The sequence below is a fragment of the Camarhynchus parvulus genome, chromosome 2, assembly GCF_901933205.1.
Source record: "Camarhynchus parvulus chromosome 2, STF_HiC, whole genome shotgun sequence".
In the NCBI taxonomy this organism is placed as follows: domain Eukaryota; kingdom Metazoa; phylum Chordata; class Aves; order Passeriformes; family Thraupidae; genus Camarhynchus; species Camarhynchus parvulus.
The window spans coordinates 81,688,202-81,756,326 of record NC_044572.1 but is presented as its reverse complement, the minus strand read 5'-3'; the positions used below and the strand labels follow the sequence as shown (position 1 = coordinate 81,756,326).

The 68,125-nt window shown below is 42.3% G+C and overlaps 2 protein-coding genes across 2 annotated transcripts; one reads left to right on the top strand and one right to left on the bottom strand.

Annotated features, from left to right (window-relative positions):
- Positions 1–22,361: 22,361 nt before the first annotated feature.
- On the bottom strand, positions 22,362–26,242 carry MED10 (mediator complex subunit 10). Its single transcript, XM_030971465.1, has 4 exons — positions 26,092–26,242; positions 25,824–25,907; positions 24,380–24,482; positions 22,362–23,295 (listed from the first exon to the last, which is right to left on the bottom strand). Exons 1-4 carry the CDS (start codon positions 26,211–26,213, stop codon positions 23,200–23,202), a joined length of 405 nt encoding a protein of 134 aa, XP_030827325.1. The 5' UTR covers positions 26,214–26,242; the 3' UTR covers positions 22,362–23,199.
- A 17,498-nt stretch (positions 26,243–43,740) lies between these two features.
- Positions 43,741–61,681, top strand: UBE2QL1 (ubiquitin conjugating enzyme E2 Q family like 1). Its single transcript, XM_030971739.1, has 2 exons — positions 43,741–45,074; positions 60,349–61,681. The coding sequence occupies exons 1-2, from the start codon at positions 44,286–44,288 to the stop codon at positions 60,478–60,480; spliced, it is 921 nt and encodes a 306-aa protein (XP_030827599.1). The 5' UTR covers positions 43,741–44,285; the 3' UTR covers positions 60,481–61,681.
- The last annotated feature ends 6,444 nt before the right edge of the window (positions 61,682–68,125 follow it).

Sequence of the window (68,125 nt, the reverse complement as noted above, 5' to 3'; positions counted from 1 at the left end):
AGCTCCATACCAACCACTGTGAAGAAAATCAACTCAACCCCAGCCCAAACCAGCACAGATTGTTTTCTTTCTTATCCAACCTGCCCCACATGACCTAGTTGTAAGCAGTCTGAAAGCAGGTGGGAAGACTGAAGCCATATCAGCAACATACAAGTTAAAAGGCTTCCTTAAAACTGCAGTAAAGGATTCATAGAGATTGCTTGCAACAGCATCCAGAGAGAGAGTGGAAAACAAATCAAAACTCTGAGAAAAGGCAATCTGAGACCAACAGAACTCAAGCTAAAAAGAAGTGTTGAGAGGTAAGAGTATTCTAAGCCCATTTTTTTCAGGTTAAAAAGGTGAGGTAGTATACTGCAGCATTGAAATAAAACGTTACATTTCTAATACTATTTGCACAGAGGCGTCACTCCTTCATGAAAACAAACATTGGCACACAAAGAAAAAACAAAGATCCAGCAGAAAAGAAGTAGCTTTCTTCCCCTTCTGCACAGACCTATGAAGCCCCAAATCTTTCCCTGCCTGGGAAAGTCTGGAGAAGAAAGATGAGATGAAAGACTTGATTTATTGGAGAGACCCACTTCAACAGACAGAAGCTTAGAGGGGCAGAGCACCCTGATACCCTTACAGGCTGCGGTGAAGCACTTTCTACTTGCTGAAGTAATGAATTAAAAGTAGAGGAATGACATAGAATTTAGCAATTTTCTAAAGATGAGTCTAAAGGTGTTTAAAAAGTCAATGTAGCCATTGATTCAAAAGCAGTTCTATTTGAAAGCTGTTTCAGTAGATTATACCTAGGTCATGAGTGCAGAAACTAACATTTCTTGAAGGTTAGTGCTAAAAGTGCAGGGCCATGATGATAAGGACATGAAGAAGATCAGAGGGCTGGAACACTCTCCTACAGGCTGAGAGAGCAGGGGCTGTTCAGCCTGGAGAAGAGAAGGCTCCAGAGAGACCTTACAGCAGTTTTTCAGTACTTAAAAGGGGGGCCTATAAGATGGGAACAGACTTTTACAAGCACATGTAGCAGTAGGATGAGAGTCAGCGGCCTTAAACTAGAAGAGGGGAGATTTAGACTAGCTGTAAGGGTGACATTTTGACAATGAGGATAGTGAGGCAATGGAAAAGATTGCCCAGAGAGATGGTAGATACCCCATCCTTGGAAACAGCCAAGGCCAGGCTTGATGGAGCTTTGAGAAGCCTGTTATAGTGGAAGGTATCCCTGCTCATTGCAGGAATGTCAAACTAGATGGGCTCAAAAAGTCCCTTCCAACCTAAATCATTCCATGATGCTGCTCTATGATTAAAATAGCTTTATTTCTGAGGTGAGCCACACACTTTTCACAGTAGCACTGCTATTTACTGACATAAGTCAACCAAGACCTTGTGTCTTGGTGCTGAAACAAATCTATCTACAATTACCCAAGGCAAGTCTGCACACTGCAGTCTCTGTGGTTCAGAGGTTGAGTTTACCGCATTTGTACCATTTTCTGTCAACTGAAACTGTTGATTTATGGATCAAATTTAAATTTTTACCTGAATTTAGTTATTGTGCTTATTAATGCATTGCCAATTTAGTAAAATCATAGTAACTTAGCTTAGTGTGTTCTCAGTTAAGTAAATATTGATGTGTCCAATACAAGCGAGTTGTACGGAATGAACATTGAGACCTTAAGTAACCTTAGGCAAGAAATTTACGACTCAGCTGTCTCTCTGCAGGTTCATTTCCTCTCAGCAGCAATTCAAAAAAGAATTAATCCACTGCAGAATTAGCTTTCTCCAGAAATGCAAATCTTCTTCAGCAGAGCAGCATTATTTAAGCACTTTTATTGCTCAAGCAATTGGGGGTGACGTCTTCTTGGAAGAGCTTATAGAATTTGTAGAGTGTGAAAGTTATAGCAATGTGCAACCACAGCACAGAGGTGGAGATAGATGCAAGAAGACAGGAACGTGAGCTGTATGGAAAAAAGCCAATTTTATACTTCATTATGATTTTAGATATAACCTTCTCAGCCAATGCCTCTGTTCCACATCTGTTATTAAAAATTTGAAGTTGTTAATAATCTTTGTATTTACATTTTTTCCATACTTCTGAATCATTACATTCTCTTGAAACACAAGGTTAAATATACAGGGTCTCATAGTCCGATTACTCACCCTGTTGCAAACAATCTTATGGCATAATATTTTGAAACCTGAGTTAAAAACAAAAAAATTGTTTTCTTGCCTTACAATGTAGGAGCAGATAAATCGTAAAGACAAGGACATTTCTGAAGAAGCAGCAGAACAGCTTCTTCCACAGCTACATATACACCAGAAAACAACCTAGACATATATAAATTTGATCTATTCACCTCCTTCAATACTGAAAAGCATTTGCAGTTAGAAATTGAATTATTTTGGGGGTGGACAGGGGGAGGAGGCAATAGGGAAAGAGGAGATGGAAGAAAAATTGCTACAGCAGCAAGATGTTACATTTTTCTAGTTGTTAGACAAGAATTACTTTAATTTCACAGGCCAAAGAGTGATTCTCTAGTCTGCTATTTAAAACACAACTGTAATATTTGAGTTCCTCACAGCCTTGAATATTTTCACACATTCCATCTTCCCAAGGAGAGCACAAGTGACACCAGCCTGATTCCAGAACAGGAAACATGGGTAAATTCCCCAAAGTAGTTGAGTAAGTCAAGTAAAACTATCTCATTTCCAGAGCAGAGCTGAGGAGCATGTTTTGAGCTGTATGAGTTCCCTGTAGAGAACACAAAGAGAGTTAAGGTGCATCCAAATGCTGACTCTAAAGAGCCAACTCAGACAGACAACCTGTTGTGAATATTTGCTTCAAGCTAACATGAACCCATCTCTCTTTTGGTTACACATGGAGGCAGATGGGATTTGCTTGGATGTAAATATGCAAATCCTAAACCTTTTCTTTTAGTCAAATGAATGTTAACTGGAACAGCTACAGTCTGCCTAAAGTAAGCTGATGGAGAATATTCAGTACATGTATGACTCCTAAGTCTGAGTTTTCTGGAAGCTTCCAGGGCAGACCTTCAGCTGCTGAAAAGTGTTCCATCATCCTTCTTTAACACTGGGTAGAAAATTTCCCTCAAAATTCAGCACTCAGGCTCATTCTTTCTGCTGCCTTAGAGTGCAAGAATGGGGACTGTATCTTCTTGGCTCCTCAAAAAGTTTCCTAGTCATTAGGCCACGGGCTGTTTGGGACATAGCAGCTGGGAGACAGGAACAAAGAGAAAAGGTTTGGATTAGAAGTGCCACATCCTCTCTTTACCTTTTGGCACCATGGGCTGTTTGCAATGGAGCTGCAGACTGCCTGCAAGGCAGCTGGAAGGGAGAACACCAACACATGCTCTCACTTGCTCTGGCTGCTGCCTCAAGCACGCAGGGGCCCCTATGACCCACGGCTGCTCCCCAGCTGCTGCACACAGAACCCCACAAACACACACAGAACAGGGAGCCCCACAACCAGGAAAAGAGAAACAGAATTTCAGGGGAAGACAGGATGGACTGCACTGGTGAGGCACTGGTCATGGCTTTTTCACAAAACCTTTGTTTGCTAGCTCAGGTCTCTTGAAATAAAAAAAAAAAAAGTAATTAAAATGCTAGCTGGTCCATCTGTAGGTTGCCAGGAGCAGAGCTGGATGTGGCTGCTGTGCATCAGGCATGATTGCACCAGCCCCATTCCCTTTACAAAAAAGCCTGCCTGCTCCAGTGGGGAGAGAGTGTTTGGATTTTCGTATGCTTTGTTTTCACAATCAGGCATTAGTTATGTTTAAGGTCCATGAATCTGGTCTTGTGGTTTAAAAAATATTTCAACACTCTGTATAAGCTATGCAGCATGGGATTGGGGGTTTTTGTTCAAGTGGCATTAAAAAATGGGAAGATAAGACTCGTGTAACAAGCCAGGGAATTTCAAGAACAAATCTATTTGCTGTAAGTTTCTCTCCTATTTTCACAGTTTCAAAAGATTCTTGCAAGACTTTTTCATGGCCAGTCCCATATCCTGGGACCCAAATTAAATTCTTCCCATCTTATTTATTTAGTGAGGAACATAGATGTGTGAAAAGCCCCTAAAAGCAGGTATAACATAGAAAATGAATGCAATAATCCGCAAATATTTCAATATGGAGAATATTATGCAGTTAGCATATAGCAGCTAAATTAGAAGCAGGTAAGCAACAAAAATAATCCCCAAACTTCACAAACTCATTTGAATGGAAAAGTACAGTTGCAAGAATATCCAAATTTGAAACATGCTCTGCAGTATCCTTAGCATATGGTGTTTACTAACCCTGCAAGTATTCAGAGCCTTGTTACTGAAGGAAATGGTCTGATTGTGTTATCTGGAATAACCGTCCTCATCCTCCTCCATTTTAATGTTGGAGACAGTAAACCATTCAGGTATTCAAGGATTTGCATATGTTTTTGGAAACTGTAGACTGACTTCCCTGATATTATTTAACCAAAGAATCAAGACTGGCCACAAGTAGCGGTGAGGCATTAATGCATGAGCTTAGTCTCTGTGATATGAAACATCAAAGGGAAAGATAATTAAGAAACAATTTTGACTGAATTAAATACAATTGATTTGCCTAACCTGACTTATGGCATGTGGAAGATGGCTCCTTCTCCGCTTTCAGGACAGTTGCAGAACAGATTTGGTGACCTGGTAGCAGGACAGAAGCAGAATGTTGCGCCTGTGGAAGCATCCAAGCTGTCCATGCATAAACCATGTATTACTGACAGGAGGCAATGGCAGGGGACAGTAGTGGTAGGTTCCCATTTGTGGTGGACAGAAGCCCCCATCTGCCTCCTTGGCTTGCTATCTAGATCGATTCATGGCTTGCCAGGGGCACAGATCCAAGGTGCAGCAGAGGAACTACCACAGATCTTGGGCTATCACTCCCTGCTGCTTATCCACATGGGTGCCAGTAACATTGCCAGAGGACATCAGTGGGGTCAAAAGTGCCTACAAGGATCTGAGAGAAAGGATCAGGAATTATAGGCTGGCCAGCCTGCAAAAATCCTGGACCAAGGCTCCTTGGAGCACATTTCTGGGCCCATGTAGAAGAAAGGAAGAATCATCATGGGTTCACTAAGCATCAGTCACACCTGAACAACCTGATTGCTGTCTGTGACAAAATGACTGGACTTGTGGACAAAGAGAGAGCAGTGGATGACTTTGACCTTGTCTTTAGCACTTGTCAGCCCTTTTTAAAACACTCTTCCTTCTCTCAACTTAAAAAATAAGAATTACAACCAATAAAGTTCTGTAGTATTTCTACCAGTTAGCACATGGGTCCTTAGTAGCTTCTGACCACAGTGAGTTGGCATGGAAGAACTCACACAAATAGTTATGTGAGTCAACTTATGGCTTTGCCAGGCTGCAGATATAGGGAAGACATTCTCATATTTATTTCCATGACAAAACAATACAGATTTCCATTGTATTGACAGATTTTTCTCCCACATAGAAGTAATGGTGCATATCCAGACCTTTTGGTGGAGGTCTGCAGTCCAGCTGAGTGGATATGGGCTGGAAGAGCACCTGGGGTAATGCCACAAATGAGGAGAGGAAAAACAAATAAAGTATCAACAACAGGACATGAAACTGAAGAGATCAGAGCAGTAGTTGTAGAAGAAACTTTTTGAGCCTCTGTTCACCCTGACAACAACCAGTCACATCTCTGGGATCACCAGCAACATTGCACCTGCAGGTTTAAAGCATTGTCTGGAGACTGAAGTCTTTCCTGGCTCTTCGGCCAAGAGCAGGTTCACCTTCCCCTTGTCTTTCCTGTACTTTTCCCATCTGGGTAAGAAAAGGCATTACATGGATATCTGCTGACATCTTGAGAACCTTCTCTGTCACATGCCATCAACACTTATTACTCTTCTTGACCTCTACCACTGCTTTTAAGGTCTTCCCTTTCTAGGCAAACCCATCCAAAGCCTTCTGCAGATCTCTGTAGGTGATGCAACATGCTCATCCCTGAAGGGCACTAAAGCCACTCCACTCTGCCCACAGGAACACTCACATGAGTCTGAACAGACCATTCCTGTTTCTGTCAAGTAGTTTGTTCCAGAAACAGCCCCAAACTTCGAGGTGCTTTTTGACAGCAGTGAGATGCTGGATGTAGGAATAGGACACCGGTACTTGCTTTCTGTGTGAGAAGATCTACGCCTTCATCAGCACATGGAAAATATTCCCTCATCTGGGGCAAAAGCTCCACAGCTGTCCAACTCCTGAAGACAACAGCAAGAACACAACCATAGAACAGACTTCTCCCCATGCTGGCAGCCCATCCACACCTTTGCCTTTTAGCTTTACCACCTCTGTATCTTCATGCTGACCTATTTCTCCATCAGCTTTTTTTCTGTAATAATTACATCTACACCAATAACGATTACTGAATTAGGCTTAAGATTTTACTTTTGCTAACAATAACTTCTTGGGCTTTATATACAAGGTGTGCTTCCTCTTTGCACGTAGACTTGAACACAACATCACATGAATGGGTTTGAATCTGTCTGTATTGAAAGCCTCCACTGATAGCTTTTGATCTGGGATCTTCACCAGTTTCCATTGCAATCCTTGATATTTGTTCCTGTGTTGCTTGTTACATGTTTATATTTTTGCTTGTGTATTTGCTTGTCTGTACATAATATTCCTTGCTTGGATTGTTTTACTGTTTCTATACACATTTAATTACAATGCTTACGGTTATAATCTACATTTGGCTTCTATCACAAAGCAGAGACATGCTCCCAGCAAATTATTATATTTACAACAAAACTGGTGAATGTCACAAAGGTGAGCTACGGATTCATAAAGTTACATATAGTTAGTAGTAAAATAAGTTACTGTGTTCCATTCAGTGATTTCTACAGCTACAGCCTATGCTGTCCCCTTTGCATGCTGACTTACATAGTGAAAGTGTAATTAAATTGGTGATCATTGGAGCTACAGCTGCTCTTTAAGCTTCTTTGTGTTCAAGTAAAAGTAAGAATGAATTATTTCATTAGAAGGAGGGAATCAAATAATTTCCACCTGTATTCTGATTTACAGGGCTAGTAGCAGTGCATTTGTGGTAAGCATGAACATATATATCACCTTGGCTTCTCCTTGTTTCAGAAGTGGAACTGGTCTGGGAATACCCAGATGACCTTCTGAGAAGGTCAAAGTGCAGGAAGGAAAAAGTGGTATTAATAATTCTAGCAAGGCAAGGAGTTACGCACTCAAGTGTGGTCCAGTTATCCCTCCTGGTGCCTAGAGTTAAATTTTATATTCTCAAAAACTCTATTTTGCTTGATGCCTAAGCCATAAAAAATCTGGCTAGAAGTGTCAATGTTTACATGCTAACAATTCACATTCTTTAAAGTCCTGTAGGGGATGGTCTTACCCAGTACATAGACAGGAGCTAAGGAGGAAAGAGAACACAGTGAGTAGAGAAAGCAGTTCTGTCATGTCTTTTATAAAAGAACCCTGAGGTTGACATCAGAGACAATGCTGCAGAGACAGTGTTTCTCTGTCTGTGGAAATCAGAATCTGAAGCTCTTTTTGAACGCTCACTCCATGAAACTTCATTGCAGTTTCTCAAGCGGCACTTCACAGGCTAATTTGAACTGCAAGCAACCAACAAGTATCCTGCTGATAGCAGGAGTCTTTCCCTGCACCAAACTTCACAGGATGTGATAAATGTGTGTGAGTGAGGGAAGGGCCAGGGATCACTTTTAGGCTTTTGCAGTAAGACTAGAGTAAGCAGAACTGGCTTGCTACTGCTCAATCCTTGCTGCCTCAATCCAACCCTTTGCATGTGCATATTCACCTTCCTTTAATCTGTCAGACCTTACCCCCACAAATAAAAGGGTGGAACATTCCTGATACCAGGAAGTCTGAGATGAAAAGCCCTCATCATCCCAACCTGTCCTACTTTGTATGAAATAACTATTGGTTTTGAATCAGAGACTTATGGCAACTATAGATGAAGTTTTAGAACACTTGCCTAGAAGCTGCTGAATACCCAATATGACAGTGATATATTCAAAAAACAGGGATTGTAACCCTGTCAAATTAAAATAATGAAAATCAATACAAAACCCTATGAGAAAGCTGATATTAATTAAAAAGTTATTCTCCATTCTTTCCTCAGTTTAACTCATATAAACATATACACTGGTACTATGGGATGGATCACTTCTGTTTACCATGAAGAACAAGATGTGCCAGCTGCTGAATCCTTGCTATGTATTCTGAAATCTTTTTGCTGGTAGCTGTATTGGGCCACTTATTTTGTACCCCTCAGGAGTCCCCAGTTGCTGAAGCATAATCTTTTGCCTCAGGAATCCACTTACAACAGCCTCCAAAAATGTTAGGCAAGGCATCTGCCCATTTTCTGTTATTTCCTCATTTTGAGTGTCTTGTAGCTGCAGTCTGTCTTCCTGCTGGAATTCCAGGATGAGAGGGGCACAACCCACATGATATAGCCATGCAGCCATTCTCTTGTTGCCAGAGTGCCAGTCTTCCACTGCTGAGGCAGCTGTCCTGCTGCCTTGCTGCAAGCAGCACCTTCCTCAGCTGCTACTGATTTTATTTCTAAATATTTTATTTATGCCACAGGCCATTGATGCTGGCCATTCTCCCAACCTGTGCTCTAGTGCTTTTTGGGGTGCTTTCATGTAGATCAGTTTCTGTTCATGCTGTCATCTCAGTCTGTGTATTTCTGGTCTTTTCCTCCAGCCTAGGTAAAGGCATGACAGACTTTTAGAGCAGGGCTTAAAGCACGTGCCTTGCCTTAACTCTCTTATGAGCTGGAGAGAGTCTCAAGGTGCTGGGCTTTCTTGTGTTATCTGTAGGCATCAGAATGCATGTGGAGAACGAGTATATTCCTATTAAGCCTTCCAGAGGCACTAACTTAAACAAGAACAGTGGACTATACATGCAGATATACTACCCCCGCAATAGAACCAGACCAGAGATGTCAAGTGTAGAAATTCTCCTTCTGGTAGAGTTCCTTCCCTATGGAAAGAGGAATCAAATATCAAATTAAATGTCAATAGTTTGCCACCATCTCCCCCTTTTTGCTCAGCTGCTTAAGCCTTACTGAAATACAAGGAAAAAACCCACAGAACAAAGCTCATAGAGTCAAATAAATTATTATAACAATTCACAGACAAAATTCTTGTTCTTCAAAACTCATTTCAAAACCTCATATATGGAGAGACAGACCTTAGTCTCAAGTCTTTTAGAGACCATTGAAAGACAATACAGTGTGTAGATGTGAGGTTTGGAATTCCTAAAGCCAATCTCTCCTGAAGTACTTTATTTTTAAGGTTTGATAGACATACACAGAGCTATAGAATGTGCAAGAATAACAGTAGTTCCTGCTGGAACTATGCACTATACTTATCTCCATGGCAGCCAAGCAATTAAGAAAAGAATAAGCAAACATCTACTGCTGCACTGCTGCATACTTCTTTCCCTCAGCCCTCTTCCTGTTTTTTGTTATTTGCCAGCAATATGTACTATGATGTTTGGATCAGAAACATCAAGGTTAAAAGAACAGTTACTGAACAGGGCAAAACATTTTATATCCAGCCCTTCAAAGTTCTGTTCCTGCTGAAGGTATTCAGCCTGATCCTGTCCCACCTGGAACAAGGAGGGACTAAGGAATGAGTGCTGTAACGACTGGGTATCAGCTATCAGCTCTTCCCAGAAGCAGCTCTACCAAGTCTTTCACTTCACATTGGCAACTCATTGACCCCAGCCATAATCTCCTTTCCCTCATCACACAGGGATGTCTACAGCTTGTGCTGTCCTATGTCCTTGCATTGTGAACCCTTGTGACCCATGGCCTCTTGTCTGGTTGCTGACACAGATTTCTCCACACAAGCACGGGCTAGAGAGTGAGACTGCACAGGAAAAATAGAATAAAGAATATTTTAGGAAGAAGGTAAGAGAAACTGCAGTTGAAGCAGGACTTGATCAGGTAGCCATATCAACCAGCAGCTTCCATATACATGGCTGTCCTCATCTATCCACACTTTCCTCCATTTTCCCATACTTCTAATTCCTGCCCCCACCTTGATCCATCTTTTTTCCCACACTTCCCTCCTCCTAAATAAACAACTGTAGTTACTTTTTCCCCGTTGGTTCCAGTTTTGCTACATCCATAACCACATTTGGCATTTCTGATACCTTTAGCTATTACATCTCAACCTTACATGATACAGAGCTATTAAGGTTGGAAAAGACCTCTAAGATCATCCAGTCCAACTGTTAACCCAGCCCTAACAAATCCACATCTAAATCATGTCCCCAAGTGCCACATTTACACATTTTTAAATACCTTCATGGATAGTGGACTCTACCACTTCCCTGGGCAGCCTGTTCCAATGCTTGACAGCCATTTCTGCGAAGAAGTTTTCCCAAACCTTAACAAGGTTTATTGATATGGTAGCATGGACACTGAGGGTTTTTTCCCAAGATTGCACTCCCCAAAAAGAGTCCAGTATTGCCTTCCAGTTCTCTTACAGTTACCTGGGAAGCTTGTCCTTCTCTCACACAGTTCCCCATAACCAGCTGTGAAATCTAGCCATTTTTCATGGTGTTACACTGTAATGTTTGCCAGCTGCTCACTTTGCTGTTTGTTATGTTTGGCAGTTTCTCTTGTTATGTCCCCTATTTTCTCATGTTCTGTTCCATTACCTAAGCCTCACCATGGGGCCTAGTCGTCCTCATAATGTATTTCAATGCGGAAACTAATCCATAATGTGTCCTGGTGCAGAAATCACAGAAAAATACAAACAACTTGTCCCGTAGATGAAATCGCAGAAAACATGATTGGAAAGGATTTCTGGAAGTCATCCAGGTGAGTCTTGAGAATTGCCAAGGCAGGAAATTCACCACCTCTTTGGTCAACCTGTTACAGTGCTTAACTGCTCTCACCATGGAAGAATTCCTTCCTTACACATCACTGGCAGTGCTATTGCTCTGCCTTGCTGCTGAAAAATTTTCCTCTTGTCATTTCGCTGCGCACATCTGATCCAAGTCTGGCGCAAAGTTCTTTTTTACAGCATGAAAGGAAAGTTTGTTCCCAAATTCTATGAAGTCCACTTTTCTGCTTATCACAACAGCAACATGTGTGGTTCAGGACAAAGAAGGGGTTAAAAAAAACAATTAAAATTAACCAAATTACTTAATGCAAACAAAAGTCAGCCACCTTTCCTCATAAATGGTTCAAAGGCCACATCACAGTTTTCAGTTCTGTGGAATCACTTCCCCTAAATCAAGGCTACCTCTTGTACAGAGAGAAAAGGAAGGGGAGAGCCTGGGGTTTAGAGCAGAACAGGCAGGGAAGCTATTCCAAAGCTTTAATTGAAAGATACTGTCAGAAATTCAGAAAAGGAACTCTAGACCTGGCTAAGGATGTTAGTATTGTCTGAGTTGCTAAGCAACTACATAAGTTATTAATATCAACATTAAGTAAATTCTGTTATTTCAATAATGAATTACAGTCTACTTTGTATTATTTAGAAAAAACCAAAGCATACTTTGTAGTGATAGAGTACTTCTCAATCTTTCACTTTACAGCAGCCTGCCACTAACATATAAAACTCATACACTGGTTAAAAAATAAAAATTCTTAATCCAAATGTCAATACCCAGATAGAAGCAGACTTCTTTCCTAAGTTTTTCCCCTTTCCTTGAGATGTTTTAATGTCACCAAACCTGAAGTTGATCTCTATCACTCAAGTCCTTCTATTTTTTTGTATCTACATCTCTGTCAGCTTATGGCAGAAAGATGTATTATAGTAATCAGTGTTGTGCTGAAGGTACAGCATCTTTTTTGATGCTTATAAGATTTATGAGCTAAAACAAGTGCCAGTCAGCATAGATGTTAACTACTTCAAAAAATGCTGTTGAAATCATCCCTGAGTACATTTTTTTATTTTTTACTCTTTTTTTTTTTTGTGCTGAAAAAGGTGCCAAAGCATATTCAGACATTTTGGTTGTTGTACCATCTCATGGTAAAGAAAAAAATTCAGTGACATGAAAAAAGAAAAAGCTACACAGGATAAGATGTGAAATCATTTAATAGAAGATCAGCAGCTTAATACATTTGCAGATGTAAGTATTTACTTATGATTTTTGTGATTTGTACCATGTAAGAAATTCATACCACATACTTAGAAGTAACACATAGATCATTGCATAACTTCTCATCAGTTAGAATAATTCTGCTTTTGACTGTGCCATGAATATGATGGGCCAAATAATTGTCACCTAGTGAAAGCTGGGGAGGTTTTACAGATCTCAACAGACCAATTTACACTGGTCAAGCACCTGATTCATCCTTCTTCCTCCTCTCTTGGCACTTCCTTATTGCTTCTTTGGGGAAGGAAGGTAATTTCATGTTTGCAGTCTATCTAAGAATTTGTTTATTTTTAAATAAGGAAAAGTTTCTTCTGGGTGTTATTTGAGGGTGAACAATAGCCTCAGAACTTAATTCAAAAAGCAGCTCTTAAGCACACAGTTGCATCATGAATATTTATCTGGCCATATGCAAAAGCTCTGAATATCTTGGCTCCACTGCTCTCCTTCTGCATGAGACCCCCCTTTGTTGGGAAAATGCTGCCATCGCAACCAAGGGCAGCAGAAGGCGAGGGGGTTGGCAGGCAGGGAGAGAAAGCAGGTTGGGTTTTCAGGCTAATTACAAGGTTTTGTGTTCTGGGTCACCTTGTAAATGAAATACGATGCTCAGAAAGCTGCAGCCAAAGCTGCTCGGCAGAAAGTGGAGCACACGCACAAAGGTTCTGCTGGTGTTTAGCCTTCCTCGAACACAACCTGCAATTTTCATGGTGAGCAATTACAATGGCTCTAGAAAATTGGTTCCTAGGGCATCTTGCTAAATAGACAAAAGTTGTTTTTATATGCCAGGCTGTAAAACTGTTCTCTCTGGGTCTGGTGAGTGATCTGTATCAATAGACTTCTTCCCTCAGAATTCTTTTGACACACTTGCTAAAATGCATTAAAATTAATTTTAACACAGCCTCAACGAAACAGATTTGAGCAGCTTTGCAAGCTAATGCTGCTTCAAAACATTTTGTCATATTGATCAGTTTAGCACTCCTTCAGTTTAAGGCTGGCATGGTTTCCAATTATCTGTACTGCACATGTAAAACACTTCTAGGCTATCTGAGGAACAGATCTGAAGGCAGCTGGAGTCTGGTTCCTACATCTCCTCTGCCTGTGGCCTGTGCTTATGTTTTTCATTCACCTTATAATTCTGCAACTTGAACCACATTTGCCAAAGGAATATTGTGAAAATTAGTATTTTCACTGTTCTTTGGTGGTGCCTCACTCTCACTCCTGCTATTTTCTGGATGACAGTGGGCTGGTTGTTTATTTACACAGTAGGGTTCTGTTTTCAAATGCAGCTTCACATAAATGAGCACCAAGGGCACTTTCACTCTTAAAGCACTGTACAGGATGTGTGTGTGTATGTATATATATATATACATATATATATATACCAGGGCTGATACCTGACACAGGGTATGGATGTTGTAGGGACATGAAATTGCAGACAGGACTGTGAGAGCACTTTGGGGGCCCCTCAGGTAACTGCAGCCTAAACACACCTGCACACTGCATCTCAGCTTTACCCGTGCAGCTCGGCAAGGAGAGGACTTTGCTGCTGAACATTTGCAGCCCTGGGGCTTTTTAAAAGCTGTGTAGATGTAGCAATTAGGATATGGTTTAGTGTTGGACTTGGCAGTGCTGGGGTAATGGTTGGACTCAATGGCATTAAAGGCCTTTTCCAATCTGAACAATTCTATGATAGTGTTTATCTGAGGTGTTGATGAGGACATCAGGATGGACTTCTGCCCCTCACTATTCCCAGTCTGCCCCTCACAGACTATTCCCAGCACACCATTAACAAAACTTACTCTCTTACGGTTTTGGCTTTGTTCCTGTCTGCCTTGAGCAACACGGATATGTCACAGAGAAAAAACAGAGAGAAAAACAAGGGATACAATGAGTCATCACTTTGATAGCTCAGATCAGGCACATCACTGCTAGAGCTTGCTCATAAATTTGGGGGTCACAAAGTTTAGTTTACATCAGAGCCATCATGTCTAAAACCTACTTTTGGACTGTGCCTGCTTTTTAGTGAAAGATTTTAGCCTAGCTCAACTTTTATAACTAAGACAAAGAATGCCTAAGTGAAACCTTATGTTCCCCATTTATAAGAATTTCTCAGGAATATAGTACGGCTGGTAAGATGATCTTGTCTCTTCTAGCCTTATACCTAAGCATTTTATTAAGTCCTTTATCTTCTTTTGAATTCACTGGGTTTAATATTTACAGTCACTCTGGTTTTGCACTTTTTTTATCTTAGTTGTAGTAATACTAAAGGTTGCTGTTGTATAAGAGCTTCAGCTGTATAAAAAATCCAGTGAATTTTGCAAATTCTCTCTGCAACAATAGGACAACATCTTCCTTTGAAATACGTCTGTTCTTTGAAATTAGCAAGCAATTTGTTGGTCAGTGCCCCTAAACACTAAAGAAGGAGTAAATCAATCCCTGCCCTTGGGTCCCTTGGTTCCACAGTAATTGCAAAAGATGCAAAATTAAACAAGATTTTCATTCTAGTGAACAGAGTCAATTCAGACCAATGGAAGAATGGGACAATATTGTCTATTCCTCAGGCAAATCTGAATCACTCATCCTGCCCTTACTAGGGCTGCCTCAGGACTGTTGCAAAGACAGCTACTATAAAAATGGACCAGAATAGCCTTTTGCCTCATCATCACATCTCCCCAGATACTGCTGCCTCTGCAATACTTTTTTCTGTTGCTATTCCCAGGAGATAAACCAGCTTCAATAATTTGCAGCAATTTATAATTATTGATGAGTCTTCAGGTTGCCTTCTTTGAAGGGAATACATATCCCATTAACCATGTATTTGATTATTAGGACCCACTTCAACCCCCTGTTGTTCTACTGACAACTGGAAAAATCGTGTGGAAATTGTTCTGCAGTTTTCTAGCTCTGCAGTTTACCAGATCACTTAGAGAAAACAGACCACCAAAATTGCTCTAATTCCTTTCAATTTTTAATAGCTCTCTTGTGCTGGGGCTTTAATCTGTATGAAATTGCTAAAGCATTGAGTAAATAAAGCAGCTGTTACAGCTCATGGAGCTGCAATATGGTCACGGCTTCCTGGAGAATGTTCAATACTACTACACATAGTACATATAGTCACTTATAAAAAATGTAAGTTAGTAGAGAATATAGAATTATAGTTAGAAAAAGGACTCCCAAATTCTTACATGAGAAAATATCAGTACTGCACAATATGCACAGTGTGCTGTGGGACCATTACAACCTGACAGATGCACAATTCCAGGTTGTGTAGGGCTGCATGACTGCATACCTGTATATTTAAATACCATTTTTATATCTGTTTACACATAATCGCTAACATGTGTCTGTGGCTGTTTAAATGATTGTACAACCGCAGGCTATGATAGTTTGAACTTTTACATATTCATTTAAATGTGTCTGTGTTTACTTGACCAGCCCCAGAGTGCAGATAAGAAGATAAGAAAAGGAAATGCCAAAGCTGTGAGACAGAAATTCTTTTTTTCTGTTCTTTTCAAAATGCATCTGATGTAGTTCCCAGATGGCTTACAAGGGTGAATTAACAGGCTACAATATTAAAACTCAGTCTATTAAGCTGTTTTGAAATTAATATTATATCAGTGGCAAGATGTCTTAGGCACAGTAATATGGTTTTATGCTAGAGGATCTTTGTGCAAAGGAGAATGTCTCCATAACTCCCAGTTTAATATTTACTCTCAAAAAGCACATGTACCTGATCCAGCAAATGCACATGGGGCTAAAGTCCTTTTCCTTTGCCATCATTTAGAAAAGAGGATTTCTAAACATTCTATCAATGTTGACAAATCCTCTGAAAAAATACTGGAGGGTTTTATATGTGAATCAAAATTGACATATACTTTATGCAAATGTTTGCTTAAAAGCTGTGTACATTGTCCTTGCCTTAAATGGCATGGTTCTGGATAAATACAGTGTGTGCAGATATCTTTGTAGGTCAGGAATTTGACTCGCCAACTACATTTGTAATCCTGAAATAAGGAAGAACACTTAAATCATAGAGGAACAGCAAAAGGAAGATTATATATTAAGGAAAGTATGTATTAGAAATAAGCTAACACAGCTTTTGGTGCAGGGAAGGCTTTACATAGACACAGGGAGGGCTGTTGGAGCTAACAGTGTGTGTGAATGTTAGACATTGAAGATGCATAGACAGGCTCTGTTTCATTCCTGATGGTCTTCAACAAGATACCTTATAAAGAATCTTAGAGCATCTCAGGTTTTAAAAGACTGAAGTGAATACTGGAAACGGTTCAGAGAAGAGTTGCAAGTACGATCTGAAGCAACACAAAGATTTCAGTATGCACAAAAGCTAAGCAGAGTAGCCTGAAACCTGGAAAAAATATGATTGGGAAGGGAATATTGTGGTATTCTATACAACCACAAGGGAAGAGAAGGAAATGTGTTCTCCATACATCTTCCAATGCAAGCACTCAGAATTAAATTGGTAGATTACTGAATCAAAACAAATGAAAGTAGACTTCTTCAAATAATGAAAATATGAACCATGGAACTCCTTACTCTGAAATTTTGTAGATGTTGCAGTTTAAAGGCATTCAGAGGGCAGCCCAAAAAATTCATGGAGGAAAAAAAATTGAGACTTCTAAAGCTCAAAGGTAATATACATCAAGATGATGATGTCACAGAATCATAGAATTGTTAAGGTTGGAAAAGACCCTCAAGATCATTGATCCCAACCATTAACCCAGCCCTGCTAAGTTCACCACAAAACCACATCCCCGGGTGCTGCATCTATGCATCCTAAATCAGTGGAGACTAGGGAAGCATAGCCAGTCAGTCAGCTATGCCCTGCTACATTGTTCTGAGGCACAATTTTCTCTGCCTGCAAATCCTCTCTTCACATGACTGTGATGTTTCCTTAGGCTGTTTGTGCTCCTCAGATAATGATATAAGGTAACAGCAACACCAATATTTGCATGACAAGCTTTGTAACTGATTCTATGATAAATTTTGAAGCCAAAAAGATGAGACAAAAAAGAGGAAATTATTTCCTTTCTTTTGCTTTCACCATGCTCTCAGTGGGTTACAACATGTACTCCTAAGGGTTCTTTCCCCTCCACTCAAATCTAAGTAGAGCATCTAAGCTGAGCAGCAAGTTAGACTTTTCTTGCAATCATAATGCTCTGCAACCATGAGTATCAACCTCTAGAGATGACGGAGATTATGTGTCATCTCCAGAGCAGAGCAACTTTAGGAAGTCCATTTATATAAAAGCAGAGAGTCTGTCCAAGGAAATAGCGTATCTGTGAAGCTATGTGCCTTCTGCAGTGTGCTGCATAAGAGGAGAAATTCCCAGGCTGGGTAAAAAGCAATGTCACATCATTTATGCCTCAGGTGTCTGAAAGAAGAAATGTTGTTGGGCTCCTTTCACACACTTCTCTTAAACAGGATGTGCTGTATCACTGAATCCATCTTTTGTTTTATTGAGTAGCAGATGCCTATTCAATTATTCATTTAAGTATTGTAACCTAATAAGTGATGACTGCAAATTTTATTAAATAATCTTAGACCGAGTGACATCTGGTGTTTGATCAGAGAGCTATTCAAAGCCATTTTTTTCTGCTGGAACTTCTTGGGTCTTATGCTTTGACCAAATCAGACAATGTCTCAAAAAAGTATAGGTCAAATGTATTAAAATAGCAGGTAATAGTCTATCATTGAAAATAGTAGGTAATAGTCTATTATTTAAAACAAATAAGCTTGAAAATGGAATTTCTCATATATTTAATTGAAAATCTCTTACTTTAGCAGTGTGTTTCTAAGGTGACTCAGGGTAAAGTATTTTCTCTACAAAAAAATGGGACCTACCAGTGATTTCAGACACAATCAAAAGTTTCTATTTGTTTACTGACAATGACTGAAAATTTCCATGATGGTACAGAAGTGGCTTGGTATATGCCATTACATTTATATAGACACAAGAATTTTGAATCCCTAGTAGCACTCCAAATAAATAAAAGTTTATGAATGTCAACAATTAGCATGCTATTTTTTTTTGCTGCAGAAATGATATAAATATCACCCAAGTAACTTAACAAATAATGCAGCATGACACTAAATTGAATTACCTTTTATATACTTTTATTATATATAAAAGTAGCTTTGTCTTCCTTTGAGAATTATTTGGAAAAATTTGTCTAATGTTATGAAATTGCAAACAGCAAGTGAAGTAGATTCAGGTCAGGCCTGTAGGAAAAGAAATTTTAAGTGCCATTCCTTAGCACGTGAAGGGAATTTTTTTCCAGGAGAGGAGAAAGAATTGTTTTGGAAATTTTCATACTGTGCAGAAAGATGTTTCATTTTTACTGTCTGCATTACATCTTGTTGAGACTAAATACAATCTAGTTCTCAGTATGAAATATGTCACAATACAGAAAACATAGATTCCTGACTTAAGATAATTGCAAGAGCTGTTACAGAAGTATTCTTTATTGTGTGCTCACTTCTCCATTAATTAAGAAAATATACAGCAGGATCTTAAGCATATGGAAGTAATTGAAATACATGCAGCAAGCACAGTTTTCTCAGAGCAGGGCAGATATTTGTGTCACCTTGGCTCTCTTCTCTGCAGAGCTGGAAGGACATCTGGCACCTGCCCAGAAATGCTGCAGCTATTAATCATGGTAGAGTAAGAAATGACTTTGTGTTGAAACATGAGTATCCAGAAATATTCTTGGCAGGGATATTTCTCTATTATGAACTTGCTGTTAAGCTGAGTGTTTGGAACACCTCTTACACGTTTTTTAAGTCTTTGTTTATAGAATTCACCTTTTAAATACATTTATTTAGCAAGGTTTCAGTAAAACTACAAGTTCAGTGAGTAGTTTCTAAGTGATCTAGTTAAAATCTCAAAGATTACTTAGGGCAAAAAGAAGTGGATTGCAGGGTTTATCTGCTCTATTTCTGTGATCAGAGATGAGATTATAGAGTACCTGGGGTAACTGTTAGAATCACACAATAAGCACTTTCAATCACTTAGGAACTGCAGTCATCAAGAAAGCAATTTATAAAAACATCACAATATGAAATATCTGGGAAATTGTCAAACCATTCCAACCACTTAGCAGTTCATCCAACCAAATTAGAAAGGTCAGTCACTGAAACCCAAACTGCTCTGCCTAGGACGACTTTTTTGCCATCAAGAGACTCTCTTCTGAGTGGTATGAGAGAAACAGATTGTCTCAGGCACACTGGTGATTCATCTTACGCTGAAAACTGGCTAACAATGACAGTGCCTTGATCTGCATGAAAAAAAAACCAAATTAACAAGAGCTATAGGTCGGATAAACCAACAGCTGAGCAGCATCCAACTCCTGTAGCATCTATGTCTGTCTCTGTCAGTCTGCACAGCTCTTCATTACTTGTTCTCCACAAGGAAGTTTAAGCAAAAAATGTTTCAAGGACAGGGGAAGGCTGGGCACCCAACTGTTTCTCTTTCCAGTAAAAAAAAGGGACAGAGAGGATGCTGAGCCTTAACAGGTTGCAGCAAAATCCTTAGCACCTTCTTGATCCACTTCTTTCTCTGTCTGAGCAAAATAATTTTACACTGACTTTATCTAAAATGGAGTAGAGGAGCACACATTCCATTTAAAGAACTAAGCAGCATTATCCAGCTTCTTATCTCACAATGTATGTTATAAAGATAATTGTCAAAAAAAATAATTACCTGTAATTACATATTCAGTTTTATTTCCAAAATCTTATTAATCTTACTAAAAATTCAAGGATGCACTTGAAACCTGAATGGCTTCAAACTTTCCTTTGAGATAATTAAAGGCCAACAAAAATCTATTTTAGAAGCTTTGCTGCCTGGCTGATGTTGCTTTAATGTTACCCTTAAAAAAATTCCATCTCGCCTCCAACCATGCAGGTAAGACAGTGGGAAAGAGGAAAGATATAACAATCCCTTTCACCAAATGCCTTGAAGGTTGTCATCAAACAAAGCAGACATCAGGATAATTCAGACATGTGCTCCTTTTCAGAGAACTAATTGACAAATGAGAAAAATTAGTTTTTTTCTGTTCCATATGCAACTGGAAATGGAAAGCACGATTGTTTCTAGCAATTCTCCTTCTACATTTATGAACTCATATACACGCATTCTAGCCACTTTTTCTTGTCTGAGACAAACATAATTTACAAGAGTTACCTGTCTTCAGTATAATGCTAAATATGAACAGTTGCAGCAATAGCAATATTTTGAATTGCTAGCCCAGAAATTGTACGCAAAGCAGAAATAAAATAATGGAATAAGAAAGTATCAAAAAGTTAGAACAGAAGCTGAGCAGAACATGAAACCTGATTACTTAACTGAGAGTTTTTTCTGGTTGAGTTTTTTTTTAATTTATTTTTATTCCTAATGTATATATCCACCGCCCAAAAAAAAGTATTCTTAGATCCCTCACAAAACACAGGCAGCTGAGATTTTGTGATGATGCGACCTAATGTGAAGCCCTCATCCTCCATCTCCACTAACTAGCCCAGTCATCACGTTTACCATGACTACCTAGATATCCAGAGAAAGCAAGTGATATATGCTTTGGCTGTAAATGACCTCTCTGAGCTGGGGAAGCCTGGAACCTTCTTCTCATCAGCGGGCATGGGTGTCAGTGTTACGGGGGTAGCAATCGTCACTGTGGCCAGCCTTGGGCACTTAATTCATTAACTAATGACAACAATAAATCAATACACATACAGAGCAGACATTTCACACATTTTCAGAGCCTCTGGGCTGTGGAGCTGCTATCCCTCATTGCCCTCTAAATCCAAGCTAATCCCAGGCCAAGGGGTGATGGCTTCAAAGTGAAAGTGGGCAGGTTTGAGGTATTAGGAAGAAATTCTTCACAATGGGGGCGGTGAAACACTAGAATGGTTGTCCTTAGAAGCTGAGAATGCCCATGTCTGGAAGTGTTTAAGGCCAGGTTGGAGAGGGCTTTGAGCAACTCCCCCATGGCAGGGGAGTTGAAACTAGATAACCTTTAAGATCCCTTCCAGTGCAAACTATTCTGTGGTTCTATGAATCCATGAGAATTAAGTAAGGCTTCTTGGAAGCACCAGTCTTAAAGAGTCCTACTCAACCAAATCTGACACACAAGCTGGTGTCAGTGCTAGGTGACAGAATTCTCCAGTATCCAGACCAGTATCTACAGGCCTCTTGCCTCCTAAATGTTCTAATATCATTTAAATACCGTTTCCCCTGCCTGCTGTCAACAATTTTGCTCTTAAGCTCCTTTTCCAACTACATTATACACAAAAAATCCTCTTTACCTGTGTCCTATATACATCCCACTTGGCAGTCACAGGCCTTGCTCCAACAAGTCCTAGGGACCCAGGGCATCCAGGCTGAGCCAAACACAAACATGGAGTGCCTTTTCCTTGTTACCTTTCTCTTCCAAGTTCATATAGTAAAATTTTGAAGGTCAAAGTGATTAGAGGTGGAACAAATACAAGAAAAAGCAAGTGTGCAGGGCAGGGTAATATCAGGCAGCAATTAGATTAACTAAGACTGGTAGGTAACAAATTTTAAAAGGAACACCTAATTTTTTGTTTTTGTTTTTCTCTTGCTACGTCAAATTTTGGTGGTACCTGGCATCACGGATGGGCTGTGCCTCAGGCAGGTAATTGAGCACAGAGTGCTTCAGGTGTGCAAACTATGCCACCAGTAATCCAAACATGCTAAATCCCTGTTAAGTCTTAGCCAACCAGGCAGGCCTGCTGTGGAGCACATGCATATAGTGCTATTTTGGGGCTTCTGCCCAAAACCACTCCATTTAGCAACCAGAACAAAGTTAAAGCAATAAAATAATTTGTTGATGAAAAAAGTCAAGATAGATCTGGGAGAACAAACATAAGCACAAAGGGCTCCAGCTTCAGAAGTACCCAAGACTAAAAGGACTCCTCTTGCTCCCACTGCAAACCCAATCTATCCCACAAACTTCTGATCCCTGGGTGAGGAGCCACCATCCTGTCCCATACTGGGGCTCCCTTATGTATGAACAGTTACAGATCCTGCAGATGGGCTCACAGCTAATCAGGACTTCAGGTGACAATTGCTGATCCCCCAAAATCTCCAGTTTCAGGTACTAAAATGGAAGTTTTCATCATAAAACCAAATAAACGAAGCTGACACCACCTTCAGATGTAAAATTTTAAGAGCAAAATTTTGATACACACTTTATTTCTATAAGTGTGGAATGAAGAATATGCTATTTTTTCACAGCTTTCAGTTCACACTCCAAAGAGAAGCATACAAAAGAAAAATGTCAGAATTTAGATTTTTTTCAAATTTTTATTCAACAACCTGCTTGCAGAAAATGAATAAACAAAAGCTTACATTAAATACTGTACAAAATATTGAAGTTGTAGAGGAGCTAGTCCCCAGGTATGCTCACGTTTTATATCCTAAGCCATCTGCACTGCAGCTCCCAGAACAAAAGATCTGAAGGTTTTCCTGGCTGCAACTAATTATGACACATGAGAACTGCAGCCCTTGACAGGTTCCTGCTCAGTAGAATTTGGTAAGACAAAAGCAGTTCGTACTGCAGTAAAAAACCCCTGAAGTTTACAAATGAAAAATAATCAAGTGTAATAAATGTATTTCTCTTAAGAAACAGATGAGCCCACAATCCTGAGGCACACTTTTCAGAAAACAAAAAAAGCTTGTTTTTCTGCTATGGAAATGCACTTTGTGGGAAATGCTCTGCATTGATGACCTGTAGCCAATTACATTTCTCAAACCCTCCAGGAAAGAAAATCAGATTACCATAGGAAGTTTCAACCACAATCACTGAGTAGAAGTCTTCAGAAAGATTCAGCAGCTTCAGACCAGAACCATGAAGAACCATCAAGCTCCTTTACAGTCACCACTGCCATTTTTAGTACAGTTGTTAAGGAGGGCTTAGATCCTCTCTCTCTCCAATCAATGTTTTCATAATATGGTGTCAGTTTGTGAGATGTTTTTAGAGCTATTAAAAGCCAACTTAAGGAGGAGGATCTTCTCCTCTAATAGTTTTGTACTTTGCCATATCTTCTGGGAACACCTTTGTCAGTTCTTGAATTAACAGGCTTTTAAATTTCTGGGAAGAGAAAAAAATGTATATACATCATCTGGACATTTTATTTAGATTTTATCAAGCAGTATTACCTGATGAACAGACATGTTTGTACCCAACATACCTCCCAGTGAACTGAAGTACCCAAAAACCCCCAAAACCATACAAACAAAGGTGTATTTACAAAATCCACATAAAATGCCCAAGTGAAATCCACAAGGAATGCACCAGGCTAACTAAAATGTCTGTGAATTCCCAGAAATTCACCTGCATTTTCTCCTAAGAAATACAAAGCAGTTGGACTTCTCTAGTGAACTCTGGTTCACCCATATCTGCCTGACCTTGTTAAGGAAAGCTGATTAAGCACATGTCCTCTTGATTTGATATGGAATCCACTCCACCATCAAAAAGCAACTCATCCCTGCCTTAGAAGTACACAATTTCACAAGCATTGAGAAAAGAAAAGGAAGCTCAGGACTTATCTCCATATGTCTACATTCTGCAGTACAACTTGTCATCCTCCACGCTAAGTTCAGCCAAAGAACATTGTCAGAACTCACTAAACTTCCTTTTCTGATTGTGTTTTTCTGCAGTAGTTCCAGGAATTAAACAGTATCACAGAATGCTTAGGTTCACACTAAATGAAAGTACAAGTTAAGAAATCCCTAAGCACTGGCATGCATTTTCACAAATTTTATAAAGACTGGCTGATGATTATAGAGCATATTTGACATTTTAAATCACTAGTATCCATTCTAGACTGGAAAAATACCCCTTCTGTTTTGCTTATTTTTAAATTTGCACACAGCAAAATTCCACACCTGCAAAAAGTCCAAGTAAAATATCTCTACTGCTACATATAGCTTTAATCAATATAAAATCACAGTGAAAGCTGCATCCCCAACTGTGGGATAAACTACAGGTTTCCTTTCCTGAACAGGCTGCATCAGCATCAATTAAGATACAGGGATGCAGAGCAATTTGTAAGACAAATGACATAATAACAGAAGTTAATAACTGCACAAGCGAAACATACCCACATATTTAGAGGAAAGTAAAAACTTATCAAATACATTGTTGCATTATACTTCCATTAATTCTGGCTCACCTTCATAGTGTCAATTTTTCCTTTCACTTGCTCATTTTTAGCCAAAGCTCGCTCCAGACACTCTTTAGTGTAAAGCTGAGGGTTGCGGCCTTGATCGATGTATCTGGAAACAGAAAAGACACTGCTAAATGATCGTATTCCTACTAGGAGGCTCTCCAGGGTACAGAATTACTCATCTTGCTGCCTTGTTCTTTCTACTATTATCTGAAATGTGCATTTTAAAAACCACCAGAGTTAAACTCAGCCATTTCCAAAAGGTGGCTCAAGGACAAGGCCATGGCCAGCAAACCTGTGTTTCCAGAAAGCCTGGAGAGCTTTGCATGAAGTATTAAAGGCACACCAAAAAAATAAATATCTACCAGCTCCTCACAGGCAATAAGCACAGATAATCAGAGGAAGATGGTCCTTTTCCAAGCAACTGGAAGGGCATTAACCAGGAGGTAGGTTAGTTAGGACATGGTAAGCATTAAGCACACGGGAATATGGCAGCCAGCAAATCAAGGATGAGGAGGAGCTGCACATACCACAGTAAAGAGTAAAAAGTTAACACTACTGTATCAGCAACCTCATCTGCAATTTTGTTTTGCAATTCCTGGCAAAGGGAAACTCGCAAGAGAGAACATTTAAGAGAGTCATCACAAATTTACAGCTGCAGTAAAAGCCCAATTGAAAAAAGCAATGTACAGCCAGTAGCACACTGGAGTGCAGCAGACCAGCAATGTCTGGACCTGGAAGAAACACCAGTAAATTAACTTATCAGCTATATCACAAAAGCTCTCTAGTACAGCTCTTCCTCTATGCTCATTTTCCATTTAATGTAGCAGTGTTCTCTGCCAGACTGCCACTCCTGAAACTAAACACCTGAGTACTGACTTATTTTATTTTTGCTTGGAACTTTAAATCCTGATCCTAATTTAGCGTAAAAGTCTACTTTTAAAAATGAAAGCTGACTTACTAAATGGGTGTCCCTACCCATGGCAGGGGTGTTAGAAACTGATATTCTTGAAGGTGCCTTCTAACCTGACTCATTCTGTGATGTTATGAAACCACTAAATTTGCCAGACTTCGTGTTACTGCCTACATATGCAGAAGTCAAAAAAAGTCAAAAAGGCCAGGCTGGGCAGGGCTCTGAGCAACTTATCTAGTAGGTGGCATCCCTGCCCACGGTGGGGGGGCTGGAACTAGATGAGCTTTAAGGTCCTTTCCAACTCAAAGCATCACGTGGTTCTATGAAGACAGGTATATATTTTATGATTTCTCCTACCTTTCTGCCTTCTCACAGGCAGAAGGTACTGACTCCTTCTGCCTGCCCACGTTCTCATGAGGCATTCAGAAGGACCGGGTTGGGACAAGCAGCCCACAGCCAAAACACCCACGCTGCGAAGCCAGGCTACCTCCAGTCACCGACTGCGGCACCCCCGCTTCCAGGCACACACAGACTTACTCAAAAACCTCTAAGGGCACGCTGATATCGTGAAGCTGCTGCCGGCATTTGTCGATATCCTGCAAGCCCGTCACCATGAAATTTCTGTTGGGAAGAAAAACGGGTCGGGTTTAGCCGGTTTTGGGGTCGCTGCGCCGCCCCTGAGGGTGGGTGCGAGGCCAGCGATACCCAGGCAGAGAGCGAGAGAGCCCTGAGGCACCACCCCGGGCCGGGAGGGGGAAAAGGCCCTGCAGCCCAGCCCCGCCCGCCCCCGACAACGGCCCCTCACAATTTCTGATTGAGCCCCGTCTGGCTGCTGGGCTGGAAGTCGCTGACGATGATGCCGAGCTGCCTGATGTTCTCCACGAACTTCTCCAGGTGCTCCTCCAGGGAGTCGAACTTCTCCGCCATCGCCGCCACCTCCCCAGCGCCGCCACTTCCGCTCAAGGGCGCCTGCGCGGCAGGGCGGGAGGGCGGGAGGGAGGGAGGCGGGGCGGCCGCGCCCCCGGCCCAAGCCACGCCCCCAGGATAAGCCACGCCTCTGGGCTATGCCACGCCCCCTCCCCCTCACGGTCGGTGCCGGCCCGGCTCCCGCCGCCGCCGCTGAGGGGCAGCCGGGACAGCGCCGGTTTGGCGGCCGCGCCCGGCATTGTGTGTTCGAACGTGTCCTGTGTCTGACAGCTCTGAGCCCTGTTCGGGCCTGTGTAAGAAATAGAAGCGGTGACAGGCAGAGGTTCTGCTTCATAATAAACCCCACACTGGAATCATCTGGGGAATAGCAAAACGTAGAAACACGGAATGGCAGAGTGGTTTGGGATGAAAGGGACCATCTGGTTCCAGTTCTCTGCCATAGGCAGCGAAACCTCCCACTAGACCAGGTGGCTCAAAGCCCCCTTCAACCTGTCCTTGCACACCTCCGGAGATGGGGCATCCTCAGCTTCTCTGAGCAGCCTGTTCCAGCGCCTCACTACCCTCACAGTGAAGAATTTATTCCTATTATCCAATCTAAATGCACCCTCTCTCAGCTTGAGCCCATTGCTTCTAGTTCTGTTATGAATCGGTCTATATTAAATAATCGAGTTATCAGTCATCCCTGTAGGAAGGGTATCTGACATACTTAGACCCCCACAGCACATCACAACAACTATGTTTCACAAATAGCATGTGTTCAGTCTGTCTGTTTTGGGTTGAACCTGAGCAGATCAGTGCAGTAATGTCAGGAGATAACTCATCCAGCTCTCGGGTCCCCAGCACAGAGAGGACACGGACCCTTGGAGAAAGTCCAGAGGAGGCCACCACGTTGATCAGAGGGAGGGAGCGCCTCTTCTGTGAGGAAAGGCTGAGAGAGTTGGGATTTTTCAGCCTAGAAAAGAGAAGGGGAGACCTAATTACAGTCTTCCGCTACTTGTTGGGAGTCTACGAAAAAGATAGAGAGGGACTGTTTACAAGAGCATGCAGGGCTTCAAACTGAAAGACAGTAGGATTAGATTAGATATTAGAAATAAATTCTTTACTGTTGGTGTAGTGAGATACTGGGAGAGGTTGCCCAGAGAAGATGTGGATGTCCCATCCCTGCAAGTGTTCAAGACCAGGCTGGTTAGGGCTCTGAGCAGAAGGTGTCCCTGCCCATGACAGGGGGTTGTAACTGGATTATACCTTCCATCCCAAACTGGGATTCAATGTATTTTATGCATTTTGTAGCTATAACTTGCAGTGATTTCTGCTGCACATGAGAGCCATCAAAATCTGCAACTCTTAATTTCTTGGATGTATCTTATTTTTCCATTTTCTATTCATGACAATAACACCATCAAATGGTCCGTTTCTGTTCTGGGTTACCATGCTAGACCACTAGCAGGAAGTTGGGTTTTTGCAAAATGTAAAACACTGTTTGGAAGTTCATAAGATTAACCTAAATTAACCATAAATTCATAGGATTAACCTAAGTTAACCATAAATTCACAGTATACTAACCTAAAATTAAAAAGCAAGCAACCACAAAGAGCACTGAATATTAAGGAAGGTATAGGACTATGTGAAATTAAGAAATAATCTTAGGATGCAGAAAACAATTTATCAATTCTAGGTCTTGACATGTATTGTCATCCTATGGCAAAGTAATCCCACTGTCTATTGACCAGCAGTTGCTCACCATCCTGTATCTCTCATTGGCAGAATGTTGTCTGGACAGCAGAAGTCCCAGGATTGTGAGATTTTAAGACAAGTAATTCGCACATGAGAGATCTTGGTCTGAGGAAAAGAATAACTTTTTCTAATATTTGGAAGGAAGAATGTAGAATAGGGTGCACTTCCCAAGCTAGATATGAACATGAGGAATGGGGGTGTCAAGTTTTGAAAGAGGACTGTAAATACAAATGATTGTGTCAGACGTGGCTCTGCAGGCACAAGGGACTGGGATTCAAACAGAAGAGTTGCTTTATGTCCATTTTTCCTTCTGGGCAGCCACATCCAGTGGAATTATGGAGCAGAACCACTTCCACTAAATTCAGTAACAAACAAGGGCTTTGAGGTACTGTTAAAACTTCCTCTCCTTCCGGTTTGGGGAAAGGCTTTGATTCTTGGAACTGAGCAAATATGACTTCTAGCTTGCTTGGGATAAATCCTAGAGATGTCCATGATCACATCTAACTCAGGGCATGTATTCAACAGAAAAAATAATGGACGTTTAACATCAAATATAGAGATATCCAGCTCACTGTAAATCTGTATTTACTAGCCTGTTTAGGTTAGATTAATGAATTATGTAAGATAAATGTATACATTGCTTTTAAGGTTAAAATTTGCTATAAATATATTACCAGTTGTTAAATTTTTCTCATGGTCACCAGCTTGGGCATAATTTTCATGTTCAGGGGTAAAACGTAAAGATGAGAAACTTGTGTTCCAGTGAGAGAGAGAGAGAAACAGAATGAAAGTCAGTCTGAAAAATAACTGAATTGATCAATAGGTATGTGGAGACAGAAAGATTTAGAAAAAAAATGTCATGGCTCGTGATGTAAGTAACCACATTGCACTTTTACCCTGATTTTCAAACAGGGAGTGGGCAATTATACAGACATGTAAGCTGGACATCTGCACTGGCAGTTAAGTAGGGTTTGTAATAAAGGATGGAATGGGAGGCCATATGGATCAATATGACCCATTTGGGAAGAGTAGCACAGATTACATGAAAGAAAATCCTGTTTTGCAAACCCCTAATGAGTTTTTCAAGGGGTCAGCAAGCACGTAGACAAAAGTGATCTAAATGATACAGCTTATGTGTTTTCCCATCAGCTCTTTGACAAATCCTTGAAATAAATCTTTTAAGAAAATAAAGGAATGGAATGAAGAGAGAAATCCTAGACTGGATAAAGAACTGAATTCCAGATAGGAAATGCAGGACAGGGGCAAACATTTAATTCTTGCAAGGGAAGAATTGATCCCAGAAGAGTTCAATGGGGAACTAAGCTGAAAATTGTGCCATTTAGTATGTTCATAGATGACCCAGAAAAGAGATCAGGTGGTACAATGAGTAAATTGGCTTATAAGGAAATTACTTGGCAAACTAAAGATGTTTGTAGGAAACTTTCAGGAGGACCTGAAAAGACTTTAAGATGGATCATGTAAAGTGATGCTCATAGCAAGCAAAAAAATCCCCTAGTTTCACATGAAGATTCGTGACCTCTTGACCATTACCATACAGGAGCAAGATCTGAGGATCAGAATAGAAAGTTCTTTGAAAACATCAGGTCAGCGCTCAGCAGTGTTCAGAAGTCATGTGGAGAGTTAGGAATTGTCAGAAAAGGAATGTGAGAATAAACCAGAAAATGTCGTGCTACTGCATAAATCTACAGTTTGTCCCAACCTTGAATACTGTGTGCAGTTCTCATTCCCTGGAGTGGATCTGGAAAGGAGTCAGAGCAGGGCTGCCAAGATAACTGTAGATATGAAATGGCTTCTGTAACAGAAAAACAGGAACAGACAGGGACTCTTCAGCTTGAGAGAGAGAGCCCACTAATGTGACTTATGGCCAGCACTTCACTGTGTTCACAGAGCCATGCGTGGTCTGCAGCCTAGACTGTCTTTCAGCACAAAAACCAGGGGACATCAAAGTAAAGCCAAGTGACAACTTCAGGACACACAAAAAGCAGTGATTTTTGTCATACAAAGTTCATAAGCCCTGTGGGACTATTTGCCAATGGATGTTATGGACAGAAAATGCTTAGCTGTGTTGAAGGGAAAATGGGACAAATGCTTGGTAGACAGCCAGGGAGACATAGGTAAACCACTCCTGGCTCAGGAAACTCCATGAACTGAAGGTAGCTCCAGGCCAGTAGAGTAGTCAGGAGAGGTGTCATAGATGCTTTTCCCATCTTTGCTCTTCAGCATTTACTTCTGGTTAGTGCTGAGCACAGGATACTGGCCCAGATGGAGCTTTCATCTGTATCTGGGGGGTTAGTGCTATAAGACCCTCCTTGCTTGGAATGTCAAATGATGACCTGTGCTGTGAAGGATGCAGACAGATTGCATAATGGTTTCTTACCCAGCAGAACATAAAAAGATTGTTTTGAGACTGTTTATACAGCCTTTGGGTCTGGAAAAAAGCTCAGCTTGCTGTTTTCTTATTTAGTCTTACATATACTCCAGATAAATGACTTGTCCAATATAATACGACACAACGTGGTGTTTAAGATTCATTACTGAAAGTGCTGAGACTGTCAGCTTCTCATGAATACAAAAAGCAACATATAATTCATCTGTTTGTCCATCTCTAGAACTATAACTCTCCTCCCAGCTCATGTTTTCTGCTGCTGGCCAGTAAAGTGGAGGAAAATTAATAAAGAAAGTAAAATAGATCATGTTTCTCTCCTGTCTTTCTCTCTTTTCTTCTGCACGATTATATCACTTTTTCTTCATTCTGCAGACAAAGAAATGGAGGTTGAAATTTCAGGTCATTAACTGGGAGCATCACCTGCTAAGAATTCCATTGTGTGAGCCATCTACCCTTCATTGTTTTAATTACAACAGGTAATAAATAAGCAGAAGAGAAGCAGGGGAGATAGATGTGAACAGCACAGAGGATACCATTCACCTGCTCCTGATAGGTCAGGCTGATGGCAATTTTGTTTAGGATGTTTTTCAGCTGACTCAGAAGCATGTGGTACTGTCACATTTTACTGCATAAAAATAATGTGATACAATAAAATAAAATAAACAATTTTTAAAAATCAATTATGCAGCTGAATAAGAGCTGTAATTATAATTTCCATACAGATTTTGTGTTTAGTAATGTGCTCATTATTGACTTGAAATAATAAATGCCTTACCACAAATTAGCAGGATGATGCATTTATGTATCATGGCTGGATGTCAGTCTGAGATAATCTAAATTTATTTATCTAAGAAACAGCAGGATCAGGATTTTGTTCATAAGATAATTTTGTGGTCTTCCAAGTCCCGCAGATCTGGGAATGTTCTGGGACCTGATCCAAAGATAACTGAGACCCATGAGGTTCTTTCTATTGATGGTAAAGGACATTGGATGACAGTCTGTTCTCACAACACTGCCTCTGAGGAGGTCAGCAAGACACAGCAAAGGACTTACATATATGCTTCAGGACAGGAATATTATTTTCACAGTGTGGTGATAACTCAGCTAGATCTGCAATACTGAAACCTTTTATTTCATAGTGCCTTTATTATCCCATAAAGATTTAATTCTTAATTTTGTTTTTCAAAAATATGCTGAGAAGTCGGTGGAATTATCTGTGGTTTTTCCCCCTGGAATATTAAAGTTATTCATCAGACTCAGTTTATGTTATATTCATATTGCTGCCATATGTCATTTAAAGCAAAATTAAAGTCTACTCTTCTGAAATGCAGAGTTGCTTTCAACAGTTGAGTAGGGTTTTTTTACCACACGTGTGAGAAAGACGTGTATATAAATATTTATATATGTATACTTATACATATATGTATATATAATCATACTCCTAGGAAAATGCTCCTCTCATTATGCAATACTAACAAGTAAGGTTGATTTGCCTATTGCTGTTTTTTATTTTTTCCCCTGTAACTCAGAATAAGTAGCATCCTCTATTTTTAAATGATACTTTTTCCATTACCTATGATACAGGAAAGCAGGTATAGGAATATCCTGCGCAGAGACAATTTCTAAGACTCCCAGACAGCATGTGTGCTAGCAAATGAAAAAGATCTCGGACCTTTTTCCAGCACTTAGTCCAGCTGGCATGGAGCAGCCCTTATTTGTATTCGAAATCCTGAAATGTACCTGAAAGCAGTTCTGGAAGAATATGGGTGGTCCAGATGAAAAAGCTGACTGTGTACCTTTGTCACTGTTCTACAGTGTGTGGGTGCCTGTGCTCCTGAGTTTATGTCCTTCCCTGTCACTTCTCATTTTTCTAAGGTAGAGCTGTTAGTCACAGTGTACAGGGAAAAGGAAGTAATGGCCACATGGGTTCAAACCAGGGGAGAAATCAGCAAATCAGAAAAACTACTTAGCATTCAGGGTTATGCCCCTGAAAGAGGTTTAGATAAGCAAGGTGAGCACAGCCATGGTCACAGCTGGTATGGAGCTACTGGCACCACTAACTTGGGGATAGAGTTTCACAGAAGAATAGAATATAAAAGGATAGAATGGTTTGGAAGGGACCCTAAAAATCATCTAGTTCCAACTTCCCTTCAATGGGCATGACACCTTTTACTAGATCAGGTTTCTCAAAGCCCCATCCAACTTTGAACACTTCCAGGGGTGGGGCACCCACAATTTCTCTGAGCAACCTGTTCCAGAATCTCACCACACTCACAGTGAAGAATTTCTTCCTAACCTCTAATCTAAATCTCTCCTCTTTAGTTTAAAAGCATTTCCCCTTGTTCTATCATTATCTGCCTGGGTAAAAAAGTTGCTTTCCCTCTTTTTTATAATCCTGGGCCTTATGGGGATGTCCTGTAGTAGAGGCTGGAATCAGTGAACGTTACAGGGCTCAGCCTGATCAATACAAAGTATCTCATGTTCACAGAAATCCCCACAAGCTGCCTCCAGAACTGGGACTACCAGTTCTTCTTCTGAAGTGCACAGGTTTAAACCAATAATGGTGTACAAATGCATGGGTGACTGTAGGCTCTGGGGGACTTCAGGACGTGATGAGGCAAAAAGTTTGAATAGATGATTCCTCCAGTCCATCCTGTCCTGTGGACTCCTGGGACATAGTCCTAGCCTGTTGGATCTCTGGTATACTTTATCATGTCAGTAGGAATTCCTTCTTGGAAGGCAGAAGGAGACAGGCAGGCAGTGCACCAAAGAAATCTCTTTGTACTATTATTTGGGAGGGGCCTTCAAGTGCCTCTTCATTTTTAAACTTGTTCTTCACACTCTTGCATGTTGATATCCCACTGTCTCCACAATCTGCCTGCATCACTGTGAAAGACACTTTATTATTCATACCCAGCATCCAGTCTTCAAATAGGTTTTATTTACAGAAGTTGCCTGAGGAAGACTCTAATTTATAGCTATTGATTCTTTCCACACCTCTAACTGATGAAGAAATGCTTTATTGCCCAGTTAGTTTAGATATAGATAGTATACATATCTATTCTGTGCTTTAATCAAATAATTGAATCATCTCTCAGACTTCTATATGATAAATGAAACATACTGAATTCTTCACACCTTTTTCTTTCATGAATTTCAGCTTTTTCGGTGTTTCAATTTTTTTCAATGTCAGCAGAAAAGGGAAGGTGATCTGCACATTTCAATCAGTATTGGTCCCCACAATGGTATTGGTCCCTGTTCCCCCATGCCTTGTGCCTCTCTCCATCCCTTCCTATTTATGCACTGCAGGGCTGCAGAATTCCTCTATTCAACAAGATTCCTCTATGCCACCAGATTGTGATGATCTGGTACATGGTGACCCCTAATTTCCTTTAATGTTTCCTTTTACAGGGAACATGGTCTGCAGTTACATAACCTTCATAATTTGCTCCTCGTAGGATGACTTCCCAAATGACTTTTATTAAAACACATTTATTTCGCAAACACAGCTATTCAATTCAGTCTGCCTTCACACTCTATCACTTTGCTGGCCTTTCTGTATGCTTTTCTTTTATTTGCATCTTTTATTTACCTCCAGACCATCAATAAAACTATTAAATTAGGGCAGCAGCAGTCCCCTGGGAATTCTGCTGGCAATGTTGCCAGATAATGTCCCACTTGTAAACAGATCACCTGGTCTGTCATATTGCTTCCAAAACTGAATTTGGAATGATTAGAACATCCTGATGTGAGGTAAATTCCAGGTTAAGTCTGGCATAAGGGACTGCCTGAGAGTCCTCCTTTTACAAACTGTATGGATGAGTTTTCTCAGATTTGCCTTGCTCAGGCCATTAGTCCAATGCTATTCCAACAGGCATCATGTCCCTGCATGTCTCCACAAGCCCTGGCTCAGGCTGTGCCACAGAATATCATATAATAAAACCACTATTTTCACGGTCCTTCAGTGTCCCTGGCTTTCCAAAACAGTTAGTAGCACAGGCTGTCAGACTGTTTTCTGTACTATGAAGGATGAAAAGCTAGAGCAGGAAAAGCCCATTCTCACAATGATCACCTCACAGACCCCATAGTTTGGCTCTTTTCCCTGCCTCCTGCCTCCTTTCTGCTCCCCTGTTACAGTGTGAAGCAGTGTCCTGTCTTGGCTTTCCCACTTCCTCCCACTTCCCCCTTCCCCTATCCCTGCCTCCTGCTGAGAGCTGTCCATCAATCTCAGAAGGTCAGCAAAGCCGTCATCTGATAGGTGAAGTTCAAAAGATGCCTCTCAGCCCTGGGGACAATTGGGTCATCCAAGTGTCATTTGTCCCCTGAGCCTCCCCCCTCCTACCTGGTTGGTAGCTCACCTACCCCTTCTCCTCCCCCTTTCCCGGAGCTTAAAAAGACACAGGACCATGCGGTCGGTATCTGGTCGGAGTTGTCGCAACATTCAGAGGCCTGCGTGCCCAGGAATAAACTCTGGATTATGACCCCCTAGCTGGATGCGTCTCCTTTTCCTCTTTGCCTCGCCTAAAGCTTCTTCATCAGAGTTCACGCCTGAGTTCTCTTGCCTGGACTTGTTCCAAAAGCCTAGCTGCCGCATACAACTAACCAAAGGTGTCTCTGGGGTGTAACACCACGGCTGCCGCCTTTGGTCAGGCAGCGAGGGCCAGACAAGCCCAGGTACGTTTCACCTGGTAATATTGGGATTATATTCCAATACTCCCCAGCACAGGTCTTCAGACACAACTTCCGAGCACATCTCCATGGAATGCCAGTTGACCCTCCTGCCCTGGCACTTCTTCATGGAATGGGACAAAACGTGACTGGAGAGGGAGGTAAAACAAAATCCATATGAGCGCAGTTCACCATGGTGTCGGGGGCCTCATGTATCTTCCCTGATGTTCACCTTAGCAGGCATCTACTGAAGGAACAGAAGACACTATGTGTCCTAGGGACCATGGCAGAGAAGACTGATCATGCATAGGTAGGGAATAGCATGCCCTGACGCCAGAGAAAGGCTGATGGAAGAGGAAGGCACCGTCTGCTCTCAGAACAGGAGGAAATCAAATAAGTTAAACTGATTCAAGAGGTGTTTGGTACCCTACCTGCTCAAGGCCCTGGTGCTACTGGGTTGACAGCAGCCCTTCCATTCTGTCATCCCTTTGCCACCAGAACCATAATGTCAGACCTGGTTATAGCCTCCTCGGATGAGTACCACAGGTAGAGGTGTGAGTCCTTGGACAAGCCTCATGAGACGCTTCTGAAAATAAACACACCCTACCTAGAAGCTTGCATAGATCCTCCTTTTCCACTTTTTACATATTTTTCTGCTTTTGCATTTCATATACCACCACATGCCACCAAATGCATTTCAAATGCCACCACTGGCTAAGAGCTCAAGAATATGTATGAATCTTGTTGCATGGGATCCTGCTGCAGTAGCCAGCTATGGCTGAGAGATTGTGTTTAGCTCTACCCATCACCACTGCTGTAGTTGTGGTGTAGGTCTACAGCAGACTTAATGTAATTTAACCTACTTTGCATGCATGTCTTAACCTAGAATGCATATCTTAGACCCAAGAAGATTTTTCATTTCAATTTCCCATATTTCAGTCTAGAAAAAAGGATGTCCAGGGTTGTTTTCTGTCTCATCAATCCAGATACAGCAGTATTCTTTAGAAACAAAAGAAGTCACTTATTTCTTCTAATTTAGTTAATTGTAACAAATTAGTTTTCATAGGAACAACCAGATATGAAACAGCCAGCTGAGGCTTGCTCTTCAGTACAACCATCCCAACCCTGACAAACCCCCTCTGAAGTGCACAGCAAGCCAGCAGCTGGGGTACCTTCCAGTGCTTCCAGGACTCAAGCACAGGTTTGCTCCTACCATTCTTTTGTAGATTATATTGCAGGAGGAAGTGCCTGTTGTTCCTAAATCTAACAGAGAAAAGACTCCATCTTTTTGGCTTGCTAATGATAAACCCAGCAGCTGATCTACAACTGTGTGCAGATTCTGATAATCCACCATCTCATTCTCATGTGCCTTTTTCAATGTGTACAAAGGAACACTGTCAGGCACTGATCCCACACGTGTGGCAAAATCCCTTCTTTTACACCTATGACTGCAGCCACAAGGTGACAAACCATTTGCTCTTCACATGGTATACAACTCAGTGTTCACTATATTCCTCCTTTTATTCGTTTTGTAGAAGCAGCAATGAATCACGCAAGGAACTGTCATTTCTACTTCAAATGGAGCTGCCACCCAAAAAATTTATTTCTTGAACCTAAGTGGTGAAGCACATGATGTCATTTAATCATAGAAAGAACCAGTTTTGCATGCCTGATGCTGTGAATTCAGGAGGCTTGCTTTTGTAGCCATGCCTGTGGATAACTGCTGACTAGGAATGTTATCAGCAGTTGGCCTTGTTAACGTAGAACCATAGAATCAGGTTGGAAAAAATCTCTAAGATTATTGAGTTCAATCATTAACCCAGCATTGCCAAGTTCACCACAAAACTATGTCCCTAAGTGCCACATCTACACATAATACAGGTCTTTTGTCATATTCCAAAATGTATTTCGGATCGGACAAGGGAACTACCAGCTGGTGGCAGCAGCAGCTTCTCCAAGATCAGAATGTGAGGACTTCATCTCAGTTCCTGATGACATTGTATGAAAGTAAGCAAATGCACTCTCCCCATTTTAAAGAAACCGAGCCATTATCAGTAACCTTGCAACTAATTTAACTACTTTAAAAATAACTTTGCTTCTCTCATCCTTTGATGCCTTTTGAATTTTTTGCTTAGTAGTTTGGGTGTTCTAATTGGCACTGAGAAACAAGAAGCCAAAACATGTCTCTCACTGTTGTGATGACCAGGCTGATGTTAAGGTCTTACGATAAAGGAGGAAGAGTTCATTGCCCATAAATGCATTGCAAGTGACCTTTCTTATGGCTGTGTGCTGTAAAGAGGAAAATGAGATAATATGGTGAGGTTTAAGGGAATACGAAGATAAAGGATTGACTGGGGTCAAAGAAAAACTGTTGAGCTGGCATCAAAGAGGAGTATGTGTTGTTCTGAGATCCAAATGTGATCTTATATAATCTTATACAAATGTTCTAATATTTCCCCATCTTTACTCAAAATACATCACTGAGTGCCATCTTCAGTCACATCGACCTGTTCTTTTAAAGCTGCATCGCTCTGGCAGCACATCTTTTTAATCCCTTCTACCAACACATCCTTCTTTTTTTATCTCTTCCTTCTTTGTCTGCTTTTCTGGATTTATATAAAAACTTATCATTGGCCCCTCAGCACTTTGTACGCTGTACTATGGAACTTTATTGTGTTCCTGTCACTTCAGGAGAGCAAAAGGTCTGTGATGCCATATAAAAACATCAAGATCCAAAAATTATTTCATGGCACCATAAGGTCTTTGAGACTAATTTCCAGCAATTCTGCCTTTAAAGTTTAACTAAAGTTGGTGTCTCTGCGTTAATTTTGTGTGGTTTACACCAACACCCATCTGTTGCTTAGATGATCTACAGTGCTTTTGCTGATTCAGAGGTTAATCTGGTGCTCTGAGCAGGTAATAAGAGACATTTTGTGTGTCCTTTTGGTGCTGTGTACCAGAGTACTAGAACACCTGGCATGCTGCTTTCAGGCTCAGCTGCTGGGCACTGATGAGTGAGACAGGTCTGGCAGCAGCCCTCAGCTTCATGAGGGATGGACTTTAGCTGAGGCAGGAGACCCCTCAGACTCTTCTTGGGGTAAAGAGCCATCCATGAACTGGATACTCTGCAAAAAACAGGCTGCCTAGGGCTCAGATTCATATTGTTTGCCACCAGTTAAAAGCAAGATTGTTGCAAGGCCTCGCCGATGGCCCTGGGTTTTGGGTTATATGTAGGAGCTTAGAAAAGTTCATGATCTCAGGCCTTTAAAAATTCTAGTAATAATTGACAGAGTCACACAAACAAAAATTTTTGTATCCAAAGTGTTGCCATCAAATAGTTGCCATTCCTCCAACCATTCCATGGAATACAGCTTCCTCACTAAGCAGCTACAGATTTACTTCAAAGATGACATTGTAGGACAAAAATGTGGCCAGATGTCCAGGCTGAAGGTGGAACAAGGTAAAGCATGCATTGTACCTTTATTTGGGGAGAAATTTGTAAATGACTTCTGCCCTGTACTGGCCACATCTTGAATTTGTGTATGAGTGCAAGAATTTAAAAATGCTTGTGTGTGCATGTGAGAAGGTAACCTCTGACACAGAGTTCTGTGATTCAGAATTGCTGGATGCAAATGTATTTTAGTCAGTGAGTAGCAATACATGGACATGAACACCCTGAACATAAAAAGCTTCTTCTGAGCATTTCCAGTGCTGTGCAGACTTAAAAATCAGACAGCCAACCATATTCTCCATGGATATTGTTTACCTCACTCATTCTCAAAAGCTATCACTGTGATACAATGGCTATTCATTTATCCAGGTATCCTTTGCATTTAGCTGGGCTTATCTTGTCTGTTGAGTAGAGGTCACCCCAAGACTGTTGTTTACCTAAGTCAGTAAAAGAGATTAATTAGCATTACCAGATGGACTTCCAACACCAAGGAGAAGGTAATTTCAAAGAATGTGTTAACAGGAAAGTAGGAATCACACATATACCTTTATAAGTTATAATATTTTAGGAGTGAACTATTTTATGTCTTTCTTCATTCTTGCTGTTTGTTGCTGAAAATGCCTTTCTTCTCAATATCCTTCTAAAAATAAATGGTGTTGTGACTTTGGAGGATGAAAGGAGGCAAACAGAAAATGAATAGTCAAAGGTGCCCAGGGAGATACTAGTAAGCATCAGGACAACTCAGGCAAAAGAAGGAGAGATTAATAAATAGCTTGCCTGCTGAAAAAGTGTGTGTTTACAAGTTGGCAAAGAATTAGCTAAATATAAGTCCATTTGATTCTAGGAAGGAGGGTGTGTCCCATGCTGTAAATTAAATCAATGGAGCCTCCCAAGCCAACCTAGGTAAATAACTCCTTCAAAAGAATTCCAGGCCTAGAGGCTGACCTAATCCTGAGTATACCAGCAGGATAAATGAACCCTAAGATTCTAATGCCACCTATAACAATTTATCTTTAGACCTGCAGAGGAAGGCAAAAAAGAGCAGTAGAGGACAAATCATGCATCAGGAAGAATAAAATAAAATCTTTCCCAACTCCAGTGGAAGCCCTGAGGCATGGAATTATTATAATGCAAATTGACAGTGATCTAATCTATTTTCTCACACACTTGGGGATACTGACACACCAGATGCCCAGGGACTTATAATATAAGCTTAATTTTCTGTCTTCAGGCATTTTCCTATTCTATTGTGTTGTACAATTATGCCCATAAACTTCTCAGGCTCCTTGCTACGAGACTGCAAGCCACTCCTTCCAGTGCTCAGGAGAGTATTCAAACACTTCCTTCATCATATCTGGAAGCCTTTAGATTTCCAGTGCAGATGTATTCAGGATTACTCACTGTACTGACATTTGATCATGTGATGAAGTCAATATCCCTCTCTGACATTTACTTCTCAAATATATTTATTAAGTGTTATCACAGCCCTATTCAGTCTTTGCTGAGCTATACTAAACAAGAAAAAAATCTTTTAATTTTCCTACAAAGATAGGACTTTTGTTCCCCTAATCATTCTAGAAATGCTTCTGTGCACTTGTTCAATTTAACATTTTCTATCACTTGGCATTAAAATTCTGCTGCATTTAAATGGAAGTAAGCAATACACATATGAACTTTTTGCTGAACCACAGGTAACTCTTTTTTTGCAAACTCAGCAAAGACAAGAAAACCACTGGCCAGTATTATCCTACTAGAAAACAAAAACAAAAAACCAACACACCCAAACAAACAAAAACCTTCCTGCCAGCCGCAATATCAAATTGGTACTGGAATGGGAGTTAAATCTCCAGCTCTCCAGCTAGCAGCAGATGCTTCTCCACCATAAGAAGAATCTGAGATGCCCTTCATCATCTGCACCCTGCTCTGCATGGAGCTGAGGGCTGCTGCCAGACCTGAGCTTTGAGTGCTGTCCTGTGCCACTAATAAATGGCTAAGCCTGAAAGCAGCTCTCCAGCTGAATATATAGGCAAAATATCTGCCAGAGGTCAGTCTGTTTTGCACACCCAGATGCCTCTCTGATTTGAAAGTCATTGCATCAGTCTAAGATGTCTTTATGCACTGTGAGTGGACCAACCAGTCCTGCTCCAAGACAACGACAAGAGAGCCTTCTCTGGTTTGCAAGAGTTCAGTTTGACTTCTGCACTTGGCAAACTGGTGAGAAGGTATGATAATGAACAAAGTTAATAGATATGTTTCTACTATTTATGATACTAAGGAACAGAAATTTATTGGGAATGTGTAAAGAGATATCATTGACCAAATTTGATCTTTGTTTCTTTGTCATTCAGGGAATATGTGGATAAGGACAGACTAGATACAGGGGAAATCTCCCCTGCAAGGTGTTTTACTACCTGTTTTCCCTCAAGACATTGTCACAGACAGGTAGAGGAATTATAAAAGAAAGGCCTTGTAAAATCAGGCCTACTCTGCTAAATTAATAGCTGGCCTGCCACTTCTTCTAAGTGGAGCTAAGTACTTTGCAAGTTGCCATGCAAAAACAATCTTGGAATGAGAATTCATTAACACAACAGTCTGTTCCTTGGGTAAAAAACAACTGCACCTATATAAACAATAAGATCTGTCCTAGGAGGATCAGTAGAAAAAGTATGTAAACTATAGATGTGCAAAATGCCATGTACCAACCAATGTGAATGTATTGTTAACCAATTAGATCTGACACAGAGCCTTCTGATAATCTTATAAAATATGACCCATACAGTAAGTATTCAGCTTTTTCCTGCAGGAAGAAAATAGAGTCTTGGCTGATTTATTACAACAGACTTGACTTTAAGGCATCCAGAGTCCATACTGGACTAACCAAATAACTTGCTTGCTGAGGAAGCCTGGGTATGAAAAAGAAGAGTTCGCTCCATCACTTCAGCTTTTTGGCCCTGCAGACAGTATGGGCACAGACTGTGATGAATTTCAATACTTTCAGCACCACCAGAGCAGCACCCTGTGGCAGCAGAACCCTGTTTGTCCAGGCACACCTATTACACCTTCCTCATTGCTGAAACTTGCTCATCACTTCTTCATTAATCTTGTACCATTTCAGAGAGCAGTGGTGGAAGGCCACAGAGGAGATGCTTGCCTCTGGCTCACCTTTGCAGAGACCTTGCTCTTTTCTTTTGGCTTCACCACTAGGCAGATACCTCATTTATGTAAGACAGGTAAATAACTTCCATAATGTTAAATTAATGATCACAGCTCCTGCTGCCACCTGGAACACCATGCAGAGACCTTTCTGTTACTTTTCAGTAAAACATTAATGTAGCCAGCACAAAGGCTCACTCATGTTGCTGGCTGGCAGCGTGCTTCAGTTCCATGTCTGTGCCGCACCACCCTGCCTGGCCCAAGGTATTCATCCAGAGGTAACCACGGAGCACCTTGTTCCACCTGACTGCCTGTGGGGATTGAAGCTGCAGGTGAAGATTCTGTGACTGCCAGCTTCGGCACCAGAGCAGGAACAGTCTTCCAAGCTGTCCCATCAGGTTTCTCAGTGCCCTGCTCCATATGCTGATAAGAATTTTCCATGTCTGCCTTAGCTTCTCCCGCTGCAAGTCCTGCTGGAGTCATTTTCCTGATGTAGCACAGATTACTTTGTTTCCTGGAAGCGTCACACACCATGAGATGTCTGGGTGCAGTTTGTCTGCATTTCAGAAATTTTCCAGCTCAATAGATGGGTTATCAATAGTTCAGGGGAGTGGCATTTCTGCCACACCAGAAAGCTACTAAGGGAAGGCTTGGACACAGCTTCCAATAACCTACAAACTGGAGGTTCTTCAACTGCTTGGGCAAATGTAGGAGGTAGGAGATGAATATAGGATGAATAGAACAATCTTTGACACTTCAGCCTCCACCCGCTTCACATTCGCCTGGATGTCTGACCTCCAGGGAAACACTCTGTCAACAGTACTTCCCAATACAGATCTCAGGGCGTAGGGGATTTAGCAAACACATCTCCTGCAACAGACCCAGCTGGGTATCTGCTCACAGGAAAAGATCAGAGCAACTCAGAGGGTTATCACACTGTTGGATTCGCAAGGTCAACAGGACAGAGGGCAGGAGCAAACAAGGACAGTGTTGTGGCACCTGGGCCTCCCAGGCCATCACTGACAGCTTGCTCACAGCCCTTCATCTTCTCCCTGTCCAAAGCAGGCTGATGGAGAAGCACTGGCTATCACACACAGGTCAACTCTGCCAGTATCTCCTGACATTGCTCTACAGAGTCTTTAGGGAGCAAGAGGAGATCCACCTCCAGATCCTCCACTGGGAAATGTGTTATGGAATATAATGCTGCTATGTGCACACACTGCTTATTGCTTTACATCCTCCGCACAACTGATGTAATCACACTTTGGGCCCTGCCTTCATTATTCCTCAATTTGAAGCATTTCTTGGAATTTTTTTCTTTTCCAGTCTCTGAAGGTAAAGTTCATGGGAACAGAGATTTTGGGAATCAGCTGCTCCTTCCTGTGCTACACAGAGTCCCGGGAGGACAGACCTACATGGTCTGGAGGGGAGGGATGGGATATGTGTATCTGCTGTACTGAAGAAAGCAAGATTGTCCCATCATTCCCAACACAACAAATACCAAAATGCACACACACACACACATGCACACACACACGCAAACACATATATACACGTTATGCACTTACAAGTGTTTTTAACGATGTTTATAGCTCCATTTTTATAGACATTACCTATGTGATTATACGTGTTTAGGCAGGTAGGTGTAACTATATACGCAGAGGCACTTATATACCATGCATGTGTCCTTACATATGACCACAGAGCTGCTGTGTCCCTGCGTTAGCTGCGGACACTGTCCGTGCGCACACACGTGCACGGAGCTGCCGCGGTGTCGCTTCCCGGCCCTGTGGGCGCCGACACTCGCGCACACGCACACGTAAGCGTGCAACACCTGCCCCCGCACCCGCGGGTCTGTCCCAGCGCCCCTCCCCGCCGTCACCGCCCCCAGCCCGCCCGGCCGGCGGGGCCGCTGCCGCAGCGCGGGGCGGAGCGGGACGGTCCCAGCGCTGCCCGCCGGCCGCCGCCCCGCCGAGCCCCGCAGCGGCGGTGCCGCCAGGCGGGCGGGTGGCGCGGCGGGGCCGTGGCGGCGCTGCCCGGGCGGGCGGCCCCTCTCCCGAACAAAGGGCCGAGGCGCCGCGGGCCGGCGCGGGCACGGCGGGGGCTGCGCGGGCGGGCTCCGACCCCCCCGCCCGCCTCGGGGGGAGGTGCCCGGAGCGCCGCGGGGCCCGGCCCGCCGGGAGCCGCCGGGGATTGGCTCGGCCGAGCGCGATCCGAAGGTGCCGGGGAAGCCATCTGCAGCGCAGGCGGTTTCGCCGCTGCTGTGCGGGGGGAGGGAGGGGGCTCTCCCGTGCGGGAGGCTGGGGGATTTTTTTTTTTTCCCCTTCCTACCTTTCTCCCCCCCACCACCACCCTCCTCCTCCTTCCTTTTCACGGGATCATGGCCACGGCGGCGGGGCCGTGATGTCCGCGGGAGCAGCCCCGCTGCGGCAATGGTCCCCGCCGCAGCTCTAGGCAGGGGAGGCGTTTGAGCGGCGGCCGCACATCCTCCGGCACCGCGGCGGCACCGCCGCCTCTCCGCCGCCCGGGCCGGCGGAGAAGCGCTTCGCCGCCCGCCCGCCAACAGCACACCCGCCGAGCCGGGCTTTAAATTGATAACAGCCACACTAGAGCCCCACCGGTGCTCAGAGGCGGCAGGGATCGCAGAGCCGCGCACAACATGGCCACTCTGCTGCGGAAAATCGGGCTGATCCGGCTGCACAGCCGGGACACGGAGGACCCCAAGCACCACCACCACCGCAGCAGCAGCCAGCAGGGCTCCTCGCTCCGCGGCAGAGGCAACCAGAAGAACAGCAGCAACAAGCCGCAGCCGCAGGGCCCCCCCGGAGGCGGCTGCAGCAGCAGCAGCAGCGAGGGCAGCCCCGGGGGCCACAAGAACAAGAAGGCGCCGGAGCCGGCCAAGCAGCCCCCGCAGCAGGCGCGCTCGGGAGTCGGCCGGGAGAAGCCGCGGGAGCCGGGCAGGGAGCCCGGCCCCGGCAAGGAGGCGGCGCAGCGGCCCGGCCCCGGCTCCGGCCCCGGGTGCGGGTCGGGGCCGGCGGCGCTGGTGCCCGCGGGCCGGCAGCAGCACTGCACGCAGGTGCGGACCCGGCGGCTGATGAAGGAGCTGCAGGACATCGCGCGGCTCAGCGACCGCTTCATCTCGGTGGAGCTGGTGGACGAGAGCCTCTTCGACTGGAACGTGAAGCTGCACCAGGTGGACAAGGACTCGGTGCTGTGGCAGGACATGAAGGAGACCAACACGGAGTACATCCTGCTCAACCTCACCTTCCCCGACAACTTCCCCTTCTCGCCGCCCTTCATGAGGGTGCTTAGCCCCCGCCTGGAGAACGGCTACGTCCTGGATGGCGGGGCCATCTGCATGGAGCTGCTCACCCCCCGCGGCTGGTCCAGCGCCTACACCGTGGAGGCCGTCATGAGGCAGTTCGCCGCCAGCCTGGTCAAGGGGCAGGTAGGGCTCCCTGCTCGGCGAGGAGCACACGCGTCCATCGCTCGGGGTGCGGGGTGAGCGGGGTGGGAACCCCAAAGGTGGCCAGCCCGCGGCTGTCCGCCACCAGGCCCGGTCCTTCCCGAGTACCTGGTGTCACCGGTGGGGCGAAGGCAGGGACACACGTGTTTGGCTCCGGGGTCCCTTCTCCGGCAGGTGCGGCAGAGGTGCGGGGCAGCTTGGAGGGACGAGGAGCACATGCATACATCGTGTCCTCCCGCCTGGCTTTTGTCCCTATGCCTGGCTCTGCCGCCTGTGGCACACCAAGATACCGGGCTCGTTACCCCTGATGGGCACCTCACAGCAAAAGGGGGCTCTCCGGGCTCCAGTGGGGTTTGGGATTGGTGCCTCCTGCCCTTCACCAAGCGGTCGGCCATGCTCGCTGGTCCCTTGCGTGCAGTGCTGCCGCTGGCGGAGGGCGCGACGCTGGAGCTGCTTCCCCCCGGTCTTTGTCTGTGCTGTCCCGCACAGCATCTGTCTGTGCTGCCCCGCACAGCATCCCTGCGGGGACGAGGGGCCACCCCGGCCTTGGGGCTTGGCGCACTGCGCCGAGTGTGCCGCGGGGTCACGCCGGGAGTCCTGCCCGAGCTGCTGGCAAACTTGTACAGGTTTGTACAAATGGTCCGGCCCGAAAGGAACAAGTAGTTTGGGCCAGGTGCTGCAGCTGCAGCAGTCAGATGGTTCCTGCCAGCTCTGCTCTTCAAAGGAGGTGATCGGTTCTCCCAGCAGAGGATCTCGTCTGACCTGAATCGCTGCATTTTATGCTGCTTTTTTTCCCCCCTTTTTCTCCTGCAGAATATCCGTATAAGAGAAATATTTCATAAGCCGTTTTTAATAAATGGGTGAATATTGCTGGTAGGCAGTAGTTCTTTATGCCTTATATTACCCTTTGTATTATAGTGGGCAGTGCACACATGGCTGTGACAGGGTGGTTTTCCTGTTCGTGAATGCCCTTGAACTCAGGGGACCTGCACAGTTCTGTATCTGTCAGTAAATTATACTAAGTAACTTAAATTTATATCTTGTCAAGGAGGTGGAGAAAGAGTAAATAATAACATGCTTTTTATTTGCTTAAAAATGAGGTTACTCCTGTTGCTTCTGTAGTATTGCTTGCCTGAGCAGAAGTAAAGGTTTGTTTCTTCTTAAGACTGAAATTAATTTTGATTTTTCAACAGGCTCTTTTGTAAGTGGCATGTCCTCCCTTTAACCTATTTGGTTTGGGCCTACTGCTCCTTTTTTTTTTAAATCAGATAGTATTTTTCTCTGCACTTCATTTCAAGAGGTCAAGTTTCCTAGGTCACCTTGGGATATTAAAAAAAACATCTACCAAGAAGAAAAAAAAAGAGTTTTAATTAACACAGAGGCTGAGGTACGTTGAAATTCTGTAGCTGCATTACACTGTTTGTTAACCTGTTACTTTTTAAAGAGGTCATAGTTCTTGTTATTTGTTACAAGAATTTAGAATGACAATGCTAAATTCTCTCATTTTGTAACAATTCAGCCTCTTCCTGAGGTGTTGAATGTTAAAGGGGTTCAATGAATATTTACTGGGATCATAAAATGGCTCAATGAAGAGAAGCACGGTATTGTTTTATTAGTAATTAATTCTCAGCTCTATAATTTGACAATTTTCTTCCCTAAACCACTTAAGAGATTTCCAGAAAGTAGTAGCAATTTTTTATTACCAGAGGATGTTTATGTGTGCATCATTAATAAACACATTTAAAAAGCAAGAGTTTAAATAACATTCTTCCAGAAGTTTGCAAAGTCAATTATGACAGAAGGAGAACTGGGATTAAAAAAAAAAAGCAGAAATAAACTGCTGACAGTAACTTAGTAGTTAAATTGATATAACATGGCACGTGTCAACCTCTCAGATTGTTCAATCCAAGTGGAAAGGTTATTAGGCAGTACAGTCAATACATTTATTTTCTGGGTTAGAGAGATGTTGCCTGTGATGGATTTGCCGGCCTGTCACCGTAGCTGGGCTCTGTGTCATGGGAGCCACGTTTCTGTAATTGCACTCCCCTCGTTATGTAATCCCCACTCCATTGCATAATAGGGCTCAAAATACAGCTGGCGCTCCCCTATCCCTGTTTCATTTTACAGGTGATCCACTTTAGACCAGCGGGTTTTTAAAAATAAAGATGGAGCTGACGGAGCACGGAGGGCTGAGGTGCTGCATTCCCCAGCGCCGTGTGGCCAGGTTTGGGTGACTCCTGCCATGCTGTGGGCAGTCTTGGTGCCTGCAAGGAGCTGTCCCAAACAAATAGCCCTGGCTGTCACCAGGTTAATTGTGTAATTTCTGTAAGCTGCCTGCAACCTGCAATAGCATGAAATATTCAAGATGCAGCTCATCAGCAAGGCTGGAAGGGTGAGGGCCATTCTCCATCGCCTCAGAATGAACCTGCCTGAGCAAATGGCAGCAGCCATCCGGCTGAGGGGGAGATGGGGCACTGCTGCCACCAGTGAGTCAAAGGGACCTTCCAGAGAAATGTCACTGGTTCCCAGCAGTGATTTAGCATGAAATCACCATGAATCCTCCAGCCTGTGACGCATCCAAGAGTGCGCCTGGCTGGCATGGGTGCCAGTGTGAGTGGGCAGGGCTGAGTGTTCTGCTGGCACACCTTCCTCCTTGGGGCAGTTCAGGGGGTCCAACCAAGGTGGCTCGTTTCATTAGGCATTTCTTGTCAGTCCCATTTTGCTGAACCAGCTGTGGCACTGTCATTCCCTGCTGGTTCTTCAAAGGGAAGCAGCACTTCTTGGTCTCTTGGTAGAGCTAGTAGTAGCTGTGAGCATGTATGACCTTCTGTTTTTTGACAAAGCAATCCAAAAGCAGTTAAAAGTAACATTGAAAATATGTTTTCAGACAGTTAAGATTCTTGACAAACTCAAAAGTTTTTTCATGGATTTCACAGACTTTTTCTCAGAGTAGAAGAGAAATTGAGATAAGTCATTCTGACATCTCATGGGATGTCACTCAGGAGTTGTGTCTGTATAGAAACTTAAATGTGTAACAGTGAAATTAAGAGTTAGCACTTTTCTGTTACTTTTCAGCATTGCACTTGTAAGTGGCGAAACTTGTGTCCAAGTTCCCAGACCTGAGCATATCTTCCGGGGCTTGGAGTTTAAAGCAGGGTGGCTGTTTGTCTAGATTTCACCAAGCAGGAACCATATGCCGCAGGTGACCTTGCTTGAGAGATACCCTACCTTATGGGATGCGCACCTTAGCTTCCCATCATGAATCTAGCATTGTATTTTTAGATTTTTTTTTTTTGTCTGTAAATAAAAATGTTCAAAATGAAAGAGAGGTGACTTTTGTTTAAATGTAACAATTCAACAGCCCCAAATTTAACTTTTTTCCCTCTCAGTTTTCAAGGAAAAAATGTTAATTAACAAACAAGTTGGGGTTTGTTTGGTTGGTTGCTTCAGCTATTCAGCTGAGAAAATCAATTATTCACACAGCTCTAGTCAGTATCTTGAGGGGAATTCTCAGTACATCAAAGGCCAAAGACTGTTTATCTGTCTGGGATCCAGAATCCTATTTTAAAAAACTTGGTGTTGTCCTTAACTCAACTGTAGCCTTGCTTTTAAAGGGATGACTTTGTACTTGCTTCCTGCACAGTCAGCTGCTCGCTGGCTCCTGTCATCACAGGCAAGAGCTTGGCCCTGCTGAACCAGTGAAACAGTTGCTCTGTGGAGCTGGGGTGCCAGCCAGGGAGGTGGGGTGATGCTAATGAAATAATTTAAATACCAGTTTTTTATCGTCCTGGAGGCAACTGTTCCACCTGTCTGTCTAGGCAGAGCTTCCCTTGCCTGGCTCTCTGGGTCTATCCAGGCCTTGGAGGTGGGCCATGGAGTGTTACTCCTTCTTAGCCCTTTAGAATGATTTATTGCTGATTTCAGAGAGAGGTTTAACAATTAGTCAGTTGCTCTCCACTTCCAGATAATGATGTCATTGTCACAATAATATTAATAATGGAAGGAAGGAAGGAAGGAAGGAAGGAGGAACGGTACTGGGTCTCAGCAGGAAGTTCATCATGGCTCTCCTTGGGTGACGGTGCACACAGATGAGACCAATGCCCATGTTTCAGGGAGGAGTCATCTCTCTCCTTTGAAAACATGGTAGATGATGTGGTCCCAAAGGAAAAGGAGCCAACTTTGTCCAAAAGTAAGAAAGAGTTTTGTGTCTTCTCATAGATATGTTGTTTCTCACTGGACAGAATGGTTTGGCGGCCGCTTAAAAGAGGACAAAGCTATATACAGCAGTGTGCAAGTAATGCATAAGGGTTTTGGTTTTTTCCTTTTTTTGAGAGCAACAACAGAGCTGCACCTGATGCCCTGGGGACTTCAGATGTAAGCTTGCAGTAGTGCTGACCGGTAGATGCCTTGTCCTCTTTTTCACAAGTCCCTTGTTCTGTCCATGGAGGCTGGGGACTGGACTGCCAGACAAAGGCAGCTGTCAGGTAACTGTCAACTCTGCAGATTGTCATGAAAAAAGGTCTTCGTTTAAGGGAAGTACTCCCTTGTTCTTCCAGAGAATAGGAGGAACATAAAAAAATTTCCAGGATTCTTGCAGGGAGTGGAAGAGACATAGAAATTTTGCCAGGACATATTACAATAGGAACAGGGTACCCCTAATTCTGAATATTGTTGCTGTTGTGGGCTTTTATATAACAATTTAGATAAAAATCAAAAGATAGTTTATATTTAAGCTTTAATTTTGTATCAGAAAAGTTCCTGAATTCAAATAAAAGTTGTTGATCTTTGATGCCTCACACTGCAGCATTAGAAATACCTCAGTGGGGCCCTGTTCATTTGCTTCAAATACTGTATGACTCGTATGACTATTGAATGGATTTATCTTTTCATTTTAAAGATTCAAATATCTCAGCTGAGTTTTACCAGACTGAAACAGCAGAAATGGGCTTGTTTTATGACAAACAGCTACAGAAGGTAGCTGTTAATCATAGTCTAAATTACTCCCTCTTCATCCTTTCAAACAAAAGTGTGAGCGAGCAGATAGCAGATGGGACTTGCACAGTGTCCAGGAGGTCAGCAGACTCCAGGTCTTTCAAATATGTATAGCAGAAATTAATTGCAGATCCATGGGCTTTCATACTCCAGATGCTGGGTTTGAGGAGTGTAACCATGAATAAATCAGCTAATCTCAAAGGCTGCAGAAATGTACAGAGAGCATGGTGGTCTCTGAATTATTTGGAGCCATTGTATCCTATTAAGCCCTTAAAAAATTGAATTGTTTTACTTTTTGCTTTTGATTAGTTGCCTGAGCAAGTGATTATGGTTATCCTCAAGAGGGGAAATGTTGCTTTAGGTCCAGGGGTGAAAAACATCAACTCATGTACAAGGATGACAGAGGAGACCAAAACTGTGTTAGGGGATTTGTTTCCCATAAAAAGGTATAAATGCTGGGCCAACGAGATAACAGAATATTGTTTGTGTACAGAGGAAAATCAGGTCTACTGGCCTTCTAAGATGTCTCCTTCATTCATTTGGGAAACACAGGATTGGAGGCTGAAGTTTAAGTAGGAGCATATGTATTGAGATGCTGGGCTTGATAAATGGGCTGGAAAAAATAATTGTTCATGTGTACTCTGATATATTGGTGTTCTGACCATCCACTATTATTATGCAAATATATTCTGCTGAGAGGAATGAAGACACAGGGATTCCAACTCATTGAAATAGGAGGTTGGTTTAATTCTTTTAAAAAGCAGAGGGAACATAATCTCAATTTTTCTCCTTCCAAGCATAAAAATTAAAATTTTAAAATAACTTTCAACTATCCCTATTACTGTTAAAATAGTTATCAAATAAACGAAATCCCTAAATTAAGCCAAATTACTAATTTTAAAATACACGTTTATTCTTCTTGGCATTACTTAGCTGATCTCCTAAATAAAAATTTGAAAGAATTGTGGCTTTGGATTTTGTGAGAAAATTGAATTTAGCTGAAAAGAGCAAGATTCTTCTTCCCTGAATTATATAATTGCTCATTTTCTTCAGTGTGAGTGTTCAGCCAGAGAGAACCATGTACCATTGGGGTGCTTTGTCAGATACTTAATTGAAAATTGTATTTTTTCAGATGCAGAAAGCCTAGTCACAGAGGGTGAGGTCCTGAAGGAGTAACCTAAATAACCCACTTTCTATTGTGGGGAAGATTTACTCTTCCTTTTACAGGCTCGCATTGAAAATATGCAGCTTTCCTAGCATCCACACAATGCCCAGGGATTTCCATGCATGACCGGATACTTCCAGATTGAAGATTTGTAACTCCACAGTAATTCAGCTCCTTATATGCTGGGAGTCTGATTGCCAGGCATGATCTGTGCCATGTCCCCCCGTGGGCATCTGCTCTCACAAAGTGGGACGGTGGTTAAGTAACATAATATTTACTGCGTTTCTTTTTCCAGTCTCAGCTCCTTGGGGCTGGTGAGAGAGTCAGTGAAGGGCTCTTCTTTTCCTTGACGTATTCAGTCCTTCACATGCAGTTTCCAGTTTTCCCCTGTGAATGCCAAAAAAGGTAATGCTGACTTTCAGTGCAAAGGGAGATGGGCGGTGGGAGGATTGCTGGGTGCGATTCCTCTGCAGTTAAACAGGGAGAACCTCAGATGCTGTGGTAGTTATGCTAGCTGAATGGCTCAAAATGTGTCTTAATTGTAAGGTGCACAGGATCCAGTTGTTGCACTTTTGAATGGAATAGCAGGCTTCTCATGGATATTGTTGTATTTTTTGAAAGTGCAGGGTCTGATCTGTGTTGTACTCCACAAGTAATTTCTGGAGGCTGCTGAGCATTACGCGGTGTTGGCCTTCAACTCCATCTGGAAACAGCAGTAACTGAACAGATCCTGGAAGTCTCAGGACAAGCTTTACAGGAAGGATGTGATACTGTTACCTAACCTGGCTTGCAGTGAAATGAGCACTGCACTGGGGAAAGTGCCTGAGCTAGGGAGAAGCGTAGGTGTGCTTTGATGAAAGTGAATTTGTAGTCCTTACTGGTGTGCACAGAACAGGTAAGTGGGCACCACTTCAGATGTTCAGGTGATTCCTCTTCTGAAACAGGATCAAGGTGCCAGTCTGATTCACCCTGTTCCCATTCAAAGTCACACTGAGGAAGGATACATCAGGCATGTCTGTCCTCAACCCCACGTGGCAGGTGCGTGCCTGCCTTGTGCACATGCAGTCTGTCCTTGGAAAATGTCTTTTAATCTGCTTCACAATCTTGTGCGTTTGCTTTGTTAAAATCAATGATTCTCATTGATTTAATCCTTTGCTGCACAGGCTCTCCAAAAGCCATGGAACTTCTGCAGTGACTCCTTGATAGAGTTACAAGTCAGCTATAATCCCAAACCTGCATTGAAAGATGAGTGAAAATAAACCCGAGGAAGGAAGACATAAGCCTGTGTTATGAAATGGCCCGGAGCTCAGATGCTTGTCATAGTCAGGCTTTATGAGCTGTGGAATGACTTGGTATTTCTCCTGTATCTAGGCTTGTGCTACAAAGGGTAACAAGCCCCCAGCTGCAGTAAGAAGGACTCATTTCCATAATACATGTCCATGAAAAAAACAAAGCATCATTAAACAGAAGAAATTGATGTTACTAGTTTTTCAAATTTTCTATTAATTTCTACAAATATTAAATTTTCTGTAAATTTGATAATATTATTTCCATTAAAATATACCTGGCATTGAAGTGTTCTATAATTATTTGTGGGAGGAGGTTGGAGCACTTAGCCTGAGAAAAGGTGATCTGAGTTTACCTTCCAGGTTTTGCCACTGACTTCAAATGCAGTCATACAACTTCACTATATTCCTCTTTCCCACGTGTAAAGTACAAACTTATAAATGACCCACAGGTCATTTGAGGATATGTGCTTGAAGCACTCAGAGGGCTCTCTGAGTAGATGTCCATGTGCATCTGTATAAAACATACTGCAGCCAAGAGATTGGCACATTCATATAAATAGCAGTAGAAAAGCACATCCACTTGTGACTCTCATCTTACTAAATTTGGGTTTAACTCGATTAGATGTTCCCGGAGGCAACCTGGTTTTTACTACTGTTTTGCTCTTGTTTTTTCTTGTTTTAACATTGTAAAACTTAGGGGAAGGTGAAGATTGGCATTGTTGTAGTGCCTTTGTCTTTACAGCCTGTCACAAAGGATGGTTGCATTGGCTTTGCTTTGGTTGGATTCACACCCATGTTTGACTGGGGTAGCTTCAGATTCCTGATGTGGAGGACCTGTGGGCTTGTGCAGAGTTGCTGTCATATTCCCAGCCTTCTCACCTAGACTGGCCCTCAGGAACTATACCAGTGCCTGATTCCACATATAGGTAGTCCAGGGAGCTCAGCAAAAGACTGAGAATACATAGATGAGAAATCATCCCGCTGTCACCTAGACTAGCAAATGCCCTTCTGGTGGCAGGGAACAGGGACTGCCTCTTTTGACAGAAGCCCACCATGTTGCCATACCTTCAACCCTGGAGATTCTTGAGTCACCAATAATGTAGCCAGGCACCCAAATTTTCTTATTCTTTTGCCAGCACCCATAAAATGCAGGAAGGGAGTTTCTACACCCTTATCTGTGCTGAAATCAAGCTGCCAGCTAGGTACTACCTTAGGGAGAGGCAAGGGAGAGCAGCACAGTGCTCTGTAGCTGTCAGACAGAGATTGGGGCTGTAAGCGTTTGTATCGATTAAGAGCTACTGGCATCAGGCTACTGGCACAGACAAATGAGCATGAATAATTACTCAGCTGCAACTCAGATTTCTTTTTCCTTGACAAAGAGCAGTTAGCTCCCAGAAGGCACAATTTATAGGATGCTTTAAAGCCAGAATTTGCTATGATTTTACTTCTCTTATGGATTATTCTTAAAAAGGAGACCAAAAAAGGCATGGAAGTACTGCTTTGGAAATTACACATTTGCAGGAAAATCTCCTTGTTTTAATTCACTTATGCTGCAGCATTATGAGTATTTGTCTGTATCACTTTCCGTACCGCTTTACTTTAGCTATAGCTAATAATCATATACAGTGCAATATAAATTGTGTGCAGTTTTTGAGACATGATTAACTGTGCCTTATCAGTACATGAAGGAAAAAAATTATGAACCATGTAATTGGGGGGAGAGACTGTGTATATTGCGCTCTAACAGCGATGTTGTGACACATTGCAATCACTGCACTGAGAGCATGACAGTACTCACTTCAGCATCGCTCTGCTTTTGAATGTGTCTCTAAAGCCAGTGGAAATATTTTCCTCTGAAAGCTTGTTTAAATATTCTAGGATAATGCTGTTTCAGGCTTGAGCGCTGAGTGCCTCTGTTCCTTATCAGAAAATGTTTGAGTGTGTTTGCATAGAATAGTTGGGGCCCAAAGCCATTAGTCACTGGCACATTATGGAATATGTTGCATGCCAGAAACTCATAGCATGCTTCAATATTTAGGAAATCCATGGATTTTGTGTCATACATGGAGAAACCTGGCACAACAGACTTGGAAAATGGGCATATCATTGTGGATCATCTTCCTGTCCATGGAGGGATCGCCATAGATGCCGTGTCTGGCATAGTGACTCTCTGCAGTGTTTTGTGTGCTTCTCTCTCTCTGCTTGTTTTCCATCTCTTAACATTTACCTAGGGTTGGGTCAGCAGAACCTGCTGTAGAGATCTCTTAAGAGATGGAGGCAGAAAAGAGAACTATAGCCATCCATGTGTCCTTATGCTGGCTTTCATGATGGGCCAAGGTTAGCCCCACGTGCAGAAGGCTTGTGTGATTTGCCCTTGGGAGACCAACCTGGAGTTATTTGCATTGCCAGGACTAATGAAAGTACACAGGGTGGAGGAGATTGGGTTAAGAGCTGTGCTAACAACATGAAGGTTTGCCTGCTTCTGAGTCTCTTAGCTGTGCACTACTGGAAATTTACACATCTTTTTGTTATCTGGTCCAGGTAAAACGCCTGGATGTGACTGAAGGTTTGCTGTGACACCTCAGAGATCCACAGTACAGGAGCTTACATTGTTTCCACAATAACATCAGCCCTGTAAGGGCTCATGGCTGTGTACACAAAATTTCTGAAAATTTGGGACTTAATAAAGCAGGGAGTGACATCAGGAGTGGACTGAACACAACCTTGAAAGGTTCAGGACCTGGCTGTGCAGTGCCACAGCTGGCCTGTGTTGGCAGTTCAGCTCCAAGTGTCTAAGCTGGGCTTGGAGACCACCACAGGACCCTTCCAGACAGTGCTTTTGGTGATTGTATGATCCTGTGGAAGGTTGACTTCTGTTACATAGTCCCGTTCTTCTAGGGAGTGTCAACAGGACACACATGGAAGCACACCTGGTACTGCCCTAAAATCATTGGGTTGGGATCTGGGAGCTACTATAATTTATTTGACAAGAGAGGGAACTCTGTTTGTCCAGAGAAAGCCTCTTGAGGCTGTCCTGACTCTGGAAGGACCAGAAGAAATGGCAAGACTGCTTTTCATGACACCACAGGCCAGCTGTGGGTAAATATATGGTCATAGTGGGCTCAAGAGTTTCAGGCTTTATATTTGGGTTCTGTACATGATGTAACTCTGTCTTTGGACTACTTTGTGATCTGGTGATGCTGGGGAAGAATTTACATGGCACATTGCTGACAGTGGTACCGACAGATTTTAAAGAGCTAATAGTTCCTGAGTTGGATGTTTTTCAGGATATGCTTTGGTGTCACAGAGCATTATGAAGGGGAGATGTGTTCACAGAGACTACTGTGGCATCACTTAGACATAGAGAAACTGCCAGATTTGCCCACAGAGGTCTGTAGATGTGAATGTGTCATGTTTTAACCTCAGATGCCAACCAAATGCTACTTAGTCACTCCCTCATCGCATCCCTGGCTGGGGAGGAGAATCAGAAAAAAGAGTAAAAACTTGTGGGTTGAGGTAAGGAGTTTGGTAATTGAAACTAAGTAAAATAGAATACTAATAATTATAATAACAACAAAAAATTGTAATTAAAGACAGAAAGACAAAAAAACCACAAGAAAACCTAGTGATGCACAATACCATTACTCACCACCCACTGACAGATGCCCAGCCCTATCCCCAAGCAGTGATTGGCCCCTCCCAGCCAGCTCTCCCCAGTTAGTATACTGGGCATGATGTTCTGTGATGTGGAACATCCCTTTGGCCAGTTCAGCTTGCTGTCCTGGCCATGTTCCCTCTTGGCTTCTTGTGTGCCTGCTCACTGGTAGAGCACAAGGCACTGTGAAAAAGCCTTGGCTTAGTGTGAGCATTGCTCAGCATCAACTAAAACATCAGCATGTGATCAACATCATTCTCATGCTGAATCCAAACCACCACTTCTACTAGAAAGAAAATGAATTCTATTACAACTGAAACCAGGACAGGAGGACAAATCATACATGAGATTCACTGTGGGTCTTTCACTGAGCATGGCAGGAGGGAGTGGTTGGTCCCTTGGTACGGCCAGGGTACTGAGAAGGCTGCCCACAGCAGATCATGTTCCAGGAGGTCTTTCTGCCCACCATTATCAGGGTTATAGACTGGATGCTCATCCGCTGTTTGTGCAGGCTCGTTAGCTTGGGCAAAGCCTGGATGAGTGGCATGCAATTGCTTGCTGTGCCACGCAGGCTGGCCGCAGCAGGAGCGCGAGCGAGGGAGGAGGCTGAGTGCAGCACACGTCCCCTGCGCCTCAGCATGGCTGCAGGAAAACCAGTTGGGTGCTGTGGCATTGCTTTCACCTTTCATATGTTTCTAGCTTGTTAAAATTATATCTTGATAAGTACATGAAGTCACAGCAGATGGCAAAATCTGAAACGTTCTTTCCAACTCTTTAATTAGGTTTTCAGTTATCCTTTTATGAAAGGCACTCTGCGAGCGTCTGAAAGTATTGCAAGTATTTAAATAAGCTCCTGGTGCGACTTCTCAGAGCTGAAGTCGACAGTGATATCTTTATGAAAGGCTTTCTTGGGATTTTGCTGTTGTTTTTAACCTCTTGTGGAATGTTTTGATCTTGTTCAGATACCAGTTTGATATCTTTCCTTGATGTGGTGCTGGACACATCAAAACATCGGCCATCCAAATGATCTGTATTCCTTACCCTGGCAGTAGTGACGCATGTGGTTTGGGGATTGGTCAAAATGCAGTTGTGCCTGACAGAGCTGTGGACAGCACATATTTACATACTGTATTTACCATCACTGCCATGTTTACAGAATGCAGCACCTCACAGGCTCCTGCCCAGAGTTAAAATGACTGCATGTTTAAGTAGCAGGCTGAAAATAAACTGTAGTCAGGGCTGGTAGCGGTACCTGGTAAAACATTTGACACTTTCTTCTATAACTGCATCCAAAATGACATTTTTTACTTAAATTTGGGAAGAATTTTTTGGGAATGGCAAAAAACTAAAAATCAGTAAGACAGTAGATACCACCCAAGTATAGGCTTGAAAACATCTGAAGTTGGTCAGCTGAAATTCAAGCCTTCTTTCTTTTTACCCCAGGTTTACTTGAGGCACCAAATAGGGAAACTTTAAGTCTAGGAGGTTAAATTTTATCCAGATTATAAACAGCTGACAGGATATTGGTTAACAAGAGACAGTGCTGACCATGCCACCCATAGTTCCTGTATAAGCTTAGAAATACATGGACTGCAGCAGGGTAGAATTAGCTGGCCTTTGATGGTGCAGTTCACATACAACCTGTATATGGTACCAGAGTGGAAGTGGATTTAATGATCCCTTGCATCAATAACAGAAAGGTTTCAGAATAAACTCTTGAAATGATGCTCCTTTCATCTGATACGGCTCCAGTAACATTTTACATGATGTGATCCTTACCACAGCATTACGACACCAGAGAATTCTTACATTCCTACTTTGAAAACTGTACATAATCAACACTAAACATGAGCTGTTCACAATGCAAAGGTCCTACTTCTAGGTACAGCTTAGTATTAATGCTTTGTAAAAGCTGGGCACGATGTGAATCATACTGTCCTAGGTGCTAGGCATATAATACAGCAAGGTATCAAAGCCTTAAAGGATAAAAAATTATGTGCAAAACACAGGAGATGACAAATGGATCTAATCCAGAAATTAATCAGCAGATGAAATACTTTCAAAAGTATTTCATTGATGAGATTTTGAGGATAGCATTTTCTGTGCTGATTTAATCTTCTGTTGCACTTTGTTTTTTCTTTTCCTGTTTCTCTGTGTGTGCTTCCAACAAAACCTTAGATTAGGAAGAATTTTCACAATGTTTTGTAACAAAAAAAATACTCCTGCAGAATAATTATGATTGATAATTATATATGATATAATTATGTATTATAATTATTGAATAAGATTTAAAAAATGTGTTACCCAGCTTTATTTAATTATTCCATCTGTCACAACTAAAAATGAGATTTTCTAAGAAAATTTATGATCAGGACTCAATTGAGAGCCATTCAGATCATCCTTATTTGGGACATCTTAATTGCTGAATTTGTGTGGAGATGTAGAAGGTGTGTTGCTGTTTGGTCTATCAGGGGGGTTCAAAGAGGAAATAGATTTCTAGTCTGTAAATGGCAGCTAGGGAGAAAGGTGAGGAAAAGCATTGACAGGTAAAACAGATGTTCTGGGGAAAAACAAATGGGTAAAAATTGACAGTGAGTAAATGGAGGTGGGAATTGGAGGGTGTTCGTAATCTTTGGTTAAGGTGTGCTCTGAGAGACCTCTCAAACTGCACCAAAAAGTTATTTGTTAAAACAGGAGTAGGAAACAGCTTTTTCTTTCATGTGTCCATAGTTTTGCTGTAACAGGAGCAGTGCTGAACACAAAAGAGTCTCTGCAATATTGTGACAGCTTTCTGGAAAGAAATTGTTTGTCCACACTGCAGACTAATCTTATTCATTTTAGTCTGTAAAAGCAAATTTGATACTCCAAGGACAAGATTTTGGGTTTTTTCCCATTTCCTCCCTTTTCCTCCCTCAATATACCTGACTATTTTCTCAGTATTTGTTGCATGCAAATGCCAATTTTTGGTTTAAATTCCAAATTGACAATAAAATCAGGGAAGTAAAAGATTATTTTTGAGCTAAAAACAGAAAAAAATGAGAACATACTAAGTTGAACAGAAAAATGATAACATACTAACTTGATTCTTAATAATTGTAACACTGTAATATGATATCTGCTCATTGAATACAATTTATGGTTAAAAAGGCTTTCAGTGCAATCTATCAAACAATTACTAAAATTACTAGACTAGTGACTTTAATAAACTTCTATTTTGTAACAAATCCAGTAGGCATAAATACTTTAAAGGTGTTTATTTTATTTTAAATATTTTGTTTAAGGGTATTCATTGTTGTAGAATGGTGTTAATCTGCAGCTATAATTCTTTCTTTTATCTCTGTTGGTTGGCAATTGACACAGACCAGTGTGAAAAATAAGGTAAGATATTGATAACTCAGTAAAAGTTATCAATATCTCTACTGCCAAACAAGGATTTGAATTTTCATGCAGCTGTGCAATTAGAGGTAATATAATAATAGCAGGGTAATAAAAATGCAGCATATGCAAATGGGTGTATTTTCATTCATTACCAAACTTGGCGTGAAGGCTAATAAACAAATTATAACTTTAGATTTAAGATGGAAGCAAGGTGATTTAAGGCCCTCCTTTTAGAAAGGGCAGAGCTGTCCGTTTCTCACGGGTGGGTAGGTGGCAGGAAGAAGGATGGAGTGTGTCCCACGGGATGGAGTGTGTCCCGCGGGATGGATGCGATCTTGGTGTCCCTGCGGCAGGAGGCGAGGCACGGGCAGCCCTGAGCGCAGCCGTGCCCGGGCAGGAGGGGTGGGCAGGAGGGGTCTCACGCCGAGCACGGAATGCCGGGGGTGTCCGGGAGCAGCAGGGAGGGAGGCGAGCCCCGAGGCACGGCCGCGGCAGCAGCCTCGGGGCAGCGTGCCAGCGCAGGGGCTCGCCGGGAAGGAACAGCCCCGCAGACGCCTTCTTTCTTTCTTTTTTTTCTTTTCTTTTTTCCCCTCCTTTTTACCCATTCACCGAACATCATTTTAAATGATCTCTGATAATGCATTTATGTTTGGGAGCCATGCTGGCTGGAACCCGTAAGTGAATGCCTGTCGTCCTGATGAGTTGAAAAGTTAAGCTGCGGTTTCCAGATGCGTGTTCACGTCTTTAATGAAGGTTTTCTTTTTGTGTTTGGCGCAGGGCCGTATCTGCAGAAAAGCTGGCAAATCAAAAAAGTCGTTCAGTCGAAAGGAAGCTGAAGCAACATTTAAGAGTTTGGTGAAGACCCATGAAAAATATGGGTGGGTCACCCCACCTGTCTCTGATGGCTGATGTTAGCAACCTGCACTTGACAAAAATGCTGAACAAAAGTACTGTGACATCTCCTCAGTGCTGTACACCGCCCATCCTTTTCTACTTCAGCTTCAGTTACATACCATGAATGTCAAGGAAACATCTAAGTTATTTATGAACAGATGTGTTTACAGAGGGAGAGAAAAAAAATGCTGTGTAGGATTATATTTCAAGACTGGAGAATGGTCATCATTGAAGTCACTTGAGCGGATGCTGAGATTGCGTCATTTGCCCCCATACAGCCCACATTGTCTTCAGCTTCTTTCCATGACAGCAGCACCAAACAGCAGTACTGGAAAGTCTATCCATTACTGCTCAGTTCATTTAAATGTAAATGAAACAGTTAATATTTAATAGGGAAGCAGTGCATTGCAGGTACATGTTTGCTGTGCTGTTTATCTTTGTCTCCTAGCAGGTCAACATAACTTGAAGATTTGTCTTTATGTGGAACTGTGGTCTGCTGTGACTAAATTTAGACCTCATTTGTGCTCTATATATGACCTTTAATTCATAAATGAAACCAGAATTAAAATGCTGAAAGGTCCTAGTGTTGAAAAATTATTAAGTGGAATCACCCAACCGGTTACAATGTGCTCTCTGTGCTGATATTGTGATGTGCTGTTCAGAAATAAACCAGTGCAGTTAGCTGAAGGTTAGGTGGTTTTTTAAAACACGTCCACACCAGGGCTTAGAGGGGTTGGTTGGTGGTAGCAGAAAAATGATTACCCTGGCAGTACCTTGTGCAGTAGCATGTGGCCTGTCAGCTCTTCAAAGCAGCAAAACAAATGAGTGGAAATGGACAAAGCAACCTTAAAATTTTATCTGTTTAATTTTGAAATGATATGCCAGTAACAGAGTAAAAATTTTCGAGTCAAATGGAACATGGTTTGTAAGATGATTTGCATGACTGGAATTTTTCTTTTTTATTTTTACTCAATAGACATTGTATGTACTTAGAGCCCAGTATCTGAGAAAACCCACTGATGTATATAAATGTCCTATTATTTAATCATTAAAATTTAAGTTTTCTGGTAAACGAATTGAAAAAAACAACTTTCTAAGGGACTCCATAAAAGCTGAAGGTAATGTTAAGAATGGTCTAGAAAAGCATTAAAAAATGTGGATTCTGAGTGGAAAATCGTATTGGACACGTGCTGAATAAAATCACCAGTATCGTTTCTGCTGCCTCAGGAATTCAATCATTTTGGCCAGCTTTTGTAGTCAAAGTAATGGGTTTTCTGTTGTGAGATTCTATGCACCATATAGATGTATCTGTTGTGGTGGTATTTTAATTGAAAGTAGGACATTATCGATTGTAAGACTGATTTGGAGGGGGAAGGCAGTGTGTGTGTTTGGAAGCACTTTCCATTATATGGCTAACACAAGAACAAATCGAAATGGTTGACCAGTTTCTGTTTGTATTACAGCAACACTGGAGACTGTACAGAGAGCTTAGGGGTCTGGAGTTTGATTTAAAACCACATGCAGCATAGAAGAACAAAAGGAGTACAATGGAGTTCAAGCACAAGAGAAGAAGCAGCGGAGCAGATATTCTTGCAGTGCTGATGTAAAAACGCTGTTCAGTGAGGCTGTTGAGCTTTGTCAGCTAGATAGAGAGAAAAATAATCAAAGCCTTCACCAAAAGGAATATGCAGGTCAGAGCCACTCAGTTTTGTGGGCACTGCAAGAACCTGGTTTCTTGAACTTCTGATCTCCATCAGAAGTCACTTTTCTTTCTCCTCTGATCATTTGTGGTGTGCCTTAACTTGGCTACGAAGAGAAATGCTTGGTGCCACAGAAATCTGCCCAGATCTTGCTGCCATTTATCTCACACTGCTTTATGCTTGGAGACAAGGCTATAAACAGTGTATATATATACTTTTCCTCTCAAACTGCATATCAGTTCTGTGCATCCAGCAGCAGAATGTGTCTTTTGAGTGAGGAATAATATTTCAAGTAATTTACTTTCTCAATATTTATAAACTTTCTTTGCTCTCCCTTGTGGAAGAGGAAACTGGTATGTTTAGTTAAGCATGAAATTATTTGTAATTCCTAGCAGGACTCCCTGAGAACACAGAGAGTGATCTAGCACTGGAAATCATAAGGTTTGTTACTTCCCTTCAGAAAAGCTCTTCCCTCATCAGCACAGTAAAATAATGTTAAAAACAGCATGAAGGTGTGGTAAGTCTTTGGGGGGAGATTATTTCATTTTCTGCTGTTTTTTAACCTGTCTCTTTTTTTCTGTCAGTGGGTTATTTTAAATCTTCCTGAGAACCATATCTTTAATATTTAATTAAAGGGTTAGCTAAAAGGAACGTAGTGGGTGGATTGCTACCACTTCCCTCAAACCTACTTATTATGTGTCTTCTTAAGTGTGCTTTAAATAGTAAGAGCAAACATCATCGCTAAAAATCACAGTTACTTTCTGGCTGTAGGAGGTTCTCTGCATCACTCAGTGTCTTGGAGCAGTAGGAGAGGCAAATCAAAAAATCTGGAGTGCTTTGAAGCTGTAGCAGAAGGGGAGCAGAGTACGTGCGATGATAAGCTGCAGCAACAACTCGTGCAAGGAGGAAAGAAGGCAAAGTACACTGCATGAACTAGGGCAGGATGAAGTTCCTGCTGCACCAAAAATAATCCTGCTGCTAATAAAAAGAGACGATGGCTTATGGCAGGAGCAGCCTGTGCTGGGGGCATGCAGGAAGAAGGAGACAGCAGGGAGTGCAGAAGCTTTGTGCTTCTGAGCAGGAAGGGAGGGACAGAGATGGCTAGGAGAGTGGTTAATTAAGAGATCCATAAAGAGAGTTTATTTGTTTTAGGGAAAATTAGTTCATGGGTTTTGTCTGGCTGTATGCTAGACAAGTTTTACTTTCTCTGCTACAGACAAGCCTAAAAGAAAAGTGAAGGAGAAATTGGGAAAGGAAAGGTGTTTGAGGGGAAGGAAAAGAGGAAGACCTGAGAAGAGAGAGAGAAAGTATAACTGGGCAAGTAAAACACAGGGCAATAAAAAAAGGCTGATAATGTGAGGGTATAAAACGAGAGAGGCAGCACAGCATCAGAAAAAGCATTTTAGGTGGGACATACTGCAGGAACTTATTGCAGAGCTGCTCCAGGTACTTAAGGTCCAATAATGTCCTTTTTGTTTGTATCCCAGAAAGTGAGAGCTTCTTCCATGTTCTATCCTTCTGGCAGCTGAGAAGAAGGATGTTAGGATTTGGAGCTATGTTGTGGAACTCAAATCGGGCTGTCACGTCTCTTCCGTGAGTGAGAAATAAACCTAAGTGTCATTCCCAGATTCTAAATTCCAGGAGGCCAAAATGAAAACAGATTGGACAGTCATCTGCTTGGTCAAAGTTCCTCAAAATCAGCAAAGTGGGAGGATTTCTTTTGCAGACAGCAAACCTCAATATTCCCCATTTATCCAATCAAAAGTCTCCTTAGGATTTCTTGTAAAATTAGCAGTCAGCACAGGTCCTCCGGCTCTCATTAGACCCATTTTATCAGGAACATTATTTTCCATCTGCTGTCCCCAGAACAGATGATTAATTTGAACCTATCATCTGGGGAGGTGTGAAGCTGTATTGGGAAGTTACTTCCTGGCTTCTTTAGAATATATCCTTTAGGAGGATCTTTGAGACTGAGAAAGCTATTTGAATGAATACAGGCACTGAGAAAAGCAAGCTTATGATAAGGGAAGAAAGCTAAATACCTAAATGCTGAAAGATTTCCACAAAGAACAGAATTGATGATTTATATATGGGAATGTATTTCTGTGTCATTAGAAATTGGTCCTAAAAATTCAACAATGGAAACCTTAGCAGTCAAAGACCTCTTGACCTTATGTGTTTTTCTGTCCCAAACAGAGTGTGTCTTCTTCATTCCAGCCTAAACTTCAGTCCTGAGCCCAGAGAAGGATCATAGGTATGATCTGTTTATTTGGTGCTCTGATACTGTGTTATGTTAAAAAAAGAGACTAGTTTCATTATCCTTGTTGAAAGCAGTGCATAAGATCCTAAAATGAAACTTATTTAGTGAACATCAGGGTTGGAACAAAGCCCTTCTAGTATGACAAATACATGTGATATGACAATGTAACATATATACTTTTAGAAAACTCATTTGGAAAGACACTGAGAGTCACAATTGCCAAGCGCTGTGATGGCCATTGCTCTGATGTGCTTGCAATTTCTATTCCACAGGAATTTACAGAAGAGAGAAATAACTTCTTGATAGGCTGACTGTACAGAGAAAAAATAGTGTCAAATTAACTGGCTTTGGGGTTTAAAGAATTAATTTAAAGTAAATGTTTTTTCTTCTCCACTTTTTAATTTTTTTTTCAAGATTCTCAGGCACCCACATGGAGCCACAGGTGTCTTCATCTTACACTGGCAGTATGATCAGCATGGTAATTTACATGGCTCTGGTGAGGTGGTTGATTATGAACACACTTTTTCTTGGAGAAGTTTTTAGAGGATAACTGACTTCCAGCTGAATGCCTGGGTGTGGAGCTTGGCAGACGCACTGAGGATTTACTTGTCAGTGTTACGTAGGCAGATGTGATGCATGCATAGGCATCCCAAAGCTCAGCTGAAATCATGGGGAAGCATTTGCATAGAGTCAGAGTGAAAAGTTTGTCTCTTCCATGCAGTAACTTCTGGTGAAGGAGTTCCTCTGAAACTGTGCTATGAACTATGCAATAGAATTAAGTAGACCAACCAGCTGGCACAATATAATTTTCCAGTTATGTTTTCCCTCCCTGACAAGCACCAACTCAAACAGTCTGCTACAGACAACACATTTCAGAGAATGACAATTAGTAGCAATGCTGAAGTAAAACTCCTGGATATTATCTCCTCCAGCCTTCCCAGTGCATTCCTGAGGGGAAGATGTAGCCCTGATCTAAGTGAACAAGAGAGACAGAGAGGGCTCACTGAGACCATGCGCTGCCCAGTGCCAGGTCTGGGATGAGGGGGGCAGCAACACTCTGAGCTTACCTAGACAATGTGTATCCTGTCTCATTGTCAAGTACTGACCTTGCAAACACTTCACAAACATGCATTTTACTTGGATTGAATCGAAGGGCTCAGTACCTGTCTGACCCAAGTTCCTGCTTGCAGAGCAGATGGGTTACTAAATACACACTGTGGGTTTTCGTGTAAGTTAGCAACACAGTTAAAGTTTGCTATGCTGGCTCTGAAGAATAAATTGGCTTTCAAACTAGGTCTGAGCACAAATAGGTTGGAAGTGAGTCACCTGCTATTATCAGAACAGTTGCACTGTAGAGGTGGTTTCGTCCTTACATCAAAGGGTGGAGGTGAGGTACTGTAGGGAGAGTCACCCTAGAACACTGCAAGACGTTAAAAAGACAGCCTTCCTCTGTCATGTGTATGTGTCCCACATTACTGACTACTTAATTGCATCCTCTTAAGAGTACGTTGTTCAGCTTTGTAAATTTTAGCCCCTTCAAAGTTTTACTCATATGCTAAGGAAACATTAAGCAAGTCACGTAAATTTACATGAAAAGCCTTCGTTTCAATTTGGAAGCACGCAAATGCCATGCTGACGCCTGTCAAATTTCACCAGCAGCTTCCTCTCACAAGTCATGGACAAATCAGCGGTGACGGTAGTTAACACAAAAATAGAACCTCTGCAATTTGGATGTTTGACTTTGTCTTTTCACTGATTGCTTTGTCTTTCGGTTTGACTGACTGCAGATGAGAACGTCAAGCTAACAGCAGTGGAACTGTCATAGCATTTGTTTATTTATAACAGCTCCTTTTGTTCATGCTGCTAAATAAGGTGGCAATAAATATTCATTGCAGTTGTGCTTCACCAAACGGGAATTCAGAGATAACTCCTCGAACTCTGAAAACTTTGCATTTTATACCCAGTGTTTGCCACCACACATAGCATTCATTATCTTCTGCTGTCAAATATTCTTGTATTTTCTTATTCAGTGACCTCCTGTGTTTTAAATTATTTGTGGTTCACTAACAGAAATATGTGAAGTATGTTGCAGGTCCTCTTGGCTCAAATCACTGAAATGTAACTGAACCAATTCTAGTTGCCTGGGTGATTTAGAAGCGAACTTCACTTGCCATTTGCATTAGCAAGATCTGCAGACTTTTACTAAATATTCCTCAATAAAACCAAGACTTCCGTTTCAGCACAAAATCTATGCTGGCATGGATTAGCATGTCTCAGGAATGAAAGCAGACCATCCTTACAGGAAATTTAAACCATTTATGCCAGCATCATTTAGTTCTGAAAATGCATGGTAACAATACAACATAGGTAGTGCCTTATACTGGATGAGGTTTTAATTATTTGATTATTACATAAACATACTTTTGCAATGTATTAATAGAATTCATGATAATCCCAGCAAACTGGGAGGAGTGATTGATATCCTGAAAGGCAGGGCTCATATCCAGAGGCACCTGGAGAAGCTGAAGGAATGGGCCAACAGGAACTTCATGAAGTTTGACAGTGACAGGCATTAGACCCTGTATTTAAATGGAGCCACCCAACTGACCAGGACAAGCTAGGGCTGTCTGGCAGCACTGCAGGAAAGAGCCTGGAGTCCTGGGAAGACAAGAGTTACAAGGGATCAGCAAAGCACCCCTGTCTCAAGGGCTCAAGGAAGACCAGCCACACACTGGGCTGCACTGGCAAAGGCATTGCCAGCTGGTCAAGGAGTGTGATTCTTTTCCTCACTTGTGAGTTGACATCCAGAGTACTATGTCCAGTTTTGGCCCCCCAGAACATGGCACATTTTGACAAACTGAAGGAGCACCAAGAGGATTCAGGATCAGGAGCTATGATGTGCAGGAAGAGGCTGAGAGAGCAGCTTCTGCTTAGGCTGGGAAGAGAAGGCTGAGAGGGGGCTGACAGCAGTCTTGCACTACCTAGAAAGGGATTACAGAGAAGATGCAAGAAGCCACTTCTCTGAGGTAAACAAAGAGCAAGAGGTAGTAGATGCAAATTGCAGGAAGCAAGGTCCCAGCTGGATGAAGGGAAGAACATTTTCCAACCCTGCAAGCAGGCAATCACTAGAGTAGGTTGGCCAGCAATAATGGAATCTCCACTGTGGGAAATTTTTGGGACTCAGCTGCATAATGTGCTGAGTAACTTGATCCATGCTTGAAGCAGGCATTTTGACTAGAGATCCCCATAGGTTTTTTCCAAACTAAATGTTTTCATTATTCTGTTATATGTATTATAAAATTTTGCTCTACAGAGGTATTGGGAAAACAAAATTTATAGCCAAAAATATGCCTGATTCATAAAGCTGCTAACCTCCAGAAAGTATAAGGTATCCCTTGCCAAGCACCCTGTGCTCTAACTTCACTGCATGGATGTTGGAGTATGAAGTTGTACAAACACCTGCTGAAGGTGTCAGTAATTCACACTAAAACTCTTGCATACCTACACCGGCTACAACTCCACTGCTACAAATATTTTCCATGTAAATGGGTGTTTTGAGACAACTTTTAATTCTGCTTTCCCTGAAGAACTTTAACTGGTTTGTCATGTTGTCTGTTTTCCCGCAATGCAAGATTGAAAAATACTTCCCTCAGTAGAAGTCATGGAAAGCAAGCCTGGAGCTTACAGAGGGGGTCTCCTG

What these genes read in the sequence shown, in the direction of transcription:
- MED10 (XM_030971465.1), bottom strand. Translation starts at nt 26,213, where the DNA reads ATGGCGGAGAAGTTCGACTCCCTGGAGGAGCACCTGGAGAAGTTCGTG. An exon ending in GTGCCCTTAGAGGTTTTTGA is followed by an intron (nt 24,483 to 25,823) that starts GTAAGTCTGTGT and finishes TTCTGTTTCCAG; the next exon opens with ATACATCGATCAAGGCCGCA. An exon ending in GAAAAATTGACACTATGAAG is followed by an intron (nt 23,296 to 24,379) that starts GTGAGCCAGAAT and finishes TTCTCTTCCCAG; the next exon opens with AAATTTAAAAGCCTGTTAAT.
- UBE2QL1 (XM_030971739.1), top strand. Translation starts at nt 44,286, where the DNA reads ATGGCCACTCTGCTGCGGAAAATCGGGCTGATCCGGCTGCACAGCCGG. An exon ending in CCAGCCTGGTCAAGGGGCAG is followed by an intron (nt 45,075 to 60,348) that starts GTAGGGCTCCCT and finishes TGTTTGGCGCAG; the next exon opens with GGCCGTATCTGCAGAAAAGC.